This window comes from Mercurialis annua, linkage group LG1-X (assembly GCF_937616625.2).
Source record: "Mercurialis annua linkage group LG1-X, ddMerAnnu1.2, whole genome shotgun sequence".
NCBI lineage: Eukaryota > Viridiplantae > Streptophyta > Magnoliopsida > Malpighiales > Euphorbiaceae > Mercurialis > Mercurialis annua.
Window position 1 is genome coordinate 4,338,906 of NC_065570.1, and position 68,606 is coordinate 4,407,511.

Here is a 68,606-nt window from a genome sequence, read left to right on the forward strand (position 1 = left end):
AGTTATGATTCAGTGTCTGAATCTACTGTTATACCAGCCTATAAAGGGTTCAGGCTGGAGCACTTTTTAGGAGAAGTGAACCATTTGAGAAGTATCGAGAAAGAGATAGTTAAACTCCGACGCAGACGAGGAAAGGTCCGATGATTCGAGAGGCACTACCGCCTCGACAATCATCTTCAGGTAATATTTAGATATGTGTCTTATGTTTAAGTTAAGTACGTTTATGTGTTTTAGTATGTGATACTAAAACTAGAAAACATAAAGTACAGATAGAGAATATCCTTAAATAAGAACACACATAACTAATGAATAATAACTGTTATTAAACAGCCTGATAATGAATAATAACATAAAATGTTAAATAAAGAATGATAAATCCTAATGTGAGGATTAGGAAACCTTGAAATGACACAGAGAAGTAGTTTGAAAAGAAACTTGTTAAAGTTTTGTTTAACAGTTGAACGTATAATTGTGCTCAGATGCATTAAAGGTGCATGTTGCGAAAATCACTATAGAAGAAGCATACCTGAATTTTATATATATGATATATATTACATAAAATGATTTTGATTAGGGCATGCATCATATATATTGATATATCAGTATATCAATGAAAAGTGAATTAAAATAGCAACTCCTTGGGGATGAGAGATGTCATCACCCTGAAGCACAATTGTATGAAAAAAGTTTTGAACCGTGAATTTGAGAATTCACAATTTGTTTGAAAAGTGAGATTAAAAAAGGCCTGCAGGCAGGACAAATTGTAATTGTCTCAGATGAGATAAATTATATTTGTCTATCAAATTGATTTGAAATTGTTGAGCGTCAGTGTATGCGAGACAAAACTGTATTTGTTCAAACGAAAACTCTGTGATAGTGACAAGGTAGATGGGAAAAGGGATAAAAGAATAACGGTTTTTATTATAAGAATAAATAATAAAGACCTAAATTCTAGTGTTTCATACCGAGACATTAGAGATTAATGAAAGTACGGGAAGAGTAGAGTGAGTGAGAATTTATATTCTTACTCAGGAATAGACTGATATAAGTCCAGTAATGAACTTTTATAGTAAGTAAAAGTTCGAGAGTAGACGATAGAAATTGTCGCGATTAAGATAAGAGAGAGTAGGATCTAATTGAACACGACTCGGTTTGTTTGACTTCAAGTAACTATATGTGAACAAAGTCATACGTACGTGTTTAATTAAACGGATTGGGGATCAGTCTTACAGACAGAGCAGATGTCAGTAATGGACATATCTCTTGAATCCATACGAGTGGTAGATAAACCATAATTCATAAGTCTGAGAGGTGTAAACCTCAGCACTTAAACTATAAACAACAACGGAACATCTAAGAGAAAGATTATGAAAGGAAGTATGAGTATTCTCAGAACCAAGTAGATACACTACTAGTTCTGATATAAGCGAAGAGGATTAATGAATATGTTAACGACTGGCGGAGTTGGTTAAGTCGTGTTAACAGATATTCATTAAGAAAATGATTAACAAATCATAAAACGAATAAATAATATACTTAAAAAGTATATCAAACCTTGAACCAACATTAGATAAAAAAAAATGTTATCAAGGTGTAATGGAAATGGAGACAGTGAATTGGACGAGTGAGTTTCAGATGTAGTTTGGAAACTAGTAGGGCATAGTAAAACCCTAATAACTTATGATCGAACCGTTAGATCGGTTTGATATTGGGATATGATGGTCCCATGACGGTTATCTAAGTTTTAGCCGTTGCGATCGTCGAACGGAGAGTTACACGATGCTCGATGATGAAGATATTGTTGCGGAACTTGCATGACTTTTTGGCAGTAAGCCAAAAGTGCAAGTGACAACGATAAGAAGTATAAACTTTAATTAACTTGGAATTATCAACAAAAGCTCCATATATGTATATAAATGAATTTGAAAACTGTGATGAGACAGTAGTTTCAAAGATGAAAATTCCGAGAACCGAGCCTTATGACTATGAGGTCTAGGCTGCCTGGTAACGGAAGATACATGTAGTGTACATGTATATTGAATGTCAGGCCAGAAATGTGTAAAGTATGGACGATTAAAAGTGAAAAAAAAAATGTTTAATAAACATTTTTTTTCAAAATGAAATGTTTTAAAAACGGAGCTTAAGTTGATAATCAGTTAATTAAATGCGAAAGTAACAGCTATAGTACAGTTATGATAACTGTTAGCTGTGAACAACGAAACTAGATGTAAAAAGAGGTTAAGAAGTCTAATTAGCCTTGGAGAAACCGAAAACTAGTAACATGAGTACAGTTTTGCGGTGATTGTGGAGCAAGTAGAGAAGATGTTTCACGGGAGACAGTTAGGTTATAACCTACACTTACACCCATACAACCACATCATTAATTAGAGGAAACCAGTTATTCAATCTGTAACAAGAAGTTACTATAGATTGATAAGGGGGAACAGACATTCTATACAAGATATAGAGTTCATAATGAAATGTAAAGGATGTTAAGAATGAGTAGTCTGTTAGTGAACGAGAAGTTCAAACAGATGAAGAGGGTAAGGTTAAAGATTAAAATACTTAACCAACATTACCCTAAAGTGATTAAAAGATACGAAAGATTGATAATAAGATTAAAAATCTTAATTATAATAAGGTACAATAAAATGTACAACCAATAATAAACAGCGAACTAGAAAGTTCAAGAAATAAAAAGAAAGTGAATTCAAAGGTGATATCATAAGACTTAATAATAAGTTGATATCCCAGAAGTGAATTCAAAGCTTGTACTGTCTATAAAGAAGTACAACGAAAAGAGAAAGTAATAAGATGTATTAAGGGTATAAAGCTATAAGAATACAAGTTTGGCTAGTAGTCAACTTCAAGGACGTTTTCGGAAACCGAAAAGAGGTCGGATTGAGTTCGACTCTTCACAAAAGTTGTAGATTGGATGTCAAAATATGGGAATTTGAAATAATATTTGGAAAAAGACTGGTTTAAATGCTTGGTTCATTGGCTTCAATAACAGCCATGACATCAGTTTTGCAGTCTTTCAAAATTAGCTCAAAGAGGCAACTTTGAGGTTAATTTCCGATACCTTCGAGAAAGAATCTTAACTCGAAGTCTAAACGGAAGTTGTAGAACACATTGCTGACTATAGGAATACCAAATTTATTTGGTACACAGACGCTTCATGATAAGCGATCCGGGAAGCCAAAATAGGCCCAAAAAAAAGAAGTAACATAAGGGAATAACTCGAGATTAATGAATACCAAGATTTCTGATAACAGAAGTCGAGGATTTAGGCTGAGAACCTATAAATGAAAATCTAGAGAGGTGATATAATTGTGATTGAGAGATATAAGACGCAGTTACAGGAGAACTGCAAGAGGCTAATGTAAGCTTTCGTATACTAGTAAAGAAACGTATACTGTCTATTAGAACAAGTAAATACGAGATGAAAAGTTAAAATACAAGAAGATAGTGCACTGCTGTGCAATTGTGTCATAGACGACATCAGTTATGCAATAGACAACGACGGTAATGTTTATGCTATGAAAGCATAGAGCATGATTTAGAAAAAGTATTTTTGGCTGTATAAGTAAAAGAAAAAGTGTATGTAAATTCGAGGACGAATTTATATAAGGGGGAGAGAATGTAATACCCCGTATTTTATAAGCCACGTGTAAAGCTTTTAATAGCCGGGAATACGTAAATTAAATTTAAGCGTAAATTTAATTTATAAGTATCCCTAAAAGTATATCGTAATAATAAGAGTTTAAAATTCAAATCGAGGATTTAAATTTTAATAAAGGGATATGAACGGGACTAATAGAAAAGAAAATACGACTGAAGTCGTAAGATAAAAATATATTGATAATTAATATATCAATATACCACTCTAATTGGAGAGTTTAATATTTCGGATAAAACCCCGAAATTAAAATGTCGAAACTCGGAAGTCTCGACGTGTTATTAACGAATATAAGTTAACATATATATATATATATATATATATATATATATATATATATATATATATATATATATATATATATATATATATTATTAATAAAAAATAAGAAGGATAAGAGAAAGTGAGAGGCGGTTAAGAGTGGGGGAGAAGAAATGAAAAATGATTTCTTTAATCCTTAAACTTTTACTTTAATTAGTTTTAGTTATAAACTAATTAGGTATTATTCGTTAGTCCAAATTAAAATAAAATAATTTATAAGTTCCGAGTGAATAATTTTGGTGTTATTATTCGCGAAATAATTTGACGAAGTTACCGTCAAAATTTTATGAAATTTGGACGTAGAAAGTTTAATCAAGTGGGACTGATTTGGACCTAATAAATCGTCAGAGATTTATTAAAGATAAAATATAAGTCGGATAAGAATAAAAATTATATTTTTATTCTTTTTATATTTTATTAGATTTATGGGTAATTTTTCACGAAACTCGGAAGTCGTTTCCGTTTGAGCTACGGACGACTAGTTTAGAAGTTGGTTTAAAGTGCATGATTGAGCTAGTACTGAAACGCACTTTGACCACTTCTATATATATAACATTTGGGTTCAATTTTTGTACCCAGAAATCATTTGCTTCATTTAAGCAAATGAGGTTGAGCTGCTTAGCTCTCTGCAGCGTGCGAACCTTAGGGTTTCGCGGCGATCCGTCCGTTTCTCGATTCTAACTCCATTTCTTCGACGATTACTCAAGTAATCGAGGTACTAAACTCGTATTAAACGTTTATTTTAATATATTTCGATATATTTCGAATATATATTCGTTTATAAACGGTTACCGTATCGAACGATCGATTTAAACGTCCAAATTGTAATTGAATGGTGTATATGTGAAATAGGACATGAGAATAGCGTTTTTGGATGTTTTAAGCAAGACGGAAAGTCCCGGAATTTCAATTCCGGGGCTGTGCGGAAGCACAGCCCACTGTGCGCATGCACAGTGAGCTGTGCGGGCGCACAGTGTGCGGGCGCACACTGTGCCGCGCGGCCGCACAGTGTGCGGGCGCACACTGTGCCGCGCGGCCGCACAGTGTGCGGGCGCACACTGTGCCGCGCGGCCGCACAGCATAGTGTGCGGGTGCACACTAAGCTGTGCGGGCGCACAGCAACCCCGACGGGTTGTCGGGGTTCGTTTCTTTCGGGCTTCTAGGGGGACTTTCCGGGGGCGATTCCGACGTGCTTTCGCCTAATAACCCGAGGTGTTTTCCAACCGAACCTAAAACATTTTTAATAAATGTTTTTAATCAAAGTTAGATATTTTAAAACAATAACTTGTGTTAAAAGAAAGTGAAATGTTTTAAAGCCTAAGCCAAAGACTTTTAAAATGAGATTTTAAAAGTAAAGTTAAACGTTTAAAAAGGACTTTAAAAGAGTTAAAGTCGACGTTTAACCGGTTTAAAAGATTTAGCAAATGATGTTGCTAAATAATTAGTATATGGCTGTGAATTGTTTTGGCAATCAAGTCTATACTATTAAATGATTTTAATTAAGATATTGCTATATCTTAAATGACTTCTAGAGTGAAGTCTAAACGTTTTCTCGAGGTGAGAATGGTTTAAATAGTTTTAAAGAGAAAGAGACCATATGTGTTGTGTGTTATGTGAATTGAATGATTTGATTAAACCTAGGTTTCAGGGCCTAGATGTTTATACCAGAAATAGATATTGATGTATTGTCTTGTGTATTTTGTATGTTTGATCCGACTAGCTGTCCAGCAGTTAGACCAGGACTCCAGGGAGTCTGTCACACATACGGCGGGGCTAAGTAGTAACTTAGCAGTACTGTGAGTTTACGTGTTTACTTTTGAATATCAGTATTCAACTGTTTTAAATCCATAATCGCAATAGTATAAACTAGCCAAGAGAGGTCCATTTGAACGAGCTACCTATTGGGCGACAATAGGGTTGCGTGATCACCAACACCAATTTTTAGATGTACTTCTGTCGAGGTATAGAGGTATGCATGTCGTGTAAGTCATTGGGAAAGTAGATGCCCTGACTTCACGGGTAAACCCTGAGACGGCAGTAATACAGTTACGGTCGCGGAATAAACCGCGAAGGCAGTTTCTGATTACGGTCCAGGTACCAGAGATACAGAATTGGACGGAAGTGATTCAGTTCACGGTCTTTATTCTGCTGTCCATAAGCTCGTAAGATGAGTGTGTCTGTTAGGACATTTGTGAACTAGGGTTTCATATGGATCGACGTAATTGGTCATATTTTATATATAACTGTTTTATATATATAATGCGATTTTGGTATTTATCTGTAAACTGTTTACTCACTCAGAAATATTTATATTTCTGACCCCGTTGTTGTTATCCCATTTTCAGGAAATGAACTTTGAGGTCAGTCGAGCTTCCACATCCCTTCCTCAGGAAAGCTCTTCTTTGGTAATGTACATAGGATTTTGTACTCTTAGTATGCTGCAATAGTATAAGTGTGGTGTGCCAGCAGCCGTGCCACTAGTCCTCTGTTCAGACACTCTGATAGGATCTAGTGCACATGTGTACCTTTCGGGTGTCTGCTTAGTGGCATATCGTGTCTAGTTACCGAGTCGGCCTCGTGTGTTTTTGTGAGGGTCAAAAACAGTAGGTTTTATATTCGCCGGCTATGTGCAACCGGTCCGCTGTGTATTTTAATATGTTTAATACCACCGTTGCGAGACGCAGAGGTGTCCGCTTATTTTTAAACATATTAACTGTGGCGTGTGGTTTGGAACGGGGCTGCCAATGTGTTAAGGCAAGCGAAAGATAAGTCCCTGGTTTCCAGTACCTACCACGCCAGGTTTTCAGAAGGAAGCGAGGGTTGGGATAACGAGGTTATCCAACCAGTACTTCTGAAACCAGATTTCGCATATATGTGTATTTTCAGAAATCGGGTTACGCTAAAAGAGAAAAGTTTTAACGGTATTTTCTGAAAACGGATCGTACGCGAGGTGCGATCTTTTAATAATATTTGCGAAAAATTTCTAGAGGTTCTAGGCTTGCTACGGGTTTCGGAACAACCATTCCCATTCCCTAGCGCCGGTCGTGACTTGGATTAGGGTGGAATTCGGGTCGTGACACATCTCAATTAAGTTAAAGTAGTCATGTGCTATCAAACTGATAATATTACAAAGCAAAGAGTTGTTGTTGAAGGCATCCATTACAACCTTTAAAATAAAGAGAATTAGATTAGCTTCGCTTGCCATGATAATACTAATTTTAATCACACGACTGCTACAACTAGCAGCTATAGCTTCATCATTAGAGCCCCTAATCACATCTTCAGTGACATATCTATTCTCTTGAACATTAAAGACATCATCTATACTGACGCAAAACATACCGATATTTGGTGAAATCCGTCGTAAGATGGTGGCTCTAATTGTTTTAGAGATCCAAATCGCTTGCATCGCAAAAAACAATTTCATCTCCAACGATAAAAAAAACTATTCTTAATTTCGATTAGAATAGATCTAATAAAATTAAGATACTAAGGTAGAAAATAATTTCTAGATCTAGACCAAAATTGGTCAAGAAAGAAATTTTATTCAAAATTAAAGACAAAAACTATGGAAATGGCTAAAAAACTGAATTTGAGAGATTAGGGAGGTGATTTTTGACCAAGAATGGCCAAAAACCACCTCCCAGATGAACAAAAAGATAAAACTTATTAGGGTTTGAGAGGTTTTTTTTCATTACAGGCCATGTCTAGAGGGAGACGAATGATAACTTATCCGGCAGCGGGGAGAAAGCTAAAAAAAGGACAAAATTCAACTAGAAAATAAAGGTAAAATTTAATATGATTTTAAAATTTAATCAGTTTGATTAATTATAATTGTAAATTATATCAAAATAAATACACACTAAAAGGGACTCACATATTTTTGATTACTTATCAAAATTATGCTATAATATATGGATTAAAAAATTTGGTCATTTCTAAAAGGTTTGGCCTTTTAATGTCAAAATTGAATAATTGACTATAATTGAAATATATTTTTTAAAATTAGACTAAAATTGATGTTTTTGAAAAATTATGATGTGAATGAATAAAATTAAAGAAACATAATATATCTGAGTGATCAAATCGATTCGTAGTTACATGAAATATCCTATAAAACCATCAAAACTATGTTTATAGATTTCATCTTCTCCATTAATTTCTTCAAAATAATTTGTTGCATGTTAGATACTTTTCTAATTGTTGCGATACAATTATTCTAAATCTATTTTTTGAAATAAAAATATAAATTATGGGATTATTTGATCAAAAATGAAGAGTTTTGGGGTTAATTGCTCAAAAAGTATAAATTGGGTTAGATGAGTCCGTGTCACAAGTTCAGCGGCACCTTGACCCTTTGTTCAAATAAAAATCTTAAACAGAGGGAGGGGTGCCGCCAATTTCTAAATTAATAAACGTATCAATAATAAACAGAAAAAATAAAAGGTCTAATTGTTTATAGAAATACAATTTAATATCTTAAATAATATCAATTTTTTAATATAATTGGATATATATATTTTAAAATTTTTGCATAATTTTGCATAAATTTTCTCTAATTCTATACTAATATATCATAAAATTAAATTAAAAGACTAAAATATATAAATTATATTTATCAATCATATCTTTTTTTGTCAACTGTTTGGATATAATTAACATATAAGTATAGAATAACTGAACAATTTATGGTATAGTTTTGGATATATGGATGAATTTTCCCTTTTTCATATTTATATAATTAATTTATAATCAATATTTAAGATTTTTTTAAGGTAGACCGAGTTCAACACGTCGTCTGTAAATTAAATCAATCAATGTTATAACACCTTATGGTCAAATTATATTATACTCCCTCCGTCCCACTTAAGAAGGGACATATCCCTTTTACACATAGATTAAGAAAATAATAATTACACTTGGTTTTTCTTATTTTACCCCTATTAATTATTGTCTTGTAGTTTGTGTGTAGAGTATTAGCTTTAATTAAAGAAAGAGAAAATGAGGGTATAAAAGAGAATTCCTTGTAAAATGACACAAAAACCATGATTTGGCCTTCTTATGTGGGACAAAAAAAATTGAGATATGTCCCTTCTTAAACGGGACGGAGGGAGTAGTTATTAAAAATTGAACATAATTAGCTTAGTAAATGGTCTTTTTAAGTTGCTATTGAAGGTTCTTTTTCAAAAAGTAACTAATAGAAGTAAAATACTCATATTTACTTGTGTCGTTTCATTACGCTTTTATGCTATTTTCCTTGCATTTTAAGGTATTTATGTGCCTTATTACGTGCTTAATCTTTTCGGGCAGTTAAGTATTTTAGAGCGTTTTTGAACAAAGAAAGTGAAAGAATCGTCAAAGAAGCAAAGGAGCGAAATCTTCGGAAAACTGTCTCGATCGAGACACGTGGCATTAGAAAATCTTGTTGCAAAGATTCGGAAGCTTGAGATTTCTTTTAAAACGTCAAATTTATTGTGGGAGAGGGAGTGGTTATCTTTTTATGAAATGATAATTTCTTATAGAATGGTCCAACATCTAAGTTGTTTCCTATACTTTACAATCTTTCAAACCAAAAACAAGCAACAATTTGTGATATTTGGACGGAGGGTTGGCGTTGGAGGCATCGCTTGAGAGGAGCTGAATTATTGTTACTTCGTGATTTACAATTAATTTTTTCAAATATCTCTCCGTGTTTGGGTTAATTGAACGTTGTTGTATAAAACTCCAGCTGGAAATGCTTCACATTGGCGTCCTACTGCTGTCTTCGAGCTGGAAGAGGAGACATTGGTCCGACAGATGAAGCTGCAGCAGTTCAACAACGACGTCCCTCTGTTAGAATTGAAACCTTGACGACTGCTGCTACTCACGGACGCATAAATAATGGTCTCGCTGCTGAAGATGATCCAGCTCGGCAGCTGCAGCGCCTTCTCTCTGCTATAGCAGCAACGTATTCTCGGTCAGCAACAGTAAATAATAAAGCTGCACATATAAGCTTGCAGCGTATGGAAGATGCTCAGGATATGGGTTTACCGTTCAAGCAAATTTGGAAATTTATAGCGCCGCCACAAGTTATGTTTTTCATTTGGCTTGCATTAAATAATATAGTTCCATCCCTTAATATTTTGGCCATTATTCTATTATTATAGTGGATAATTCTTTGTGTTCTCTATGTGGTGCTATGAAAACACAAGCACATATTTTTATTCACTATAACTTTGCGAGAAAAATCTAGTGTGATATTCTTAAAAAGTTAGATGTGGTTTGAGTTTTTCTCAATTTTATTGTGGATTTTATAATTCAATGGAAGAATATTATTCCAAGAGGGCTCTATCAAAAGGTTTGACAGGTTTTTTAATTTTTGGGATATGAAAAATCTGAAAGTGCAGAAATAACAGAGTTTTCTAGAAAAAAACTTTAGACATGAAAGTAGCGATTTTTAACTGTATTACTAAGGCAACTTGATTTTTTAAGAGTTCTAATAAAAGTTTTGCTTATTCGGGTTTTAATTTTTTTTAGAAACGCTGTATGTATTATGTTCTCTGATCTTTAATCTCAGCTTTTTCTCTAGGTTGTAGTTTCTAGTGTGCCATCAAATGTGCGCCACTTGTTGTACGAAAGCTTATAGTTTTAATTTTTGGCGTTTTGTGGCTTTTAATATACATATTATTCATAAAAATAAAATACAATTATTATAAAATTATTAGAAATTTACCATCATTTTAATAAGGTGTTATAACGTGATTGCTTTAATTTATGAATAACGTAAACCTAAAAATATCTCCAATAGAATAATATCTAATTACTAATGTGCATGTTGTTTATATAGAACCTTTTAATAAAGGAAACCCAAGGCAAACAAACTCTGCATGTATAAGAAAGAGTAATTTGGTTCTTGTAATATTATTATATAATGATCTTGATCATAACCAGTAGACAGATTGTCTTTCTGACAAATGGTTTCAGTAAATTATACTGAGTCTTGGAAGCTTCCTATGAAACAAGAGCAAAAGATTAAAAAAAAAAAAGTAATGCATTTTTTTTCCTTGAAGGGGTAGGGAATTCCATGTATTAATTTTGAAGTAATGAAAAAGGAAAAAATAGCCCTAACTAGCAAAGCTGCAAACCAACAAATTAAGAGGAAGCTCCCACTTCATTATGCAGCTTTCATACCAATTTATGTTGGTCTTGAAACCTGCATAAACAACAACAAAAGTCCAGTAATTTTTTAATGACTTCTTTATAAGGTATGTTCCATTAACTAATTAATTAATATTCTAACATAAGTAAACAAGAAAAATATAATAATACATTTCCATATATGTATATTATAATCATCAAAAAGAGAGGGACAGAGAGTTTGAATCTGTCAAAAACTGGATTAAACTGTATTAATTTACTCATAATTAAGCCACTTTTTCTATTGAAAAGCCTAATATATGACAATACAATATCATTGTTAAATATTAATTGATATCTTAGTAGAATTGCTAACTATAAACATCTTATTTTTAATTCTATAACTTTTGGAATCTTGAACTGAATAAAAATTACATTAAATTAATCTCACCATTGGATTCTTTATTTTAAAAAGTATCGATTTTTTCATAGAAATCAAAAAATTCCCTCGTATACCCATATTAAGCAAAAAATAAAGGTTTAGTATTTTAGTATTAACTAAATTTGAACATTACACTTCAAAACCCCAATAATCTTTCCAACAAACTTATGAATAAACAAAGAATTAAAGTAAACAATTATTTGAACATGAACAGAAAATACTAATTTTTCAGCAATTGCAGTATTAATGGTTTCATTTGAGTTTCATTTAGGTTTCAACTTTTTTTTTTTCCAATTATAAATTTTTAAATTGGTTTATCTTCCACAAATGTTTACCAGAAAATAGCTTTCTCCATGGTGCAAGCTTTGCATTAGAAACCCAAATTCATTAATGGGCACTGCAACACCTGAGGAATGAACTAAAATTATATCTTGTCCAAACATTGCTTTCATATCTAATAATCCTCTTGGAACTTCTGTTGGCACTCCATTTATAAACACTGTTATGAACCCTGAAAAATTCATGTGGAAGCTAATTAATTTAACAAAAAAATTAAATTAAATTAAACTAACAAAAAAAAAACAAGAGATTCCTAGCAGCTGTGAAATTTTAACTTTTATGTTTTATTTACATAATAAATAAATTAAAGTACATTAGTACTTGATGAAATTAATCAAGAATTGAACTGAATAATTTAGTGTCCTAGGAGAATTTCTAGGTATATACTGTTTGATGAAGAGTGGAGGGGACCATTAATGTTTTTTTCTTAAATCATTGATAATTAATAATCCATTATTGTTTTAATTAATTAATTCTCTCACTTTCATGCTACTCTATAAACCCTAATTTTCTCTAATAATGACATGAACAGAGAATTAAAGTAACTAATTTAGCTAGCCATGCACTCACCAGTTTGGTAATGCAAATTTGAAGACTCTGAAGGGCATAAAACTGAAGAAATTCCAGAAGTATGATTCATTTCTTGATAACCCATATGATGATTAGGGATTGAATACATACTATTCTCTACACCGCCATCTTCACCGGCGCCGCCGCCGCAGGAGGAGGAGGAAGAAGTGGAAGAACCGACAAGAAAAGAAGAAGGAGATACAGAAACAGAACTGAAACAAGGAGAATTTGCAAACCCCATAGAATTATTATTAATTGCACCACCACCGCCTTGTGCTTGCTGATTCTTCTGTTCTTCAGCTAGCGAAGCCTGAATCTGCCGTTGCCGGCGGCGAGATCTTGAGCGTCGGTTTTGAAACCAGTAGAAAACATTTGCATCTCCGACCGAACCAAATTTCTCAAGAAGTTTTCTTATCCTCACAGTTTCATCTTTGGGTGGATTAACCATTCCACTGTTGAAGATCGACTCAAGAATCAAGATTTGCTCCGGTTTGGGCGTCCATCTTGACCTAACCGGTTCATTTCTCTCAGAGCTGTGGTTTCTTGGACTATTGTTTGATTCTTGATTTTTATTATCTTCCATCACTGTGAAGAAAATGTGGGTTGATGCTAAAAACTAGGGTTTAAAATAATATAGAAACTGAAATGAAACTTAAAGAAAATTTAAAAAAAATGGGCACATAAACACATACACATACACAAGAAATCAAGAATGCATCGGTGAAGGGTATTTAAAGGAGTTGAAAGAATGTTAGTTTGTATGAAATTACAAAATTAGCCTTGGAATTAGATTAATAATTCTAATTTTGCTAACTAGTTTGAAAATCTGATATTAGATTGATCTTATAAGTCAACTGTCTTACACCTGTCCCTTTCTTAATTAGTTTAATTATACTTATTTATATGTTTCAAAGATTATCTCAGTCAGTGAAAACTTGAAACTAAATTAATCCAAAAAGCTTAAACTGAACTTGTATCAGCTTTTGGATTTGTGTGTAATTAATATATTTTGCCAATTATGTAATGTGTTGCAACTAGACGGTGTAATCATGAGATTTTATTAATTTAATCTATAATTAAAAATACCTTTACAAAATTCACAAATTAAAGCTTTCCTTTTCACTTATTTCACTTTTTCATTTTGTCATCTAATTACATTCGGCTACTATATTCATGAGAGATGATTAGGAGATATAAATATATTAGGAGAAAATAAAAAAATAATTAAAAAAGTTATCTTTTAATATGTATTTTTTAGATCACTATCATATTATTATTAACTCAAATCTGAAACTATTGCATGCATAAGAAAAACTGGATAGTTATCTTTTATTATGTTAATTAGCTCTACTATGTATTTAAAATTTTCACCCATAAATTTTATGTAAAAATGGTATATGCGCCGAACAAATTATACGACATCATGAGATCAATTTCTCCCAAATTACAGAAACTCCTAACATTTTTTAATTTTCACCAGTGCAACTGATTATTTAGTTTGATTCATGGATTTAAGATAATTACTAAAGAAACCTAAGTATGATCTTAATAGAAAAAGAAGTTCTTTTCCAATTACTATAATTTTATCATACGGTTGGGATTGAATTATCTTTTAAAACAACCATTAAGAGTTTTAATTCTCTTTTCGCTTTTATATAAGGTGCTTTTGGCCATCAAAACTGTTTATTGAAATAATTCCTTTTTATATCATAGCGAATAAAAGAAGGATATTTTTCTATTTTTTCTTATATAGTCTATTTGTAATATTTTTTAATTTATTTCATTTTATAAGAAATATATTTTGGATAATGTTCCATTTTAAATGTCTAATATATATAGTTTTAATAATAAGTTTATTTGATTTTATCTAAAAAAAAAAGTTTATTTGATTTTTTATTCATTATTATCTTCCAAATAAATTACTAGTACATTTAACACAATTTATAAAATAATCATTAATAAATTAAAATATAACAATATTTACCATTTTTTTTGAAATATGTATAAAACACATGAACACTTATAGTTAAATGTAACAGAGAGAGTCGTTAACAAGTGCACTATAAAAAATTGTTAACATTGCCCTTTTCATCGTTTAGTTAATTTTACGGGATTTGTGACTAGATTTTTTTATTTTTGATTAATTTTTATTGCTTTTCGGGTTTTTGCTTATTATTTAGTAGTTTAAATTTTGAAAAAATTATATAGTTGTTTTTGTCATATGATTTTCATCATTTGTATCTTAATTTTCATAATTGGATTAAAAAATCTAAGTCGAAGAGAAATTTCACATGCTAGCCAAAACTACTTATATATGAATCATTATATCCACTTAAATAATTTAGAAATTCATTAAAATATTATTGTTAGCTTGTTGCGGCATTTCTTTGGTGACTATTTTGGTGCTTTCAAAATAAAAAAATGACCATTTAATATCTTTTATTATTCCTAGGTGGAAGCTAATTACTTGAAGAATACAAGATTAAATACCTAATAATTAAATGTAATTAAATTTTGAGCTATAGTTAAATATAATTAATTCTTATAATACAATTTTATTTTTGAATCCGGATAACCAATAAAAAAATCGATCAATATGTGCTGATGTAAATGCCAAAACACATCTTACTATGTCTTTCATTTTTGAATTTCGGTACATTTCAAATCAGTAATGATTGATTGAATTTTTATTATTTTGAACAAAAAATAATAAAAATAGATATATCAAATTATGAAATCTAAAAAATTAAAATATATTATAATTCATTATCTGTGATAATGTAAGCCAATGTTTGAAAAAGGTCGAAGTTTAAGTACTTTGATTATAAGGAATGTAATGAATTGGGCCATAGGAATAAGTGAAATGATTATGAAATTAATTACCAACAAGAAGTAGTAAATAAAAAGGTGGATTAAAGAAGGTTGCATGGGAAAAACAGGAAAAGGAGTGGTCAAAAATGGGAAATGTGAAAGGTAAGAGATGCAAAAGTTGGCTAGGGTTTGTGCATGTGAAGGAATGCATGGAAAGTTGAGTCAAGCAAATTATTATATACAATACAATACAAGATAAATATAATTAAAATTATAACCAGAGAAAGAATCCAAATTGATGGTCAAGAAACCGTGCAATATTTTATTCACAATGACGTATTACCAAACATGGCTTCGATCTTTTAATACCACACAAAATGCTCTTAAAATTTGCATAAACTTCGAGCATTTTTTTTTATTACATGTGTGTCTGTCTTCTACATATATAGTCAGAAATAATATTAAAAGCAAACAGTAAAAAAAAGTTTAATCGATAATTTTTTATGCTAATGAGGGAGGAATTCAAAATTAAAATTTGTTTGAAAAATATTTACGTCTCCGATTAATTTTGGCCAAATATGCCCGCTGGTAACATTTTTCATGAATCCGGTCTAAATAATAATTATTAAAATGCTTTTTTATTGTTTATGTACAAAACTGAAACCGACCTGCAATGTTTCAGAAGCGGTTTCTCTCAGCCTCTGTTTTGCCTTTGCCTTAATTATTAAGTATTCTGGTATTTCTTTAATTTGTTCTTAGTATAAATAATTAAATATAATCATCTGAAATTTAGGGCTTTCTCCTTTTAACGGAAATAAAGGAAAGGCATAAAAGAATTAATTGGAATATTTCTTTTTAATTTTCTTATTCAGACTCAAAACTTCAATGATACTAATTAATTATAAAAGGTTTTGAAGCAGATTATTCAATTAAAAAATAGTAGTAGACGTTACAATTTGAGGAGAATATTTCAATGACTTTAACTTGTACAAATCATTATACTTAAAACGTTTAAGTATTCACTTTTTCTACCATTAATTATCAACAATTGCTTTTCGTTGTATTTTTTTCAAAATTAATTTTTTTATTGATAATAATAAAAATTACAAAACTAAAAAATTATTTTAAAATAATAATGTGAGCTGTTAATACAGTCATTAATTAAGACTTTTTTTAAATAGTAATTTCTTGAAATAAATATTTTGGTAACTTATTTACACTTTTACCTGTCAAATTTTGATTTTCTTTTCTGACTTTTTTTATTTATAAAAAATACTTTTTTTTATTTAACAAATACCTTTTTCGGTTTTCAATTTCGATTTTTGGTTTTTTCGGTTTCGTCGACCGAACCGACCGATTGCACAATTCTATTTTTCAGTTTTTGATAATTTATTCTTTTTTTTATAGATTTTTTTCCTGGAATTTTTTTATTTTTTTATAGTGTAACAATAATATATATATATAGTGTTTTTATGGTGTTTTTATAGTGTAAGATTAGTGTATATATAGTGTATTTATAGTGCATTTATGGCATTTTGTAGTGTTTTTCGTGGTCTATACCATAAAATACTGCAAATACACCATAAACACTGCAAATGCACCATAGATATACTAAAAAACGCAGAAATATACTATAAATACACCAAAAATCACTAAAACGTAAATATATTATAAAATTTCTACAAATGCACCATAAATCAATTTGTTTTTTACAAAATCAGTAGCAATAAACTAATTTATGAATAAAAGAAAGACAAAATAAATAATTATATGAATAATAGAACAATTTTATAAACAAAAAATTATAGATCTACAATAATTTATTTATAAAATATTTAAATCATTACAAGAAACCTAAAAAATTACACAAATCTACAAACGAGTCGAGAAATCCATATCGCGAACGGAAAAGACGAACTAGAAACAAGCGGAAACGACGAGAAATCCATTGGAAGTAGACAAACGGAAAAGACGAATTGAAAAGTAACCGGAAGAGACAAACTGAAAATCAAACGAAAAAAAAAAGAAAAAAAGAATTGAGAACTTTGAGAGAGAAGAGAAAAAAAAAGAGTGGTCATGTAAAAGTTTAACTTAAAATGAGATAAGACGTCTTTATATAGTGGGTATTTTCGGTAAATAAGTTGGCGAATTAGATGGCGTTGGAAAATCGAAACTACAATTTTAACACCGCTTGATTCTTAAAACTTCAAACTTTTCAATTTTCATCTTCAAGATCCTAAAATTATCGATGATCTACTTGATCCGTTGAATTCTAATTTTTCGATCTTCATCTTAAATAATTCTCATAAAGAAATATCAAAACAAATCCCAAAAAACTTTAATCAAACACAAAAAGAGCTCTAAATGGAAAATTTTATTTAATAAAAAAATATCGTAGAGATAGGTAATAATTTAAACGGAGAGAAGATAATTGTTTAAATAAAAATTAGAAATCACCCTCTCTCACCCTCTAAAAAATCAGGATGAAGAAAAATTTTAAAAAGAAGGGACAATATATTTTGAAGAGAGAAATAATTGCTATGTTGTGTTTCTTGTACTAGCAAAAGTTGGATAATAAACTCTCAAAGAAACCAAAAAAATTGCTTTTGATTTAAGATGGATACAAAATTTTAGTTTTTCACAATTAAATTTTGATATTAAATCTAATGATGAATTTTAATTGATGAGTTTGTTTAAAGAAGGATATTTTCATAATTATTTTTCATATTAACAAACACACATGAGTTTATTTTAGTTATGGTGCTAAGAAAATGGAATCATAGAATCACATTTATATCTCTGCAAAGCGTAAAATTATTCATATTACAAATCTTATTTATAAAACAGTCCTTTTTTTATCAGAAGCTTATGATTTAATATTTGATTTGGGATTAGAATCTATTGGGATGGAACTTTAGAACACGAAATACATATATTATAGTTACAACAATTAAAATAGTAATTGTAGCTGCAAAATCCCCCGAAGCATTAGCGCTAGAGGATGTCCTTCCCCTATCATTTTAAACTCCTAGGACATATTGTGTATGGTATGAATCGTCAGTAGTATATTTACTTAAATTTAAGGCTTAATTACTCAAAATCCCCTCACCTTTATCTCTTTTTGCAAATATACTCTAACTTAGGAATTTCTCCAATTTTACTCTAATTTACCCTTTTATGTTGCAATTGTACCCTAAATATTAAATTGACTTCTTTTCACTTATAAAAAAATTTAAAATAATCTTTTATTTTTATATTATTAATTATATTTTAAACTCCTAGGACATATTGTGTATGGTATGAATCGTTAGTAGTATATTTACTTAAATTTAATTATTGGTTATTATGTGTCTACTGATGTGGAATATATTTTTAAAACAATTATTCTTAGACAAGCACATCAATATTTGATCTCAGAAGATCATATCAATTAAATATATAGTTAAAAATGCTAATATATGCATATAACTTTAATTTGGACTCCAAAACTATTTTTATAATTATTTTATTTTATAAATTATTTTGCACAATTAATTTTTATTTTAACTTAAAAAAAAGTTATGTGATTGAGCTAATAAATCCGTCATTTATCCAAAAAAAAAAGTGTCAAAATGCTAAAAATATAAAAAGTTATTTTGCCAACTCATGATATAAATAAGTATTTTTACTACTGAAAAGAAATCTAAGTATATAATAATTTTCCATGATCCCACTTTAACCAACACATCTACTCGTTATCCACTATAGCTTAAACCAGATAATTTGTGTCTGCTGATTATTCTTTTCAATGATCTATTACAACTAGCTAGGGAGATGATTTTGGCGTTCTCGAAGAAATTCGTTTCCAAAGTATTAGAAGAGTTATGCTGAGTGTATATATCAGTACTTCAACTAAATTTCATTAGAGTATTTCGGGTTGATACTTTTTAGGCCACCGAACTATAATATTTTTATTAAACGGTTACGGAATTATAAAAATTTATAAAATAGTTTCCGAACTATAACTTTCTCACAAAATGGTTACCGAATTATAAAAAGTTACAAAACGGTTAACGGAGTATTAATTTTCTTCAGATGGGTTACCATAACGTGGACAAGGAAAATATGTATAGTAAACTAACGTTTTTATAAAAAAAAACAGTTAAGTAACCATTTTGGAAAAATAACTATAGATCGGTAATCATTTTATAATTTTTTATAGTTCGATAACCTTTTTGTAATAAATATTATAGTTCGGTAACCATGCTGTAACTTTTTATAATTCGGTAATTGTTTTGTAAACACACTATAGTTCGATGATCTAAAAAAAATTTAGCCCGCGTATTTCCTCAACAAAAAAAATTTAGCGTATCTGCAAATAATTATACATATATCTATCTATATATAAATTTAAATTTAGTTAATTTAAATACAAAACCACCCGGTTTAATCTAACATGTAATTCAAATATTTAACTTGTTTAAAATAATATATCTAAAAGGTGCAGATTGATTTTTATTTTTGGAGCTCATTAATATCATTTAAACTCTTATATGGTCATCAAAAATGATACAAAAGAAACATATTATTAACTCCGTAAAAATTATGTTTTTTAAAGTAAAAAATTAAAATAAGTCCTTCTGATAAAAAAAATTAGTCCAACTTTTTCCTAATAAAATAATATTTTTAATTAATTATAATTATTTTGATTATTATAAAATTATTCTAAATTAAGTCTTATAATTTTAATAATTATTTCACATAGCGTAACTAAATAATATTTTTCATTAAGTAAATTAAAGTTACTCTTTTATTTAGTATAATTAAATAATAAATTTTTTGTAGTTAATTTTTTATTTAGATTAAGTAAACAAAACAACATGCTAAATTATTAAAATATTGCTTTTGTGTAAACAAAGAAATTATATATTAATTTGTTTATCAATAAAATTAAAAAAATATTCAAATAAATAAAAAACTTATGAACATCATCAATTATGTGACTATTAAATATGACATTAAAAATTAAAACTTAGCTATTAATGAACTAAAAACAATAATAAATATTAATTTAAAATAATTTTATAATAATCAAAGTAATTATTAAAGTAATTATTTTATTAAAAGAATTAGACTCATTTTAGATTATAAAGATTTAAATTTTCTAATTTTTGACCACATAAGTTTACCTTAACTTTTTTACTTTCAAACAACATAACTTTTAACGGAGTTAACAATATGATCCTTTTTGTACCATTTTATGACTTGAAATTTAAATGAACCACACCGTCTACTTTGTTTTTTTGAGAAAATCCACCGTCTACTTTAGAGGTCTAAATATTCATTGACTCTGACCACAAGGACCAATCTGTATCTTTTGTGAATAAAAAATAAAGTTATATACTAAATTGATCGTAAAGTTAAATATGTGCTAACTGATCGTTGCTTGCTTATGTATGTCAATAAATTTCAGAGATATTCTTATCAATTTGGTAGTAGATACAATTATTTTGTCTAAAATAAATGTTTATAATATAAAAATAAAGAAATTTCCATCTCCTATATATTAATCATAATTTTGACAAGTTTTCCTTTTCTTAGCATTGCCAATAATGTTTTGTATGCTTTATATAAGTCAAAGTTAGACACATATAATCTGTCTACACTCCAAGAACACACTTATCCTGTCATAAACTAGTTAACGATTTAAGCCGAAATTTGCTTACTAGATGTGCCCTAAAAGCAGAACCAGATGCTAGTCGGTGTCCCTTAAAGATATATATCTTCAAAATTCATCCCCAAGAACAATAAAGAAACCCTAATATATGATTAAAAATTTAGGAGAATTAAATATTTAAATGAACATGATGGGGTGTTTGTATGTGAGTTTGGTAGGTTACCACTTCTGCCACCTTTACTAGGTTTTCAAAGCTTTTGGACTGTACCCACAATTGGAAAATTGCCAACTTTACTACTTTAAGGTTTTTTATTTCACTTTTTATACAGTGAAGGAATCTCACTGTATTGCAGGGTTGATGGTTGCTAGAATTCAACGTATTAAAAACAGACCGAGGCTGCCGATTCTACTAATTCGATTGTATATAGGTGCTTAGCTAGAAATCGAAACGAAAAGGATGAATTTTTTTTATATAATTTATAAAATTTAAAATTTATTGAAATTAAGTAGGTTAATATATTATAATTATCTAAATAATATGATAAATTTTAAAAGGCCTAATTACTTAAAAACCACCCACCTTATAATTTTTTTTCATTTATATCATGATCTAAGAAAATTTTCAATTGTACCCTATTTTTGATTTTTATATTTCATCTCTACCCTAATGAGTTGAATTGACCTATTTTATTTTAAAAAAGAGTTTAAATTTGTCCTTCATTTTTAACCTATATTCTAATTAAACGTTAATGTTAATCATTTATGTATCTTATTTTTAATATTTTCATCTTTAAATTAATTAAATTATCAAAATATTTATTTTTGGGGTACAAACGAAACATAAAAATCAAAAATAGGGTACAATTGAAAATTTTTCTAGGTCATGGTATAAATGAAAAAAAATTACAAGGTGAGTGATTTTTAAGTAATTAGGCCATTTTAAAATTGTTTAAAAGGTTTAGTCTCCTGAAATTTGTTGTTGGTAACCAGTCCCCTAACAGTCAGTGGTGGAACCAAGACTCCAATTTAGAAGAATCGAAATTTTTATGTTCGGCTATTTATAAAAATCAGACGGCTGTAAATACAGTGTAAATGTATTAAATTTGCAGTTGTATGGGCGGTTTCAACCGCCACCACAAAGGAAAAACCGCTCCTACCAAAAAAATACCCCATTTTTTTTTTAAATTCTGGCAAATAGTCCAATTTTGTTCCTCTTACAAATATAAAATATGATTCGACGTTTTGAAAGGAAAGAAAAAAAATATGTCTAAACCAACTGTTGAATTATAAAAACGAGTTGATTTTTTAAAATTAATTAAAATTCATTAATTTGTGTTTTATAAAACGACAAAAGCTCTCTTATATATTATAAATATATAAATTTTTAAAATATATAATTAAATATTTTTTGCAAAATGAACTTATCTATCCATATATTGTCTTTTTGCCAAGTATATCATGATCTTTGAAATTTGCCAATTTGGTCCGTCATTTAGTCAATTTTTGCCAAATATATCCAAAGCTCATCTGGATTTTGCTAAATATACCCAAATATATTTAAGCTTTGGGTATAGTTGACAAAGATTGAATAGATGAAGGATCAAATTGACAAATTCTAAAAATCATGGTATATTTGGTAAAAAAAAAATTATAGCCGTGGATAGATAAGTTCATTTTGCCTTTATTTTCTAAAATTATAGATATGATTATTGTATTTATGTTATTTAATTATTAAATGGATTGAACCATTTGAACAATATATTGATGGTTAAAATTATCTTTAGGTTAGTGTGTAGGTTGTAATCCGGACTAGGTTCGAATTTAAAAAAAAAGTAAAATTTCTAGTAAATCTAGAGTTAAAGAAATTTTGAATTCGGACTACCAAAAATTCATTATAAACTAAAAGTTATGATCCGACGCAAATAAAATTAAATTTGCTGGTAAATGGTTCATCGATTGGGTTTTTAAAACTCCGGTAGAACTAGATGTTGGATAATCCAATTTATTGTTTAAATTAATGTTTTAAACACTTAATTGTTTTAAGTGAGTTTGATAACTAATAGATATTTAACTTAGCTTATTCTGTTAAGTCAAAAACCACTTAAAATAATAAGTCAAAAATGTTGACTCTTTTCTACTAAACATAAATTATAAAATATCAATTTTATTATTGAATAAATTTTATATTTCTATTTTTTTAATTATTATCCACCAATAAAAATATTTTATCTCTTATATATTATTATTTTTATTTTCTTAAATACCATATATAATGAGTGTATATACGTAGATCAACACTTAAAATTATAAATTATTATATTATTTTATTACAAATATTTTATTCTCTACTTCATTTTTATTTTTAAAATTTATATGGCACTTATTTAATATTTTTGTTTAAATATTAGTTGGACTTCCGTTTATAACACACAATATTTATTATAAGATTTAAATGACTTTTTAAATTTTTTAAAATTAATATTTTATTTTAAAAACTCATTTTCAAAGTAAAGGGAGATATTATTATCTTTAAGGACTAATTATTACATATGCAAATACAATTTATGATATTTATTTATGATATATGTAATATTTATTAAAAAAATTAATTTTTTTTTTGATAATTTGGGGAGGGGGGAGCGCTTGTGGGAGGAATCGAACCCACGACCTAGCAGTTTGCTGCTTAGCGCTTATACCATTTGAGCTATAGCTCATTGGTATTTAAATAACATATAATCTATACATAATAATTTATATTTAAAATAATCAATGTTCCGATGTTTAATATGTCAATATAATAATTTTCAGTAATTATAGTTATCAAACAGACTTATTTAATTTAATATTTAAAAAATCAGCAACTATTATAATTTTTAGCACTTATAATGCTGGCTAATAATCATCCATAGCCCCTAACATTTGGAGACCCGATCACAAAATCCACTAATGTTTAAAAACGATCACAAAACCCCCGATTTTTGTGGTGGCTCTCATAAAACTCCTGATCAAAATTGGCGGTTTTTTAAAAAATGGTGACGTGGCGGCGATTTATTGATGTCGGATCCAACAAAAATCTGACCCCGTCTCAGCCCATGTCAGGTGTCAGGTTGGATTAGTTTAATTTTTTTAATTTGAATTTTGGGAATATTTTGGATTTTTTTAGATTTGTGATAAGGTGTCACCTGACACCTGACATGAGCTGACATAGGGTCAGATTTTTGGGCGTGACATTAATAAATCGCCGCCATGTCATTATTTTTTCAAAAATTGCCGATTTTTTAATTTCAGAGTTTTGTAAGAGCCGCCATAATGATTAGAGATTTTATGATCGTTTTTAAACATTATGAGATTTTCTAATGGGACTAGTAAAGGTTGGGGATCATGAGTGATTACTAGCCTATAGTGCTAGTTATGACATTTTTTTTTTTACTTTTTGCATGTGTTGTGTGTTGAATAAAATAAATTTAGATATGAGATACTATGTGTAGTACTGCAAGTGTGGCCAGTGAGGTTGTTGCACTTAGAATTTGTGATTGATTTTGATTGATAATAATTTTGTCCTGATTTAGGTCATTGGAATTCATAAACTCTGAGAGTGATTCCAACTGTGGTGCCTGTTGTACGTGCAGTTACGTCCGTCCAATTTGCCAATCATCTAATCTTACTCTACTTTACTCCCAACTCAATGACGTCTATATCACCAGGTAGACATTAACCTTTTCTTTCAACCGCTTAATTACCCTTTAAATATACCTCATCCACCGGCTTCAACTTTTAAATAAATTGAACCAATTCAATGTTCTTATAATTATCATATTATATTTTTTGATAACCAAATACTTTTTTTTATAATAAAAAATTATTCAACCTATTTCGGCTAATCAATACCGATATATACCAAGCATGCAAATGACTTTAACCCAAACTGAATAGACACGACCTAATACAATTATAGACACGTTTATTAGTTATTTTCTTTTGGCTTAATTACTTAAAAAACCCTCACCTTTAACTTTTTTTTCGTTTATACCCTGACCTAGGAAAATTGTCACATATACTCATGATCTTGTCTTTATATTTCACCTCTACCCTCGAGGTATTAAATTTACCTCTTTTCATTTGAAAAAAAGTTTAAAATAGTCCTTCATTTTTAGTATATATTCTAATTACACGTCAATGTTATTAATTATACAAAAATTGAATTTTTTTTTGAAAATAATAATATTAGCGGTTTTTAATTTTAGGACTTATTTGAGCGTTTTTATAGATGGAGTATTTGTTTGCAATTTTTTTATTAGAAAAAGGTATAAAATAACCCTTATATTTAGTTATTTTCAATAAATCATCTTTTTTTTGAAATTTGGGGTAGAGGTGAAACATAAAGACAAGGTCATGAGTATTTGTGACAATTTTCCTAGGTCAGGGTATAAACGAAAACAAAATTAAAGGTGAGGGTTTTTTAAGTAATTAAGCCTTTTCTTTTTTCAAAAGAATTTTAGACCTCATAGTTAAAATCCATCAATCAAAATTAAATTACATAAAAAAAGTCATATCACAAGACTAAAATATGATCTTTCAATTTATAAATCTAGGATACTAACAAAACTATCATACAAGCTAAATAAATCAAAAGAGCGGCAAATCTAGCCATAGATTCCGCATAAATTTTTGGCACAACGAGAAGTAAGACTTCCGTTGGAGCGGGACTTGAATATACCCTTTACTCCGATAGACCGGCCATATACGACCCACTTGATCCTTTGAAAGTTTGTGTTTCCGATCATCTTTGTCAATGGAATTCTAAGAAGATGGATCAATAGCCTTTTAAATCGTAGATCTATAAGAAATTACCTCGAAAACCCGAACAATCGCTAAAAATTCTTGAACGATCTAAGAAATCAAGCCACGAAATCCTAGAAACTATAAAGAAATTCTTAAAAAATAAGATAAGATTCTTACCGGAGTCATAGCCTTCAAATCAAAGAGGTCTTATTGAAAATAAAAATAAATTATGTAGTATTTATTAATTATGGGCGGAGAATCGGAAATCACCTCCTCCCACCCTTCAAAATATAAAAATGGAGAAGAAGTTTTTAGAGAAAAGGATGAGCAATTTTTAGAGAGAGAAAGTTTTTGCATTATGTGAGACAGCTAGCTCATGCCCCTTCAAACAACGTACACGCTTATTAGTTATGTCCTAATACAATTTTAAGTATCATCTTGCAGTCCATCATTGACTAATATATTTGATATTGTGCTGGTTTGAAGCAAGGGCAAAGCCAGAACTCTTTAATCTAGGAGGGTCAAAAAATTCGCATTTAGTTATTAAAAAAAATTAAACGTTGGTAAAAATAGTAACAAGCACTTGTAGGACAGTTATAAAAGAAGTAACCGCCCCTAACATTTATAGGGGCGGTTTGTAGTTCCGGTGAGGAGGGTCGGTCGACCCTTCTTGACTCTCCCTAGATCCGCCCCTGGGTTGAAGTATAAGCATTGGTAATCAGTTAACAGTTTCAGATTTGAACTTCTACATGGATGAATTTTGGATCAGTGGTATTCAAACCGACTCTAAATATTTATAATTATAAGTCCGAATTTTAGTTGAACCGATCATATAATAAAAATAAAAATAGAAGCGCTGCACTGCGATTCGACCACTGAATTATTCCTTTAAATGATTAATCATATTATAGAAGTCCGAAAAACGAAAATTGATTGATAGGAGACAGTGTACAATATAACAGGCTTGACAAGTTGCAAATGAAGGCACTTATCCAGAGAGAGGAGCAGAGAAGTTGCTGGATAATCCACATAATTTAATTGGAATATCAATGATATATAGTTTATACTTACTCCAAAATTCACCTCTCTGCTTTTCTTTTTTTAAATTGTTAATCTTGGAACTCTAACTTCAATCTTTAAATGTTCTTGATCACTTTTCCTGAAGTTTTTCTATCTTTAATCTTGCTGATACTAATGGTTTTATTCTAATAACAAAGTTTGATATATCCATATGCTATTAGAAATCTGCAGTAATCAAGTGAGTGTATTGAGTTATGACAGAACAGGTTTTATTAGTTCTAGCTAAAAAATAATTTTTTAATTATGGTCTAATATGAAGGATTTCATTTCTGTTAGTTAAGTTCACTTAATTTGAATCTAAATTTGCTCATTTTACAACAATTGAAATAGTTAACTTTGTTCAGTTAACCAACTCAAATGGTATAAGCAATATACAGTAATCTGTTAGGTCGTGAGTTCAATTCCTCCTACAAACTAAACGCCTACTCCTCTCCAATTATCAAAAAAACTTTGTTCAATTAAATCATAAAAATACATTAAGAGAAACTAATAATTCAATAACTAAATCGATTTTTTGATAAAATAATTTTCTTATTTATTAGTTTGTCTTTTTGATAAATATATTTCCAAAAAATGGGACAATTTAGTCCGTTAATTTAATAAGTTAAAATAATTATATCCAAACACAATTCGATTAAAGTTATTGAATTGTTTTCTAACAGAATTAATAAAGTAAGTTCATGTTAGCAATTAGACTGCCAATTTTTTTTTAAAGAATATACATATTGTCAAAATGGTCAAAATCATAAATAGAAAACTACTTTTTAATTAAAAAAATCATAAAATTATTTATTTGATTAAAAGTGAAATAAAAGGCACATGTTTGAATTTCTTTTCAAATGATTAGACATTGTTTTCTTTTTTTCTTAATTTTTTTATGGTGAATGAGAAAATAAATTTTTCATATACTGTGAACCCATTTTTATATGAAAAAAAGATCATTCATGCTTTTAAAATTTGTCTCGAGAATCAAATAAATTTTCAACGTCCAAAAAAATTCAAGTATATTCTTAATGTCTTAAAACGTAAACAACCATACCTCCAATTTGGACACATAAATAAGATGTTAGAGATTTAATTGTCAAAATCAAAGGTCTGGTTGTTCACTTCTTAAAATGTTTTGGAATATATTTAAAGTTTTCCAGACGTTGAGAGTTTATTTGATCTGAAGGCGAATTTTAAGAGCACGGACCCTTTTCCCTTTTTATTTAGGGATGATGACAAAAATACCTAAAATTTTAAAAATATTTACAAAAATACCTGTAAACTTTTTTTATTTACAAAAATACGACTGATTTAAAATTAATTACAAAAGTACCAAAAAATGAAAATTAATTACAAAAGTACGATTTGTATAATGTCGGTATAATTATGGTATAATTTTGGAATATTAAAACTATAAATCAGATAATTTAAAAATAATATTTGGTTTATTATTAGTATAATTTCAGTATATTTTTATATATATTTTCTAGTTGATAACATGTATATTTTTTTTGTATGTATTTTTCACTATAGTTGGTAATGAACTAGAGAATTTGTATATTGTTGGTATAATTTTAGTATATTGTTAGGTTAATATTTAGTATGTGATGTGTAATGTTGATGTAATAATAAAATTTCAGTATATTTTGATGTGTACACTCTTGGTATACTGTTGGTATAATTTTGGTATATTGTTAATTTAATTTTTAGTAAATGATTTGATATAATTTTTGTAAATTTTTATTTAATATTAATAAAATCTCAGTATGTATAATGTTGGTATAATTTTGGTATAATATTGATATAATGTTGATATAATGTTAGTTTATTAGTATACTGACATTATACCCACAGCATACACCGTATGTTTGATATTATTTTTTATTTTTTTGTACTTTTATAAATATTATTAAAAATTTATAAATAAAAATAGTTTACATGTAATTTTATAATTATTTTCATTTTTTTGATAAATGATGTAATTTTCTTTTTTATTTATATTGTTTTGTAAAAGGTTTGAAGATGGGCTTAGACCCACAACAAGGTTAAAGCTTGCAAATCCAAAACAAATAGAGAAATATGTGCAAATGGGCATTAAGTACTGGTCAAAAACAGTGACATGGAGAATGTGTATAAGTGGTTGCCTTGAGGAACGTGAGACAAATATGCATATGTATCCATACATCAGCAGTTAAAGTTTGGATGTGAGAAAAAAAAAAAAGTTTTGTGTGAACCTAGTTCGCTTCTTTATTGATTGGATATGACTTTAATTACATCACGTGTTATGTATTCAATGGATAGTTTATAATCCTACGTGGCGAATTAAGTTCACACAAATATTTTTCGAAAAAAAAGGGTTAGTTGCGACAATTAAGGAAGACGTGGACATCAGCTTCAGATTTACAAAAAAATATATGTCGCCGGTTTTATGAAGAAGAACGTTGTAGCACTTAAATATTTAAAGGATAATTTCTTGAGGTTGGCTTCAAATATAAAAAGATAACTGCTTGAAGTTTTTTTATATATACTGCTAAACATAACTAGTATAAAAAAAAGAGCAATAAAATTCCTGATCAAAATTTAAAAACAAACCCAACGACATAAACACTATGCATTTCTTATTTTCATACTTGTAAACACCTTTACAAACTTGAATTCGATTCTATTTTCAGCTATTTGGCAATAGTTAGTTGAATACTTGTTATATGGTTAACTAAACTCACTAAATTGTTTGTTATTAGTCAAATTTACACGTTCACAACCAATATTTACTCTCAGGCACATGTGCATTCAATCCTTTACTGTTTGTTCTCCCCAAGAGACCTAACACGCAGTGGCGGAACCAGGACTCGAACTCAGGAGGATCGAATGTTTTGCGGACGGCTATTAAAAAAATAAAATGACAGTAAAGTAAGTGGAAAATAGGAAAATAACATTTGTAGGGGGCGGTTGTAACAAGGAAAAACCGCCCCTATAACTGCAGGGGCGGTTCCCCTACAAATTGCCCCTACATGAAAAAACCGTTTTCTATTTTATTTTATTTTTTCGGCCAGGAGGGTCGGAATGAAACAACGTACACGTACATGAAGGTTCTATTGTTATTATTTTGTGTATTTTATTTATTTCATCATTTGAATAAAAATTAATTATTTCTCCCGTTTCAAATTAATAGAGCACCTTATTATTTTTAATGTTATAAATTACAGACTACATTTTATTTTTGGCAAATAAGTTAAAGATTATAAAAAAAATTTAATACAGATTAAAAATCTTATTTACCTTAGTAACATAGTTATCCTCAAATAAGTTAACTGTTCCACATTTTAATATCAAATGCACCAATTAAAAAAAATTAGTCATTAATATTATTATTTAAAAATTAAAAAAATAAATTAAAATTAAAAAAATAAATTAAAATTAAAAAAAAAAGATTAAAAGAATTAGTTTTAACCAATTTAATAAATATTTTATATTTTTTATATTTGTCTCAATAACCTAACATTTTGAAATGGAGAAAAATTCAATGGTGATAAACTAATAAACCAATATTTACTTCCTCCGTTTATTTTTAGTTGTCGTTTTAGGCAAATATTTTTGTCTATCAATAGTTGTCACTTCAGAATTTCTATGTGACTTTTACAATATATTCAAAATTTGACCTTCTGATTAGCTCACTTAATTAAATACTAATTTAATTTTCAAAATTAAATCATCAAATAGTGGGTTAATAATTCTATTTTTAAAACTAAAATTTTCAATAGTGAAATTTATAAATAGAATTATATTAGTTTTTATATTTATAATTTAAAATAAAAAAAGCACTTTCTTAAATTTAGCAATCTAACCTAAATCGACAACTAAAAATGAACGGAGGGAATATATTATAAAAGATAAAATAAGCATAGAAGGCAACTGAGATAAATATGTAATAATGCCAATATATTCTTCTTGAAAATGCAAGAACAGAACAGAATACAAAAATCAATACAGCATTTTGATTCTCACAAATGAATTCCTGCATAGGAATCTATAAAAATTGGTAACAGAAATCAGAAAACAAAAAAAATTGTGTTGAAGAAATATGTAGATAATTAAAATAATCACTTAAAATATAAAGAAAAAAGGTGGTCTCTTTTTCTCAGCTGGCTTTGGATTAGTTGCTGTTTGTGGGGTATTAGATGTAGGATTAGTTGCTGTTTGTGGAGGATTAACGGTAGAATTAGTGGATTGATTTGGAGAATTAACAGTCGGATTAGCTGTTGTTTTTGGGGTATTAAAAGCCCTACAATTTGTTCTAACTTCACCAGCATTACCAACAAGAACATCAAAAGTTATCAACTTCACCATTGCACTTGCGAAGCTCTGCGTAAACCCTAGCCCGTTTCGTGCAAAGCCCGAAACGATACCCGCACTTGATCCATCAATGGCAAGCTGTTGATCAATCTGCAGTATCCCTCTCCTCATCATCAACTGCTTATAATACTCATTATCAAATGTAGACCCCGTGCTTTGATCCAAAAACACAGCCGGGTCAGAATTCGAAGAAGAACATATCCGACTGAGATTTGCAGCTAAACTAGGGTCCATATTCGGATCAAAAGCGCCATTCGAAACGCGTTCTTGGAAGAAACTGCAGTGAGCAACACCAACTGTATGTGCACCTAAAAGTGTCACCATTTCGGGGACTGTAAATCCCTTTGATCGGAAAATTTGAAATGCTTGTGGAACTGTAGATTGTGGTCCGGGCAAGTTAACGTTGGCTATGTCGGAAACTAGACCGTCTCGTCTGCCTGTCGGAACTGTGTATCTGGGTCCTCCTGCTAGGGCAACAGCGTCCCTTGTTGCTAGGGCTATGATGTCTGCACACGACACCATTGAAGGGCACACTGCTTCTATAGCTGTCTTGATCGCGTCGATCAATTCATATCCTCGAACCGTCTGGTTGGGTCCGGCTTGTTTCTCGCGTTGGGTTTGGTCGGTTGGTTTTGGGTCGATCAGGATCGACGCATCACAACCCTGTCCACATAAGATCAGTCCATAACTTAATTAGAAGGTGTTCTGAATACATGAGACTTGTTAATTGCTTTAGATCAAATTTTAGGCTTATACAAAAAATAAATCAAAGTTCGGTTCAATTTTTTAGTTTCATTTGAACTAAAAGTGAACTGAAAATACTCTTTTTCTCAAAAGAAACTAAATTTAAAATTAATTTACAAAAAAATCAAAATTAAACCGAATTAGATTTGTTGGTTTTGGTTTGATTTTTGTACACCCTGCATATAGAGGATACCGAACTCCTTAACATTTGTACAATCATGTGTTATATATCTAGAATACTACTTTAAATATTCAGAGAATATCAAACTAACTAAAATAGAATATAAGTGACGGTGAGTCCTAACATTATTTTTTGTACAAGCCTAAAATAATTAAGACCAAATGATCAAAAAAGCCAAATCTTTCATAGAAGTTTTACAAAAGTCTAATCCTTTCAATTTTATTCAATTTATCGCGAAACACATGATTTCGTTTTAATAATGTCCAACTATATAATTTTGCGAAACGCATCGCCACACATCAGTGCATATAAGTAAAATTTTATAGTTGGACATAATTGAAATAAAATTATGTGTTTCAGGACAAATTGGATAAAATTGAATGATTTGAACTTTTGTAAAAAATTTATGAAAAGTTTTGCCCTTTTTAATCATTTAACATAAAATAATATATAATACTAGTATTATATAGGAATGTTAAAAGCTTACTTTAACAAAACAATCATGAAACTGCAATCGAAGTAGAGCTCCAGTTATGGATTTATCAGACTTAAACCGATTTCCGATCACTTGAAGTACGATTGATTCAGCTTGAGGACATGTTGATTGATAAAAACCAACTCTCAAATCAGCTAAAACAAGGGGAAGAGCAAAGAAAAAGAACAAAAATGAAAATTTAATTTGCATTTTGAAATTTGAATGTATTGATTAATTTTGAGTATGATTTTAGTTATATGAATTGATGGAGGTAACACAATTATATATAGATGGAGAATAAGCGGTATAACGTGCTAGAGAGGTTTTTAAAATACGTGCTTACAACTAATTTAAAACCATGCTCAATTATTATTATGTTTTTAAGGACACTCTAATTATTTGACATATTAAGGCCACATACATAGTTTTATTTAATTTTTGCTATAATTGTTTTTGGTACTATAATTTTATATATTTGTATCTTTGACCAAGTGATGAAAATATTTTAAAAAATATTATGACAATATGTGTTTCATTAATTTTGCAATTTGTGATAATTAATCTAACCCTCAATTTAAATCTATTTTCAAAATTCAGTTTTTATAATTGATGATTTAGTTTTTAATTCCTCGCATTTGAGTTTATATTGAGGATAATGTGTCCCGGAATTGATTCTAACTAAGGATTGAATGTAATTGTCACAAAATTCAAAATTTAACGGATTAGATTATCATAAATTAAACAATTTAAGGATATTTTTTTATTGATGTACCATTTTTATTTAAGAGAAACTTTTCTTTCTCTTTTAATATGAAAAATATCTATTATATTATTCATAAAAATATTACAGGATGAATTTTAAAAGTGATATAGATAACACAACTCTATCAACTACATATTAAAGAATAAAAATTTTCTACAAATTGGGCTGCCGGAAATTCCTGTAAACTGGCCAAATGGCAATTTTACAACTGTCCACGTAAATATTCAAATTTACTACTTACTCCAACTAATTACTAAATCAACATTAAGGAATTGAATACGGGGAAATACTATTTAACCCATCATCTTGTACCATTTTCAATGTCCCTCTTTATATGACAGCATTTCATTCGTCCAGTTTTTCTTTAAAAGTGTATATTTCAAAAAACAACTTTTAATGCATCCACTCTTTGATTGTCATGTCAAATGGGCTAAAGAATGGGTTAAAAAGGAAAGTTATATAGCATTACTCATGAATATCTATTACTTCTTCAGTTCTTCTGCAATTACCATCGACCCTTTAATAATTAACGTACATGGTGCATTAAAAATATATTAATTATTAAAATTATTAATTTATTGAATATTTTAGAAGATATAATATTGAAACTAGTTCCCTAAAATTTTATTAATTATTAGAATTATTAATTTATTGAATATAAGTTATTAGAGGGTCTACATGTATTACACTTCTTTTTCCCTTTCCATTACAGTATTTAGGACGTAATCAAGATCAAAATATTACCAAGTTGTAACTCAATTTGACTTTAAACTGTAAAGTTTAAAGTTTAAAATTTAAAATTTAGGCCTTGCTTGGTTGGGGGTAAATAGACTAGGGAAGTTGTACTTTTCGGGAAGTAGCAAAGCGTTTTTGCTTGGTTCAATTTTTACATTTTACTTCCCGGGAAGTTAGATGTTTGACTTCCCTTTGACTAGGGAAGTAACTTCCCTAGCAAAACCCAAGAAAGTAGAACTTTCCTAGCACTTTTGTTGGTTTTTCCTAATTTAACCTTAATTATTTTCTTTTTTTCTTTTAAAATTCATATAAAAATATTTTTATTTATTTCAAAATATATACTTATATTATTTTATAATTGTATTTATAATAAGTAAATATTTTTATTAAATATTTTATATTATGTAAAATTCAAATAAAAAAATATAATTTTTTAATTTTAATATTTAAAAACTCTCCTAAATAGCACTTGAATCGTAAAATAAGAGATAATAAGCAAAAATTAAATTATTTATTGCTCGATTTTTAAATTAAAATTATTTGTTTAACAATATAAAAATTATCAAAGGACATTTATGTCTTTTAGTTAAAAATATAGTATATTATATTAAAATTAATTTTATACTTCCCGGGAAGTAAAAATTGAAACAAGTAACATTTATCAAACTTCCTGGGAAGTTAACTTCCCAGGAACTACACTTCCCCGGAAGTTACTTCCCAGGAATTGGTATAAAACGAATCAAGCGAGGCCTTAATTCAAATTCAATTAAGTTTTATTTTGAAATTTTGAGTTCGAACTCCGTGAAAAAAATAAAAATTAGAGTTCAAATCGACTCAATTAAATATATAAATATTTTAAAATTTATTTTTTACATAAAAATTGAACTTTTATTGTAATTAGATATAATTAGAAAGGGTAAAAATTATAAAATAACTGTTTACACCAAAATTAAAAATATGGCTAAAAGGCCATAAAAGTGCATATTCTTTTTTTAAAAGATAAAAAGGGTACTGTGAATAATTGGCCTAAGGTAGTTTACAAAGGGTGACTAGTTTAACTTCAGAGGTTGATTTTTCAAAGGTTGATTTCCATAGGTTGACTAGTTTTGACTTCAGAGGTTGATTTCTAAAGGTTGATTTTCAGAGGTTGACTACTCCATAAATTAATTCCAAAGGTTGATTTCCAGAGGTTGACTACTCCAGAAGTTAATTTCAAAGGTTAATTTCCAAAGGTTGATTTCCAGAGGTTGGTTTCAGAGGTTGACGAGTTATTCCTTAAGAGATTCAAAGGGAAGTCCATTTACAGAAGGTTAAACCCAAATTTGAGATGGCCATTAAATTATGTTTTAAATGGCCCATAAGCCCAAGATTTTATTTTCAGAAGAAAAGAAGTTAAAAGGCACGTGCATCAGCAACAGAGACACGATTGACAGTTCCTAAAGGTGGGGAAGAACGTGTGCAGTTTTCAAAAGATAAAGTTATAAATAAGAGAAGAGCAGCCAATTTGCAACCCCCGATCAAATCCAAAAAAAACCAGCCCAAAGGCAAAAACACTCAGCACTTAGCAATTCAATTTTCTTCAATCAGTAAAGAACTTTACGATTGAACTTCTGCATTTTTTACTCAAACACTTGTACTTTCACAGTATTCAATTAGTAAACACATTTACAATTGGATTTCTTTGTGTTAGCATTACTTGATTGGAGTACTTGTTATAAGGTTAACCAAACTTCAATCGCTCGTTTTAAGAAGTTAAGTTCACAAATTGAAATCCGCTTCCTGGCATGCCCGCATTCACACACTTGTTACGGTTTTCACAAAAACGCAAACACCAGTAACAATAACTAAAGTTTGATTAGGCTCAGAAAAATATCGAGCCAAACATTTTGATATTCGACAACTCGGTAATTAACGATGAGTAATTTGAGCTCCATTTGATATTGATCGAGTCGATTTTAACTATTTTTTAATAAATTATGAGTAACTCGTGAGGTGACTCAACTCAATTACATACACCCTAAACAACATTCATACTTTTTCTTCTCTATGACCCAAATAAAAAAATTACAATCTAACAGGCAATCTCAAAATAGAATCGTGAAAGATGTTAGATAACAGAAAAGTATTATTTGATTATATCACTATAATATAATTAACTTTTTATAAAACGGTTACTAAATTATAAAAAATTATGAAACGGTTATCCAACTATTTTTTTAACAAAATGGTTACTAGCTTATTGCCTTACTATATATCTATTTTCTGACCACGTCATCAAGATGGTAACCCTTTTATAAAAAATAATAATACGGTAACTGTTTTATATAAAAGTTATAATTCAGTGACCATCTTGTAATTTTTTATAATCCGGTAACTGTTTTGTAAAAAAAATATAGTTCGATGATGGCAAAAATATTTAACCTTGATGATGATGGGAAACAAGTTTGGTCATTAAGCAAGAAAATCTTCAAACGCCGGTGCAGCCGTTCAGGCCAAAATTTGAAGAGCCTAAAAACATATGCTCTAAAAACATAGAAGTTAATGTGATTAATTTTATTTTACAAAGTTACCATGTTTGATTTTTTATGAGTTCCGTTCATAAATTTAAGGAGGGAATCATCATTTATTCAAAATAAAAATAAAAAAATCAATTTAATTAATTACTCTTGTCTATATTGGTCAACTAATTATTGATTCACAAGCAAAGGATATGCCAAATTAGAATAAAACCTCACCACACCCTTGCATTACATATATTATGTTTTTGTGTTAGTTTCCTGTTGCGCAAACACCCAACAAATAATTGAGAAATATATAATTATTAATTTCGACCTTCATAATAAACTACATAATTATAATTGACGAATATCACCTTTTAAACTTAAGAAAAACGATTTTTGAACCTTCCATAGCAAGAAATCCTTTAAAATGATACTCTTAAAAGAATAAACATGTTCGCACGTTTGAACATGCATTAATGACTATATAGTCTATATTAATATTATGTATCTTAGTTTACAATGTATCTGATACCTCCACTATGCAACATACCAAACTGTCGTCTGTACACCTAGACGAGCTAAAAGAACTACGGTAGCTCAGTAAAAAACACAATCAATGCGATGAACGGAATTCTCACACTAGCTCGGCTTATGGCCTATACCATTCCTTACTTCCTTCGAGGACCGAGCTGTCATCTTCCCAATAAATTTCGTAGGACCACAGACAGAATCTGGCACTCATCAAATGTTCCCCGCATTGCGTATCTTACTCGATATTCGAGACGAAACGAGAAACTGCCGCATCAGTTAACCGAATTGTGGGGACCAAAAGAAGAGAAATGATTAGATGTGGTAGGTTTGCACGGGATGAACCTATATAAGACATCTTATGTACAAACCTTGAGGTATTTATTCTTTTACTCTACATCTTTCTCTTCTTTCCTCTTCTTTCCTCAAATACTGTCTAGATCGTCGGAGCGAATGTTCAGTGTCCTCCATCGGTATTCGGTCGGACATTGTTTGTTCTTGGTTCTTCAGGTCTAATGGGCCGGAGCAGTCGGCAGAGATTTATCACTATCCAAATTGGAATTTGTTATTGGGACTAATGATATAAAAAGATTGTGTTTATTTTTATTTTTTAGTAAAAATGTTGAAGTCATTTTAATTTTCCTCTTTAATGATATATATTGGACCTAAAATAGGGTACAATTGAAATTTTTCCTACATCGGGGTATAAAAGAAAAAAAAAGTTTAAGGTGGGGTGTTCTTAAGTAATTAGGCCTAAATTTAAAACTTTATGATATGATTATATAAAAACTGATAGTGAAATATAATGACTTATATAATATAAAATCTTAAATTCAAACTGAGAGAAGGCAATTTACTAAAAAAAATTGTCTAAAATATATTTAATGGTACATTCACACATTATAATTTCAGACATTAATTTGTACCATGAAATCAATGGTGAGCTATATAGATTTCAGAAACTTTTAACACTCCTTAATTATAAGCTGATTGAGACTATAACTCTTCAATATATATATACACAATAAAAATCCACCAAGAATTAAATATACATAACAGATCTGAAGGTCGAGAATTACGGAAAATTCTTATCTAGACCGAATTTGTAAGTGAACACCTGGTCTATAAAAAAATTCCAAAATTTACATTTTAAAATTATAATTATTACATTCTTTCTAACATTATAACTATACATCTACTCCGAATAACAATTTCAGTATCAATTAAACTATGTGTTGTTTATAATATATTATATATTACCTACAATAAAAGAAAATAATGTTAAATAAATAGCATCTTCATAAAAGATTATCTTCAAAAGGCACTTGTATTTGACCTAACCACAAATTTGCTTGAATGAAATTACTTGGAAAATAATTTTCTGCCTCTGAATTATTAGTAATAATCTCGTATCCTTCAGATTTAATTCTTTTTCTAGTATCAGCTCCAGGTCCATTATTTTCTAATTCTGCAAAACACATTTTCTTTTCTCTCTTAGAAGACCCTAATGACCAACCTTCAGGATCTATCACATTTCCTATATAAGATTGCATAATTAGGGTTCTTGAATATCGTCCGGCGGGCCGACCTAAGTACGTCGGAATATTCCAAGATTCTGTTTCTTGAGTTATATTGCAGTCATGCAATACAAATCCTGTCGTTTCGGTTCTTTCTGTCCTGCCTTGTGCAGTTACGGTGTAAAAGTTATTTAATTTGGATGATTTTCTGACAAGAATTTGAGATTTTTGGATTATTGTTGCGGAATCTCCAAAGATTATGTCTTTGGATCCGATAATGATACATTCTCGATAGAATTGTCGTTGAGCTAATGCGTATAATGAGCGTTCTGATCCTTCTATCTTGCACCTGAAGATGGCTGCTTTATCAGATTGTATTCTGAGAGCTACCGTTTCTCTATCCGATTTTGCCCTGTTTTGTATTGTCATCGACTTGCATACAAATCCATCTCCAAGCACAGCTGCAATTACACAATTATTTTAGGACTTATTAATGTTATAAGAATAGTTTGTAAAAGGAATGTGCAAAAACAGAACCGATAAACCGAATCAGATAGCACCTAAAATATAGGTTTGCTTTGAGATTATATTCAAGATATTAAGTAATCCGTTTGAGCAATCTATTTATTTGCTGAATTTATAATAATCCTTTTATATATTACCTCCAAAAAAAACAGACCAAATTAACTAGAATGTCAAAATGTAAGATACAAAAAGTTTCGGTAAACGTTAAATGATAAGTTTTCTTTATAACTTACCAATAGTAGCTGTCCGATAGGCTGGAAATCCATCTGTAGCGTGTTTCGAGTCGGAAACGATTGTTTTATCAATCCCGTCACCGTACATATACACATTGGTAAGATTCAGAGGAACAAATACATGTTCATTGTAGACTCCTGCCTTGACATATATAACATATAATCCATTTCCATTTAATTTATATGAATTTAGAGCTTCACCAATGGTTCTAAATTGCCCTGATCCATCACCAGCCACAATAGCATCAGGCTGCAGTGTACTACTCTCATTCCCCTCTAAAAGCCTCCGGTTTGCAAACGAAAACCACGACGGATAGTCGTCGCTAAGCAGGATTCGAGATGTATTATTATTTTCAGGTGGAGTTTGGATCTTCAAATACGAATCAAGAATAGCTAAAGCATTGCTCGTTTTCTGTTTCGGATTTTTGAGGGCATTGTTCATTGCCAATTTGCTATCCTTGTTCATAAGTCCGTCGCTACAAGCTTCTTGATACGCAAGGACAGCGCTCAACCAGTTCTTGATATCAGCGGAATTTGTGTCTAACAAATCCGAGTTATTAGATGCTGCAGAAACTGCAGCCTTAAGATCATATAATCCTAATGATAACAATTCATCACAATCATTTAGAGCCTGATGATCAATTCCGATGTTGCTGTCACTTAAAAGTTGTTTCGATAAATCCTTAACAAAATTCACATCTTGAATTGCTTCGTTAATAGCAGCAACAATAAAATCTTGGTAAGTCGAGTTTTTTCCATTCGTAACGTATGATAAAGAAGTTCGGCAAGTTGGAACATAATCTGTCTGCAAACAAACAGATTCAAGGGTAGGAAAGTTTGACGCCAATGCTTTATTTGAAGATGCTGACGATGAATTTTGTGGCAAATGTAGATCCGGAGCTGGAGGTGGTGGTGACAATCGAGACGCTGAGACGTCACCAGGTGTTGGAGAAGCTCTGTAAGAAGCAGCAAAGCCAATAATAACACAAGCAATGAGAACAAAAGAGAATCCTATAACAATCACATTGCCTATTTTGCCACCTCTATCGTCCAAATCCATACTTCTTAATTATTTCCGCGATTTCCGTTTACTTTTTTCTTTAGGGTTCGAAGAAATGAACAAGTGTCTTTTCTAACACAAGTTCTTAATTCTCCCTAGACAAATAAACACCTTATTACATTAGCAGCAAATAAGGATGGTCTCAAACATGTAATAACATGCAGCAATTTGCAGTTAGAACTGCATAAGCCAAGCAAGCAAGCAGCCTGTTACAGCTTCTTTTGGAAAGTTAACAAAAAAAAAATGTTTATTCAGTTAGGTCTAACATAAATGACAAATTATAGTTTGTCAGTTCTAAAAAAACAGTAATTAGTTTTTAAACTATGGATAATTTTTAAACACTGAAGATTATTGCTTTAATTTCATGGATAAAAACAGTAGTAGTTAATTAGTTCTTAAATATGTTATGTTAATATTGGTGGTACGTCTATATAGGAACTTACTTAAACTACTTAAGCTATTTTTAAGCAAACCAATTATTGCATTTTCTAGAAAAACAGAAACTAAGAAAAGATAGAACAGTTTAACATTTTTATCGGTTTGGCTCACTTATTTCACCAATCTGTTGGATTATTTATGAATTCACATAGTTTATGCTCTACACTATGATCAATAGATGGAGAAGTGACAAATATTTGAGGATTTATAACTTCTTCTCCTTCATCTTAGGTGTAATAAAGCCCATTATCAATAAGTAGGAGTGTGCAAAAACCAAACCGACAAATTCGGTTCTGTTTGGTTCAGTTTAAAATTATAACTAAATTATTTAGTTAGTTCGGTTTGGTTTGATTTGGTTTGGTTTGATAGTAAAAAAATAATTAAAACTAACTAATCCGGTTAGATTTTGTTTGAACTATATATAAATTTCTCATAATTCAGTTCGGATCAATTTTGAAACAAAATCAATTTCCTTTTCCTTTGAACGATATGCCACGTCATGTAAGACACATCTCTCATGTGTTGCAAATTTCACTTTTTTGTTTAAACAATCAAAAAATGTGCACATATTCATAATCATGAGAGGTGTGTTGTATATTGACGTGGCACATGTGTTGCATGGGATATTTATTCTTGAAAGAATGTACACCCTTATTACTACATATTTTGTTATCCGCAAACTATAAATTATTTCTTCCGTAAGTTATAGCAAAACAAGATCAAAATAGCATTATTGAGAATAATACAATGGCACATAATTGATATCTTTTTCAAAATTCAAGATTTGTTTCCTGTATAATCAAATAGCACATGTTCCAATCCGCATATTTCTATAGCTAGAAAACAGAAAAGCTTTCAAAAAATTGATAAAAGAAAAGATTTGAGCAAGAAAAAAGCTAGCATTTGTCACCTGCAGAGAGCACTCATCTCCATAGCTGAAATGAAATAATTCCTCTTAAAACCCAAAAGCAGCCATTATTCCTTCCTTAGCAGTGGAAAACAACATTTTTTCCTAGAAAAAGTAAAAAGGGTAAAAATGAGCAATGTTTAAAGATATGGTCTTTTTCTGTTTGTGATGAGAAAAAGTTTTCACTTTTGCACTTGCACTGGCTTAAAAAGAGAAATTTAAAAGGAACATTAAAGAGAAGAAAAGAGGAAAAGCCGAAAAGGTCTCCTCAATAAATTCAATCTTTTAGGAGACCACTACAATTATTTATTTATTATTATTTCTTTTTAAAAATGTATGATCTAATAAAGAATTAAAATTCATCGATTACGTATGAACTCGTAGGATGAAAGATCTGAAACATCATATCATAAGCCAGGTTTTCTGCTTCATACCTCAGAATAGCAGCCTTGAGCACTAAGATTTGTTTCGCACCAAGTCTGAAATATCCACCTGGAATGTAGAGCTCATAATAAAACACAATATGTTAAAAAGCAATCACCAAGTAATCTAAAGAGAACCATTAACTTGCACTTCTGCTTGTAAAGCTGAAGTTTGAAGGTTGAATAAGATAGCAATGAGCAATTGAAAAGAACACATTCAAGATACATGAAATGAAAAAACAAGAACGGAAACAAAAAGATGCTCGAATTTCACGTTTAAAGGAAAGCAACCAAGTATGTAATATATGGAACATTGCAAAACCTGGGTTATCCTTGTAACTGAACATGGTTTTGAATAATACATACAACATTCAGCAGAACTTCCTCTTATTTTTCTGCCAATTCAAAGCAGAAGTAACGCATTACGCATTTGTATGAACTTGGAACCTACAAGTCGCGGCAGACTAGAAAAACACACTAAAGATCCTCAAATATTTACACTGTGAACTCACTGACGAGATATCTGGACAATACTTTTAACTATGAATTGGCTCGAGGACTTGTTTCCTCAGCCAAGGCCCTTTAACTGCTCTCCTGGAATGTAGTGGAGCGCGAAAGAGCTGCTGGATTTGCTTCCAGTATAGGAGTGGATTCTGGTACATGGTCCTTTCTCTCTGCTTTGGATTCAAAAGGCTTGAAGACAGAACCTTTTGATACAGGATTCTTCTGGTCTCCCTTAAGACCTAATGTGCCCCATAGAGGACTTCTTGAAGTCTCATTTGTGTCATCAATTCTCAGAGTCTTTGGAACCAATACACAATTGTCTGCTTGCTCTTCATCCATAAGATTCAAGTCTCTACCATGCTTGCCTAACTTTGGCGAGCCATTTCCTGAGCAACAACTGGTGCTAGTAGAGGATGATGGGGAAGAGCAACCATTAGATCCGTTTACGGCCAAATTTCCTGCTCCAGCAGCCCACAGAGGCACGCAGCCTAAATATGAAGCCGGTACAAGTTGCAAAGGAATGCTAGGTGAACAAAAGCTAGGAACTGCTAGTATTGGCGTAGAGCACCATTGAACTTGATTGGAATTGTTGCTATTTGGCATGCAAGGTTGTGCTGTGGACAGCTGAGCTGCTGTCATGGAGGTTGCGTTGCTCCAATTAGGGGCTACGGGGAAAACCCACGGAGGAACAGGATAACACTGTAAAGGATGTGGCACACTGAGCTCATTAGTAGGTCCCGGCAGGCCTACTGGCTCCTTTTGTGCAATAGTTTCAGGTAATTCATTTCTTCCACAAGCAGATAACGACAAGGAGGATCCGCATGACGATGGCTCCTCCGGAATTTCTCGGCAATTGGATGAACTCATCTCAGAGTATCTCTTTTGTTCTCCAAGATTGAGTGCTGTCTCCATGGATTCGCAAAGTGGTGGTTCCGGGCCAAATTTTAGCACCACGCCGTTTCCTGTTGTCGAAGGCCTCAACATGGTTTGAGATTCAACAGACGACATAAGTTGGTGGCTGGCTGAGTCTGAGTTTTCAATACTGGTAATTGGCACCCCATCTGAAGATACTAATATATGGCGGTACTGAGAGGCTAGGTGCTTATTTTTCCTCCGCCCAGCACCAATTGGGACATTTCTCATCGTTCCACCAGCTGTCCAATATCTCTGGCAATTTTTGCAGAAATGTCTTGGTTGGTTGACATTGTAGTTATTAAAGTAACAGAATTTTGTGTCTAAACTGTTACATCGTGGACACGGCACGATCTTATCTGGCTTCTTGAAAACTTTTTCTTGGTCTGTACAATCAGTCTCTGCCTCGTCTTCTTTGGGTTCGGAAGCTGCTTTTGCTACCTCATTCACTTGATTAGGGGTTTGGCCTTCTTCCGTAGTTTGTCCTGTCGCAGATGACTTAGCCGGTTCTCCTAAGTTGGCTTCACCACAACTCTCAGTTTCTCCTTTTATGTTACCATTGCAGCTATTCTGGAGATCAAATTGAAGTTATTAGACTTCATTTGCAAATTAAAATTTACAAGGAAAGCAAAAATCTAAAGCAAAAGACAAAATCAAATTACAAGAAAAATTGAATAAACAAAGAACCAAAATGCAACTCCAAACTGAACTACTACTTAACAGTAATCCTTCAATATTTTTTATATTATACTTCATTTTCATTATAATTGCGCATCTTAAATCAAAAAAAAAATCGTGCCTTCTAGCAATCATGTTCAAATATTACATATGAATTGACAATACTAAATTACGACTTTACGAGAATCTGATATAAATATGATAAAGCAATTTGATGGCGGAATGGACAGTATAGACAAAAAATCATATGATCAATTTAAAGTGCAAGAAATCAAAGAGTTAAGAGCTTAGGAACACAATCACTTTGATAAAAATGAAATCATGAGTGATACCGGAATTTCGACTTCTACTAATTAGCAAATGAAATGCTATAATTACAAACACTCAGAATCATCTATGCTATGGCCTGAACTTTAACTTCTAGAACTTCCAAAAAGAAAGAAAATCAGTTAAGCACAAATTTTAGGCCTTTTTCCTAAAAGAACATTCAAACTTGAAATTAGCATCACTGTCCTAAGAAATTAAATTGCTCACCAAAAAATAAAACACATAACAACAAAGAAGAAAAAAGAGAGACAAAAATAGAAAAGAACTCACTTTTTTCATATCATAATAAATATAATGATAATTAATTATAATATCCACATACAAGCTCAAGAACATATTCCCATTAACATTAGTTCAAAGATTTAAAGCTCATAAAAAGGAACAGTTTTTATTGTTTCATTTCATTAAAAAAACTAAAACCCCAGAAATTCAACAGCATCAAACCTCAAGATTCACCTTAAACAAAACAAAGCAAAACATCAAAACCACAAATATATCTAATATTTTTTCTATCATAAATACTTAAAATTTTGAGTACCCACCAAACTAACACACCTCAAAACAAAAACACAGACATATTTAACCTTAAAACAAACAAAAAAACAAAACATATCAAGCAAATACAATACCAAATGAACATAAATATACCTTGGATGGTGGTTTGGGCAGAATCTGAATATCAGGTACCGGAATATTTCTTCCAAAAAGCTTAATAGCCGGATCTTTACACTGAGACATATTACTATAATTACTCTTAACACTAATATTATTGGTCTGGTTCATTTGGTTTGGTGTATGAAACTAATTAAACTCTGAAGAAAAGTTATTGAATAAGAATAACCCATATAGAAACAGCATACAAGTAATAGTTATAGCAAAAAGAACGTTCAAAAAAGATTAAAACTTTTCTGTTTAAAGCTTTATAAAGGCACAAACTTTTTCACTTTTTGAGTTATTTCTCTTCTGTTTTGTTCATTAAAAACCCATAAAAACCTGAAGAGGGTTTTATTATTTTTATATTTTTAAATAGAAGAATCCCAGATGATAAAGTGTGTTATAAAGAACGTGAAAGGATCAGACTTTTTTTTTTATTTACCCTGTTAATAAAACAAATGCAAAAAACTACAATTTCTGAAGTTACTGAACAACTTCTTAATTTCACCATATGTCAGTTCTTTTTTGTTATTTTAAAGTCTTCAATCTTTTCATAAATTACACAAATAACGTCTGAACTTTTTTAAATATACTACTTTAAAAAATTATAAATTTTAACGTACACGAACTTTCAATTTTAACAGTTCAATACATGGAATGTTTTTTCTTTTGCAATTCAAGAAAGTGAACGATTTTTCGTCCAAATAGTAATAACATGGAGATTGGAATAAATATTGTTTCGGCGTCCGCATATTCTAAAATTGTTCGGTGCTTTGAATTGTAAAAAACTCAAAAATTGGTATCTGATATGGTCAAATGTAAAATACACTAAAATTTATAATTTTTAAAAGCTATTAACCCTTTTTTTAATATACAATTCTAGTGTTTGAATTTTAACTTTTTTAATTTGCATTTTTTTTTTTTTGGCAAAATAGCAATTGTATTGATTTCGGTAAATAGAAGTACATAATGTTTGTGAGAACTAGATAACAGAGATTACAATAATAACTCCTAAAAAGGAGGCTTTAAGGACTTTTTAGCCACTTCATGGGCCATCCAAGTACACATTCGCTTAACATATGAAAGTAAGCGAACGGTATAAAATTATGACTTCTATTATTGATGGAATATCTTTCTCGACTTATTCCAGTGCCTTCACAACTTCGGGTGATATTATTCCTGAAAGATAATGAGAACTACAATAAGTGATAAAATTCAAAATTTTCATACAAATCATACCAACAACTGTTACTATATTATAGCTGCATCAGAACTTATCTTGAACATTGCAGTAGAGGTCTTCATCAACGTACTTTAACCTCACACGGAGTACAATATCCTCACAAGGAGTATGAAACCTCACAAGGAGTACTTTAACCTCACAAGGAGTACTTTAACTTCACAAATTGATATGACAAATTTTATGTATAATAAAAGAGATTTAAGTAGAGTAAAAAATAATATATAATTATACAAATATTTAAAAATAATATATAGTAGGAAGTTTAAATAATAAACTTTATTATAATAGATTTGATTTCAATTGAGTTTTCAATAGTTAGAATAAATTATAAATAAACAAGACAAGAATATAGTTTATAAACTAAATTCAAAATTTGTTTATCATTTTCAAATGAAAATTTGAAAAATTAGACCAAGAAAATGTAATAAAATTCAATTTCAGAAGAACAACCGATAAAATTGGTTTACAAATGATTTAATTAAATAAAAAACAATTTGCAAGAAAGGAAAAAATACATACCAGAAAGAAAGTGACAATGAATGTATTGGTAGCAACGAAACAGTGAGATTATAGAAATGAAAACATTATAACAACAGCAGATAAATTAAGTTAAAAAGAACAGTACATTGATTAAATATGGATGTACATGAGACAGTCCTTCAAATCAAAACGAGATTGCTGAAGTTCATTTCTTAAAGTTGCAGCTTTTTTGTTTTTCAATGAAGTTGACATAGTAAAGTTTATAAAAAAATTATTTTCTAAAACCACAAAAAATAGACAGAAAAAAGTATCAAAACTAAAACAGTACAGTTTTTCATGACTGAAACAAATAAAAACTAAAAACTAATCTTAAAGCAAGTAAAAGATTAAAGGTTATATGAGTTTCGATCATGATCAAATTCTAGTAGTTAATTTATTTTGAGCCAACATGTAGAGAACAATTTCCAGAACTGCAAAACAATGTTAGAAGGAACTAAAAATGAATTTTCTGCAAATTTCAATCATACTTGAAAAAAATTATAACACAATTTTTCTTTTTAAATTTCAAATTAGAAATTATCCCTAAGTGCAAAATAACTGTAAAAAAATTATACTAATTGGTAATGGAACAGTGAAATTTAAAAAAATTGAATCTCTAACTTCTAGATAATTCAAAAACGAACTGCTTCATTAAAAAATAATAGATTAATGATGCACAATGATCGCATTAGAAATATGCAAAAAACGAACAAGTTGAAAAAATTAATCCAATTATGTTATATTATATAAGAATGTAAAAATTGCATTTCAAACGACCGAATATATGATCCATCAGAAATATTAAACATCTGAATAAGAAACAGACCTATCAATTGTGCCCTAATGTTGATGATTATCCCAAGTCATTTGCATGTAATTTCATTGAAGGCTTGGAAATACATACCTTATATCTAGTATTCCTTTTAGCACTCTTTATTGATTACCAACATCATTTCAAATTGTTGAAGAAATAGTGATTTGGAAACAAAGAATAGATAACAGTTGTGAACATATTTTTTAATAAATTTTATCCATCAGGAATTACTAATTAGGATGTTTGTTTTGTGGTGGGTAAAACAGGGCATGGAGGAATAACAAATCATAATCATGTAATAAAAGGAAAATGTCACTTAATGATGGAAAAGACAATGACAATGGTGAATACGCTACCAGATGATTTTGAAACAAGAAAAAGTAATACTAGAGATGGAACTGCTTCAGCCCCAAATTTGAAAATAGAAACCAATCCAACTAAAATCTGAATTTAATTAACTTTATTTTTCAATCAGGAAAACAATATATGATGCAATTTGATTTGCTTTGTTTTAAAAACAATTAATTAAATTTAAAAATATGAAAAGCAAAACGAGAAAAAAAAAACAGAAAATTTTAATTTGCATTTCAATAGTGTATCAAATGAGTATTTTCGGCCATCATCATACTATTAATAAGATTAACAATAATTTTTATTTTGATTCCAGTTATATAAATGTATCATTGCACAGAGATTTTATATATTTGTTCTAAAGTTAAAATACTAATGTAAAATATAAAAATTAAGATATCAAAATAGCAGGTTTAGAAAAGTTCGAACACCACTTAATATAATATCTTCTGATTTTTCTAATATAAGATAATAGGGTGTCATGTCCTTTTTGCTTTTTATCAATTAAAAACCAATAAAATAATACAAGTTGTCTTTCCTTAAGATATCTGCTAATATAATTATTTTCTTATTGTGATATCTATTATCTAGGCATCTTAATATTCTTAATTTATATGTTAATGTAATGCACAAGTAGGTCTAGTAATATCTTTTTCTAATTAGAATAATTCTTTTAGATAATCTTATGTTGATAAAATATAATCATATAGATAATTTTTTTTTAATTGAACCTAACTTTCATATCTAAAACCCGCACTTAAAGGCTTGGTCTAGTGGCCAAGTCTTTGTTTGTGCAGGTCGGGATTTCAGCTTCCAATTTTATTCAAATGATAATTTGTCTGATTTAAAATGCATAATAATTAGTTTTTGCTAGTTTTTGCGAACAACTTATATAAAATAGGTCTAATTTTTTAAACTAAAAAAAATCTAAAAACGCATATCATAAAATTGGTATTGATATAAAATGTTAGTTCATTTTTCAAAATGAATTATACATAAGTTAACACATGATTAAAATTTCTAATATAATATGGGTCAAAAAAAAGAGTTGTGCGTGTTAGTGTATAATATACAATTTACATGATATAATTAGCATATTTTGTTATTTATTAATAAATGATAAAAATGTGATTATTTAAGAGAAATAAAAAAAAAAGTGGATTAAATAGTGGGTAAGGATGGAGTTGACGTAGGAAAGACAAAAGAAAAAGCTAAAGAGAAAAAGAAAAACAAGAGGGAAGGGATGGGTGGGACCCATCTGAGAAAAAGTGAAAGCAAAAAGCGAAAAGGTAAAAATATAAGGCTCGCTTTTTACGCCGCCTTCAATGTCTTCGCCACTTTGCTTCCTCTTTCTCTTCCTTGGCCCTACTTTACCATTTTTTTTCATTTTACTATATTTAAATATCAATAAATATTGTATAATTATATCTTTCATAATTATGAATATATAAACATATTAAAAAAACAATGTTTAAAAACATTTTTGAAAAAAATCTGTTTCTTAGATTTTGATTTTTTTAAAAAAAATTGTGTTAATATATATATGTGGAGTCTTAAAAACTCTATTGTTTTTAAAAAAAATCAAATGCATCTTTATATTTATAACTTTTTAATATAAGTTCTCTACTCTTTTTTAAAATTAAAATTCATTCATGTAAGAGTGATATACTCTGTTCTTTTTATTTCTCTATTTACCCAAAATTATACATACCAATACAGCGCTCCTTTTATCTTAAATTATAAGGAGAAATACTGATATAACCCTATAAATTAATAAATGCTTTTTAAATTAAAACATATAGTCATTTATTAAATATGGATAAATTTAAAAAATTAAAATTAAAATCATCATGAAAATCTAAATGGACAAGTAAATATAGATAAATATGTATTGTTAAATGGACAACTAAAAAAACGGAAGGTGTACTATTTATTAAAAAAATAGTATTTTTGACGGAATTATTCCTTTTCCGATTGTGAATTTGTTAATTTTTGTTCGTAATTAATAAAGTTCAATTTTAATTTTTTTAAAAAAAAAGATATAATCATTTTTATACATCTCGTTATAATTTTTATGTCATTTTTATATAAAACCTCTCTTTTACTTTTTATTTTATTTTATCCATATTACTCTCTATTCATAAATTACAAAATTATTACTAATAGGACAAAAAAAAGAATCATTAATTTATGTACATAAAACCAATGTCTCCTCTTAAATATAGGGATAGAGAGAATAATCTTCAACCTTGGATAGAAAGTATCATATATGAGCTACTGACCAGATTAAATGTACACTTGAAAGTAATGTACATATGCATTACAATTGAGGTTCATATTATGTATTTATTTTATTTATAGATTGCTTATCACACGGTTTGCTAAAAAAAATAGTGATAAATCAAAACATTATTAAATTATGAATCTTCATCGCAGGAATTAAACTTCCATGGCGGAGTCATTTTTTTGTCCTGTATAGCAAAATTGAAGGATTCGTATTTAAAGAGGAAACAAAATACATATGAATTGGGGCAAGTAATGAAAATTCAATGAATCATTTTTGTAAATGTGAAATGGCATTGATGTTCGTCCTATTCGTAAAAGGGGAATTTTTCTTAATTTAGGGCAAGTGGGTGTTTGTTAATTTTGGATATATGTTTGCTGAGTGTGAGTGCAATTACTTCAAACTCTTTTGCGATTTGTATGCAAGTTGTTGTTTCAATGCTCATTTTGGCAAATTTTATCCTAGTAGTAACTTATAATATTTTTTCTTCTTTAAGTTTATATTTAGATTAGTGTTTTATAAACCGAAGTGGTAATCGAATCGGTGAGGGCATCAATTTTTGGTTTAATTGTTACTCGAATAGGGTGAGTAAACTCATATATATAAATAAATTTTGAAAAAGGTTTATGGTCTAACTTCCGGTTTAACTGATTCAACATTCGATTTAACCAGTTTAACCATTGGTTTAATCATCATTTCATCCCGGTTTGTCCAATTTCATTAGACTGAATTTTCAATTTTTATCAGTTGGACCGACAACTAGCCTATACCCAGTCTCACCTAAATCAGCCAGTCTGATCTAGTTTTATCACTGATTTGAATAAATGTTAATTCTGAGCCATTTTTATTCATAGTCCCTCAACTTTTGTTATCTTATATTACAAATCTAAACTTTTATTTATTTTAATTTATATTTGTATTAGTTCAGTCTTGACATTACTCTTTTTTTTTTCATCAAAATTTAATGGCAACTAATTATAATCATCCTAAAAAATTAACAAATCAAAAAAAAATCAAATAAAATGAAAATGAAAATTTTATAAAAATAAATAAATAAAATGACTTATTAATCTACTTTGTTAGAGTTTGCAATGAATATGGTGATTGATCTATGAATGTGGTCTTTTTTACGAACTTGTGAATGTGTCCTTTGTGTATTTTCCGCTCACGAATCTATTTATTCTTAATAAATAATAGAAATTTATTTAATTTTTAATAGTGGAAAATGATCTAAAAGGTGGCTTAGGGTGGGACCAAAATATATGGAGAGGGGCTTTGGAGCACCAAGAAAAAGATCCAAAGTGGGCAATGGAGATATATGGCTAAAAATGTGAGACTAATCTCATCCTCAACTTTAATGTAGTAAATGAAAAACTATATAGTAATGTAATTAATATATGTGTATGTATCTCACACCACAAAGAAAAGAAAAAACAAACATTTTGAGTCCAAAAGAAACACTTTCTTTGGTCCCACCTTAAAACCTTTTTAACTATCACTTTTTATTTGCTACTTTGCTTCAGACATTTTTACAAAAGTGACCTCTCATCTTCACTTTTGCTTTCACTCTCACGTAAAGCTTAAGAACTAAGCCAATTGATTAATTTGAATTTTCAATTCATTTTGTCATATAAAATAATAAAAGATTTCCATATAATGAGTTATCCTCTTTCAGTATCACTAGATAAAAATAGCATGAATGTTAAGTTGAATATTTTAATTTAAAGAAACTGAAAGATTCGAACTCTAACTAAACATGACAAAATTAAAATATGAAAACCGTAAAATTACTGAAAAAATATTATTATTATTGCTATAGAGACTGTAAAACAGGAGAAATTTTTATATAAACCAAATCTAGTACGTCACATGTAAAATAAGTCAATCACATCATAATACCTTATTAAAATGATAGTAATATTATAATAAATGTGTAATTAATGTATTCACATTTTAATGGTGTATTGCAATATTTCCATTATTTGAATGAGCTCTAATAATGTGATTGACTTAGTTTACGAAAATTTAGTCTACAGATGACGTAATAAACTCGGTCTATCTAAGATTCTTTTTATAAAATTGTTAATATGTTTGAGAGAGATAAAATAATCCACATATTTTAATGGGCATATTTGAAAAGATAAAAAAATCAAAAAAATCTACTAGAGCCGTAAACCGGCCGAGCCGATTTGCAATTATAGCAAATTTGAACTCGTGTATGTCATGCGTATTCGAGTTTGAACATGAACAATATCCGAATTAGCCAAAGGTCAAGTTCAATAAAAATAAAAACAATTATTAAAACAAATATAATAAAAAGATAAATTATTAACTTGTAAGTATACAAGGTTGGTTTGGACTCACAAGCATCACAAATTATTATAATTAATATTTGAAGTCGGTTCAAGATAAAATTCAAATAGTTAAAACTCGACTTAAATGTTTTGAGCCGATTTTTAAAAAGATTTCAAGCCAACCTCGAATAACCCACAAATATTCCAATTCGTTTTCACTTTTAAATTCGGCTTCCACCATTAAATTGGTGAAATTATAAAGGCTTAAATTCTAACTCCACATTCATTGTGGAACGTTTAAATTAAAGAATTGAGTAAATAAAAATGTACTTATTTATCATTGTAATTGTAAATGCATAAACATCTGGTGAAGAAATTGTGCATACAAAATGGCTTTAACTCGAAAAAGAAAAAGACTTTAACTGAAAGCTAAACTTTTGAGAAAGAGAAACAAAAAAGAATAGCATACTTCATCTCGAAGTTTGGGAAAATACAAAATGATGGGTCAAACGTTAAGGAAAGATTCAGCTCTGAGTTCAAAAGTAAAATTGCAGTAAATATGGCATCAGGTTCAAAACCTAAAAGTTAAAACAATAAAATTATAGTATCTATTTTGCCTTTTTACCATCGAAGAGGAGATATTTTAAAGCTTGTAGACAAAATTAATCATACGGTCTTAATAAAAATACGTCTAGGACACCTACCATTTACATTATAGTTCATTGATGATTTATAGAGCTAATAAAAATTTATTTTGCACATCCAATTTAACATAAAATATCAATTAAGAATGAATTTATAGTTTTAAATAATAATATTCAGAAATTAATTGATTTGACTCTTATTATTCAATTTGCTCAAATGACAGAAAATAATTAGAAAAATTAGAGCTGAAGTGTCCATAAACTATTGATCATTTTGGAACTAAAAAATACTATTTTAAGAGTTTTTGTTCAAATGCCTAGTTTGAAATTTTTTAATTTAAAACCACAAATTTAGTGTTATTTGATCTTGTATTTTAATTGAAAGGTCAAAATAAATCTTTATTAGTAGACCATTATAGGGAGTTATATAATTAATAATAGAAAAATTTATTTAAAAATGATCGTAAACTCTTTGTGTTATGTGGCGGCGCTCACCCATGGTTCTTATGGACTAAAATATTTATAGCGCCGTTTTTTTTATCAACTGACACGTTTTCAAAATACCCTAAAAAAACAAAACACCCACAATACCCCTGAAACTATTAAAATTTTATTAAGAAAAAAAACAAATTCTGTCCAATCTAACCCAAACCACCCGATCAATCCATCTATCGCCACCCACCGGTTGTCCCCCTGTTTCTCCAATAACATATGTAAAGTTGTTCTTCAAAAACAGATCCGTGAAAAACTCATATGGGTTTTTCTCTGAGAATTCATCTTCTCAAACGAATTGAGAAGAACAATTGATCTTCTCAGATCTGAGAAGACGAGCTGCTCGTCTCCGCACCCGATAAGATGACCGAAGGCGGCAGTCTGTGATAAGTGGTGGATGGATTGACCGGGAGGTTTGATTGGGTTATATTTTTATTTTTTTAATTAATTTTTAATCGTTTTAAAGATATTTTGGGTGTTTAAATATAAATAGGTGTAATACCCCGTAGAATTATTAGTGTTTATTTTCGTGTGTGTCCGATTTTAATTGATTAGGACCTCGAAAATAGTGAATAAATTCACGTGGTGAATTTATAAAGGTAAAAATGTGATTTGCTATGTGTTTGCCTTAAATGTGATTTTTGGCAATTTTACGTGTTAAAAGTGAATTTTGTGATTTTTCACTAAAAACCGTAAAAATAATTATTTTAAATATTTTTTAAAGGCCCAAAAATATTTTAACTCAGCCCATATGATATGATTTAATGTTTTTGAGTGTTTGAGAAAGTTGAGTTTATTTTGCCCCTAGAGTTCGAATTATTTACAAGAATGCCATAATGGCAAACTTGTAAATAATTGAACAACCAAATAATATCTAGATATTTTCCTAAGCTAAACTTGGTGCCCAAGTCTCTATTTCATCTTCTTCATTTTGTGGGTGCCGAATACTCCATAGCTCCCAACACAAAACCTTACACTTTTATTTTCTCTCAAAACTTTCTTCACAAAAGTTGTCGGGAATATTGCGTAGATCGTGTGTGTGTGTTTGCATGTTCGTTTGAGGTATAATTTCAAGCTCAAAACCTTACTTTTACTTGCTGATGTTGGTTAAGTGTTAGAAACATGCATAGGATGGTTTATATTTGATGTTTGATGGATAATTAATTGGTTTTGGTTGTTATTTATGTGGGTTTCGGTTTTAAAATAATTTTTCCGTGAAAATTAAATTATTTATTTAATTTCTGGGCTGATCTATATGTTGAAGTTAAAATATGCTTTAAAGTGTAATTTTTGTGGATCAAAAATGTTAAATAATTCGGGTATTAATTTAATGGTTGAAGTTTCGATTTTTAATTATTTTAAAGCTTAAAAATAGCTTAAAAATGGTAAATAAAGGGATTTTTAATTTCTGGAAATAAATTGGTTCATGTATGAGTTATATTTGTGGTTGATGTTAATTAAATGGTTGATGGTTAATTTTTAGCGGTTTAATAATCGGGTTTAATTTTTAATAACTCTATTCGGCCAAAATTGTTCTAAAAAGGGTAAAACGGTCATTTTAATTTCTGGACAGAAATAATTCATGAAAAATTTCTGGAAATACATATGATAATTATTTATGGAATTTAAGTGATTTAATCGAAGTGTTTTGACGGATTAATAATCGGTTTTGATTATTAATTGATATTTCGGTTTTAATGGCTAAAATAATGAAAAATAAATATTTTAAAATTTTGGGCTGCTGTTTTTGCAAGATAAAAAAATAAAAATGTATTTGAAAATAATTTTGGTGAATTTCGGTGTTAAAATGGCTTAAAATGAATTTTTAAGCGTTTTTAGCGTTTTTGAGTTTTCCGGCCAAAACCACCGGAATACGGTGACCGGAGTATGAGTAGAGGGGATAGAGCATGTTGGCTCAGTCCTAAACTCATTTGGCAGCAGTTAGTGCCGAAATGTTTTTGGCAGAAAATAAGGGGGGCCGAGCCCCGGGTCAAAAATATTTTACGGAAAAATATTTTTGGATATTTGTGAATTGTGATATGTTTGTTGATATTTTCTAAAGGTGTATTTTAGAAAATTATGTGAATTGAATGTGTGATAGAATTATATGGAATTATAATTCTATGTTTATTTATTGAAATAAATAAACTACGTGGTGTATCGTATAGAAATACGATGACGCGGATATAGATAGTCGGAATCAAATTTGGTTTGTGATTATGTGGTTATATGGTTGAGTCGGTCTAGAGTTTATCCTAGAATTTAGAGTTATTACATTTATTAATGTTTAATCTCTAAATTAGATCCAGCGAGTTTTGTCGCGGAAACCGGCGAGCAAAGGTTTTGAATATTCGACGGGTGGTATTTTTATATTTGGAATAAGCGAGTACTGTGATTGTGTTTACAACTTATACTGCTAAATATTAGTATTAAAAATATTGCGAACTGCTTTACATGATTTGCAAATGCTTTATTTTATTTTGAATTTAAATCGCATGAACTATTCATAGTGTTGAAACCGATTTAGATTCATTGAAACATGCTTACTATTGGGCGGCAATAGTGCTGTGTGATCACCGGTATTGCATTTAGAATGGGTTGCATGTGAATGTGCTGTGTGAATCCTGGCGACGGCCTGGAAAGTCAGGCGACGGCCTAGACTCTGTGTGAACAGATCTTCAGAGGCAACGGAATATAGACGACCAAAGGCAGTAAAGAGAAACTGCCGAGATCTGAGAGGTTGAACCTTTTATTAAAAAAAGTGAAATTGGCGACAGTATTTATGTACTGCCGAAATCCGTTGTATTGTAAGAAGAGTCTGGGACTTTCAAATACGTAAAATAAGAATAATCGGATTTGACTGGCTAAAAGTACAAAAAGAGAAAATAAATACGGCCAAAGAAAAATAAAAGGTTAACCCGAATATGATGAAATGATGTGGAATATTTATGTTTCCTGTTTTGAAAGCATATAGGAACATGAATCATGGTTTAGGGTTTCATATGAATCGGTAATCTGGAATGCATTGCTTTCATATTAATGTTTATTAGTACATGTTGTACGCATTCACCAGTTTTTATAACTGACCCCGTTGAATTTAATATTTTTACAGGCGAGTAGTTTGAGGTGAGGATTTCCAATTTCTTGTTCCGGAAATCCCTGGATTGAATAAGTGAGAATGACTTTCCTTTATGTGTCTAGAGTTGCAGTAGCTAGAATAATGAACGGTGATACCTTAGTAGTCGTTGGACTTATTTATGCTTTATATTTTATTATAACGCTTAAACTCTGATAATATGTAATATGTGAATGCTGTGCGAAAGTCCGAGCGACTGCACTTGAATAAAATGCGGCGAACGCATCTGCATAGTGAAATGCAGTTAAGTCCATTAGAGAAATGGCCTGCATAGTGAAATGCAGTAATTACCATAGTAAGATGGTATGCACGTAAGATGCATGATAAACCATAGAGAAATGGTTTTGAAACTAAAATGCAATAATTAAAGAGAAAATTATGTGCATGTTTTAAATGGTAATTTTTATAAGAACGTTTTAAACTGCGATTTTAAAATGTTCGAAAATGGTTTGAATTCCGCGAAAAAAAATAAGTGATTTTAATGTATTTTTAAGGCTTGCTACGGGTTTCGGAGCAACCACTCCCATTCCCTAGCGCCGGTCTCGATGCCGAGAATCGGGTCGTGACAATAGGATATTTTGATAACGTGTCAGTTGATATAGCGCTGCTATTTTTTTAAAAGAATGACATATGATAAAAAACACGACGTTAAGGGTATTTAGTCCATAAAAGCCATAAATAAGCACCGCCACATAATATAGAGAGTTTATTGATCGATTTTAAAATTTAGGATGTTTACCAATAAGTTTGTCAAAAGTGAGGGTCCATAAGTGATTATTAGGCTAACATAAAGCAAATTCGCTTTTTCCCTCGTTTTAGGCAACTATTGAATGATGAAAGTGGGTCCAAATCACCCATCATTCATCAATGCTTCTGTAATTTTCATAACGTTCAAATCCAAAGGATTTCGTTTTCAATAAAATAAACTGCAGAAGGGGATATCAACCTTTTTAAATTATTGCTACATCTTAAGTTGCATTTGAATTAGTAAAGCGGTCCTTCTAATTTAATTAAAATTTTAAATTTAAACCATACTAAAAAATACAATTTTTAAAATTAAAATTTTACCTTTTTGAAGAGATTTATTCGGCTCCAACAAGAATCAGTGTGAATAAGATTTAAAAATGCCGTAAAAATATATTCATCTCGAGTTGGAATTAATTTAGATATAAAATATTTAAATGTATCATTTTATGGTTGAGATTCATTCAGAATACCTCATGTATAATTCTTTTTAAAAGAATTATACCATTCACGGATGTGAAAAAATTAACCAAACTAAATATTAAATTTAACAGATAATTTGGTTCAATTTGGTTTAATGGTATAAAAATAAACTTTTATTTTAATATATTTAAAAAATATATCTTTTAGTTAAATCTTGTATTAATAGAATTGAAAAATTGAACTTAATTAAAAAAAACCTGACTAATTTGGTTTGAATTTTTTTATAATTTTCAAATTTAACATTTAAGTTTAGTTCGATTTGATTCGAACCAAATGAATAGTCTTAATAACATGCATTGATAGAACATTACATAAAGTCATATAACTTCTTATGTCATATTATTATCCTTATTTTCACTAATACAATTATCTCATTACCTTTTCTAATTTAGACATCATAGTGGTATTTGAGCTAAAAACTCAAACTCAACTTCTTGTTGTCATTAAAAAATAAAAATAAATAAATAAATTAAATTGAACTAACATTTATCATATTTTTTTTCAAAATTCAAGGACATATTTGAACTCATTTTTTTATTAAAGATCTATAGATTATACGTCAATATAAATGACAAATTTGAACCTTTTTTGTGTGAAAAAGTCTAGTTTATATAATTGCAAATGAAAATTATAAATTAAGATAAAACAGACGATTTTAAAAGTTTAGAATATAGTAAAAAAAGAAAATAAAAATGTAAGACATTTTTAAAAGATTAACCCTTTATTTCAATATTGATGACAGATAATTTTAATTTTATTATTTGATTGTTTAATATTTCTTATTTTTTAATCATAATAAAAATTGAATTACATCATTTTTGGAATATGAATGTTAATATTAAAGATTGAATCAAGATGTTTCAACATTAAAAATTGATATTTTTGCGATAAAGATTGATGTTTCAACAATAAAGATGAAATTATTTATTACTAATTTTTTGATAAAATTAAAATTATTTTTATTGAATATTTTATTTTATATTCCTTAATATTAGTTTATTGTATCTTTTTTGTAATTTAAAAATCCGGAAGAGTTTAATTGAAATATTTTACTATTATGGCGGTTATATAATTTAATTTTTAAATTCATTAGATGATACGTGAGCAGTATAACCAATATTCTTACTCAAATATCTCGTTCTTTGTAAAGTCAGTGTAAATACATTTATAACGCTATTATTTATGATATGGTTTAAAGAAAGTTCTTGTTTTTTTAAAGAAAACTAATTTATCAAATAAGAGTTGAAATTCAGCAAATTTATAGAGCTTTTAAATTCTTCTTAACCCACAACTCACACGTAAATAAATAAATAACCAATTATAGAAGAATCACTGGATTGTATTGGCAAAATGTTAATTAGATGTATGATTTTCAGTTTTCAAACTCAAAAAATGTGTAAAATTGTGAATTCAGCCCAACTTTAGGTAAATGCTGGGCTATCTCAGGCTCAGATGTCTGTTATGTACTAAGATTGTGGGCCTCATTGCTATAAGATTTGGGCAATGGACCAAGTGGTAAACCAAGAGCTATACCCAAATCCACCATATGAAGAAAAAAAAACAAATTGTATATTATTATATACGTATTAAATAGTAGTAATAAACATATACTTTTGTTTGAGTTATTATTTTATAAATTATTTAAAATTTATTTTATATAAATTTAAAAAGATCACATTTTTAATAATTTAATAAGTCGGCCTCCCTAAAATGACATGTCGCTGACAAACAATATAAATAATTAAATATAGATGTGACAATTAGGTAAATGATTTTCAAATAGTCTATCATAGCAATTTGATTTAGGTAGGAGAAGGTCTAATCAATCACTTAATTGATATTTATTTGTACAGATTATACGAATATATAATTGTTTTAGTTATAAAAAAAATATAAATGCAGCTTGATAGTATTACATAAAAAAATGCATTTAAAAGATAAAAAAAAGAGAGCCTCAGTTAAATAATAAAATTTATATTTACATTTATATTCTTCAATTTTATTAATAACACTCTTTAAATATGTAAATTAGTGATCCGTCAGCTCTATTTAACAATTATTTCAATTCGACTAATTGATGTTTAAATGAGTTTGATTTATAGAACATTAAAAGTATATTATAATAATTCAAATCTCCGCTCTATCAATAAAATTTATTGTTAAAAGACTTTACAAAGGGAAATATTACATTAAAAACAAATAAAAAAAAGGTTTACTGGATTTAAATTTTTTAATACAAAAATGATAAAATGTTAATTTTAAAATAGGACTATTGATATAGAGGGATAAATTGTATAGATATAAATAATTACTCTGTCCAAAGTCATAAACATTTTTTTGGAGCATGTATTTATTAAGATCATCTCTAATCCATTTTTTAGATGCCAATTCTTTGTTTTAAAGAGTTTGATAAAAAAAATTATGAATTTACAATTTAAATTTAATAGAGAGTGAATTTGATCTTCCACGTATAGAAAGCCAAAACAAAAAAGAACAAAGGGTCAACGCCCTCCCTAAACTAGTGTCACGGGGTCATCTAACCCAATTTATACTTTTTTGAGCAAATAACTCCAAAATTCTTCATTTTCGGGTCAAGTAACCCATAATTGTATTTTTAAAACGCGTAAAATACAAATCGGAGGTGAGGAATGCAAAAAAATAATTAGATATTTCCCTAATTGTTGTGATAAATTCATCCTAATTTTTTTTTAAAAATAAAAATAAAAATTATGGGTTATTTGACCCAAAGAGTTTTGGGGTTATTTGCTCAAAAAAAATATAAATTGAGTTAGATGACCCCGTATCACAAGTTTAGGGGGTGCGTTGAGCCTTTGTTCAAATAAAAAATATCGACATCCCACATTTAGTAACAAAACATCATTTATACCATACAATTCATGTAGTAATAGAACCCCCTAATAACAAGTTGCACACCTTTCAAATTAAAAACTATAGTGAAATATTTCAAATGGAAAATTCTTACCTAGTTCCGGTATATAAATTTTTCATGCACCTATCTAATGAGGTGTTAAAAAATCTAACATAATTTTCTCTCTCTTATCATAATTTTTTCTTTTTTCTCATTTCTCTAACACCTTATTGGATAGGTTCATAAATTTTACATGAACCGGGTCTAGGTAAAAACTTTCCATTTTAAATAGTTATTTTTTCCGTTGCTAATGGCTATCATTTATGTTGACTGTAGCTATTTTGTATATTATTTTAATTTTGTAAAATAAAATAAATAACCAATAACTTTTTTTATTATTTTGGTTGATTAAAATTTATTGATAAAACATATATCAACTTCACTTTATACGTGAATTAAGAAGTGAAAGGAGTGAAGACCTTTCAAAACTAAAAATGAAATTACTTAAAGACCATATCTTTATTATTGTTTAAAACATTTTGTTATATTAGTTGTTTTTTTATAAAAAAATTAATGTGTCATTTTTTTATAAAAAGTTTGTTTGTTCTCTTTGTAAAAGGATTTATAAATTCTTTTAAAAAATTAAAAAATTAATTTTTATTATGTTAGGATTTTTATGCGGTTTTTAATTTTTATTTTATAAAACAATTACAATCAATATTATGCATCTTATTCTGTGTCACATTTACATTTCCTAAACTATATAATATATATAACGGCTTGAAATTAATAAAAAATTATGTCAAAAAGAATTACAATTTGCACACAATTAATCATAGAAAAAAAAGTAGGAGCTGGAAATATAAAATATTTAATGGGCTCATTATATACAAAATGCATATATATATTTTTTTTGAATGAAAATGCATATAATTGTTAATTTAAACCCCACATCACATATATTGCTTCATTTACATACATATTGTCTATTGTACAAGATGGAACCTCCGCCTGTATCTCCCTTATAATCTCAAGTAATAGTTAGATTATTAATTAATTCGATTAATTAATTAATCCACACTCACAAACATACATACAAACACAATTCACATTCATAATTAACATAATTAATTAATGGATAAAGATCATATCCCAGATAAACAAATATCCCCTTCATAAACCAAACCCAAACATAATTAATTAAATCTTTGGATTTTTATTTTCAAGATCTTCCAGGTGGTTTTGGATCATGATGATTATTTGCTCCAGTCCCTGGATAATCTGTGCTTTCCAAATCCATCCTTCCATTAATAGTAAAATCAAGAAGCTCCTCTCCATCACTATTACTGCTCAAATCCATTGCATCCTGTAATTTATTGAATAAATTTGTTTAAAACCCCAAAGAAATGCCATAATCAAGAATTCAAAATTCAAAGAATCAAGAAATGAAAAGATAGAACAAATTTGTAGATTCTTGATCTTGAATTCTTGATTTTACGATAGTTTAAATAGTATAAGCGCTAGACTGTTAAAAAAAACTAGAAAAAAGAAAGAAAGTAGCTGACCTGAATCAGTAAATCTTGGACTAGTGATGCTGATTGGTTTTCTTCAGTACTTGACTTGAGACTTCCTGAAAAGCCAAAAACAAAATTGATTTTTATTATCAATTTAAAAAGAAGAGCAAGACATTGAAATAAAATTAAATTTTAAGAAAAGAACTTAAATTTAAAACTTGCATGCATGAGATGAAACTTACTAGTAGCAGGAACTGCAAGAGAAGAGAAAACCAAAGAGAAAACCAGAAAGAAAATTATAGTAGCAGAAAGAAAACCAAAACCACCCTTTTGCAGCATTTTCTTGAAATATGATTAAAGAAGAAAATGATGATAATGTATAGTTTTTTAATTTTAGATAAAAATTTAAAGATGTGAAAGCAAATTTTAAGTTGGATGGCTAAGACAAAAAGATGTAGAAGGATGTTTATATAGAGTATATGGAGAGAGCACACATACCGACATCATCATGACTTTATGTTCAGCTTTATAATATGCAGAAAAATTAATAAGGCAATAAAAAGGCAAATAGTCCTACACACACAAAAGTCAACTTACCATTTCTTAATTTATTTTGATGTTTTTGGGTCTCATTTTTTTTTCTAGTGAGTTCCAACTTGCCTAACTTATCCCTCTTTTGAATGTCATTGTCATATCATCACCCTATTCCATTTCTGACTCCTAAAAATATCAAAGTAAAATAGTTGTTCTTGTATATTTACTATTTTTTCTTTAAAATAAGAAGTCTCTGTTGGAAAAATTCAACTCACGATCTTAACAGTTTGTTGTTCTATGTTTGTATCATTTGATCTACAACCTACCAGTAAAATTTGTTCATTTTAATTGTTATTTTTTTGAATACAACGAGACACTAAAATTGTAGGTATCTTCACTCACCCCCTATCCCTATTTTTTATGATGCATGAAATGTTAAGAGAAGGTTTTTTTTTTTATCAAAGGTGGAAATCGACTCTTTAGAGTCTCAGGTTAGTTGTTAGTTACCGAGACGTGGTTCGAATCCACAACCTCTCAATGCACTTAAAGACGTTTTAACCATTCAGGCTAGGTCCACATTGGCAAGAGAAGGTAATATAGCTATAATTGTGAATCACTGTGTATCTCTATTAATTGATGTAAGAGCTTCCAAAGATGGTGGCACACAATTGAGTTAGGGCGGTGGACAGATTTGTGACATTCTCATTTGTCATTTTATCCATCCTTTTGGTTTTTTGTTTGAATCATTGCTCCTTAATTTGTTCCTTTCCTTTGGGATTCACATTAATTAGCCATATATTTCATTAATTTAATTTATTTTTTTTCAGGAACCAAATATAATACTAGCATAAACTATAACAATTATAATTTAAAAAAAAAAAAAAGTTATAAAAATCTGATATAAAAGATGCCTATATTAAATATATACGGTCTTATTTGCATTATCTTATAAATCTGAAAAGAAAATAATTGCGTAATGGCAAAGAACTAGAAGCTAATAATTTTTTTGATTTATTTAAGTGTGAGATATTAAAGTTCAAATTTGTATGGACAAAGTTTTGATCAAATTAAAAAAATAACGTACAATCACTAAAACAGTCAAAAAACACAAAAACAGAACAATTTCCATGATAAAAAAAGTTTATTAATGAAAGATTAATTATATTCAAATAGATATAAAAGAAAATAAGGTGTGATTTGTAGGCTTAAAGGCCGAAAAATCACTTCCTCACTAGTCTCTAAACCGGAGAGTTTTTAGAGAAATAAAATACATAAAACAAGTTGTATATAAAAATATAGGACTAGTTAGTCCTAATTATCCACACGGAAATGAAATTTTATAATAATATAATAAATATAATTTGAAAAATGCTTTATAATCTACCTTTTTAGTCTATCAATACGTGACAATATTTTATTCGTCCAATTTCCTTCTAAAAGTATATATCTTAAAAAACAGAATTTAATCCATAAATTCTTTGGTTGCCACTCAGATTGATACAAAAAATGAGTTAAAAAAAGTGAGTTATATTGTATTACGCATAATAATTTAGTGATAGTAATATATTATCTCCATTTAAATTTTTTAGATTTACGCCTCTTCTTTTCTCTCATTTAGTACCGTTTCTAGGGTTTCGTTACGAACCTTAACAATATTAGGTTTATTGATTAGCACCCATTAAAATTAAAAGAAAAGTAAAGACTAATTAACAAATTAACTTGTATCGTCTCTTTTTATACAAGTTAATTAACTTGTATAGCAATTAGTCTCTTTTCTCATTTTATTTTTAGTACATGTTTTGCCTCTCAATTATGTTTTTTTATTTGTTGGTCATTACTGATATGTCTTAATCGAGTAGTGTTGTCATTTTTCCTTAAGTTGACATGAAATGAAAATCAAAGTTATCATTAATAATTATTGTTGTATATGCCTCAATTATAATTTATTACCTAGTGCATAAATTGCATGATTGAGGAACTCCTCAATAATAATCCTGAGTTTGAAGAAAAATAAATTAAAGTCAATCAAAAAAAATCTTTTTCTTTTTGGAACTTCAAAATGTAATATTCTTTTTTAAATGGGTAAAAGAATTTATGACAAAAAAAGTAGTTTTTTTTCTTCTCATTAATAACTTAAAGTTCCAACTATGTTTTTCTTTTTTGATGATTTCTTACTATATTTTTTATTCTAAATGGGGATCAATAGTCATATTCAAAGCTAAAACAAGCCAATTTAAATAATAATGCTATTACCTTCAAAAAAAAAATGCTATTTTGTATGTGCTTTTACATGCCATTCTAAAGATTATTTTACTTACGAAATAAATATAACTTTGTTTATTTGTTATTATTAAATAAATAATAATTACATTTATTCAATGATTAAGTAGATAAAATATTGTAAAAATAAACCTGCCTTTGTGAGTTATGAGAAGTTAGGTAGCCAGGGTTTGACTAGTGTCATTGCAATATTCTAGTAGCTAGCTGTGTTCCCTCTGAAAATAATGTACAACATAAAATGCAACTTGTATTTTTAATTTATAAGAATTTAGGTAAAACAATCTTCTTCTTCTTTTATAATTGGGAATGTTTAAAAGAATTTAGGTAATACAATAATTTTTCTCATTGGTGGCACTATGAGATTGATAGATATTTTTATTTTTAAACAATAAAATATTTTTAATTTAAAAGAATTTAGGTAAAACAATCTAAACAATGGCCAATAGGGCTTTAGATTTTTCTTGAAATATTTTGGAATGTTTGCGTGATTGACTCAATTCTACGCGCATAATAATATTATTGTTATAAAATAAATCGTGCACAACAATAATTTTCAGTTGACTCAAATTTCCTAGACAGTATTTATCATAATTATTCTCATTGGTGGCACTATGAGATTGGTAGATATCACAAAATTAAAGAGAGAAACCAAAATATGTTGAGTGAGTTTTGAGATTACAAAAACCAATCTACTAACAAGCTTTTAAGCGATATTTTATTTTTTGATAATCAGGGAAAGCAGAGTTTGTGAGAGAAATCGATCCTACGATCTAGCCGAACACTTATACCATTTGAATTATAGCTCATTAGTTTTAGTAATATTTCTAGAAAGAAAATAATAAGCGCTCTAGCTACAAACAATGCACACAATATTTAATTTACACATAATGCGTATGTGATTTGTTAATGTGGAGACATATTATGTGTGAGTTTTGTGCTAAGCAATGAGCGATACTGCAATAGCATATTATGATTATGCTGCTAGAAGCAATAGTTGTATTAACCGATGGATACCGAATTCTAAGTCCAGTAAGATTCATCTCATCAATTCTAAAAATAAAAAAAATCAAATTTTAGTCCCATTGAGGGTTATATGCTTAATTCTCAAACATCAAACAATCAAATCTTTAAAAAAAAAAAACAGATTTTATTTTAGTAATTTTACTACTTATCACTATCTAAAGACTTTAAATATGCCTATCAAATTCAAATATTTTTAATTTGTCTCTTAAAGGTCTATGTAAATGAACTATAACCCAAATGGTATGTCAAAAGATTTAAACTAAAAAGAATACATTTCAATTTAGTCTTTAAATTTATTTTTGACTCAAATAAACAAAAATTATATTTTTATGAGATTCAGTAACTTAATAAATTCAATTTATTTTTTTATTTTTCTTACATTTAATTGTTATTTTTTTAAGTATGTTTTCAAAAAAATTAAAAACATTAGCGAGAGACTAAAACATTAACGGAAATAAAACTAAATATATTTTTAAGAAATTAAAATAATAAATATTAAAAATTCAAATTAAAATCATTAAATTTCATTATAATATATTTTTTACTTGTATGTACTAAAATATAATTTGAAGATCTAAATTGAACTTTATTTTTCTTAATTAAGTCTTTTGACTTATTAATTAATACCAAAATTGAACAGAGAAACTAAAATGTTAACGAAAATAAAAATGGATAACCATATCGTTTGATTTCCAAACAAGATGAACGAAAATAAGAATTATAACATATTTGGAGAACCTGAGAGTAATTTACTTTTTATTCTCTTAATAATTTTAAGCATACATTACAAATTAAGAAATCGGTACAGCATAACATTTATTAATGTTAGACTTTGTCAATTGAAATAGCGTAGCGCTAACTGATAGTTGGAAAAATTCTTAGGTAGACTCAGTCCATCACATCATCCGTGGACTAAGCCTATCACATAATGACACGTCATTAAAATGATGGCAATCTAGTAATATATTATTCAAAAATGTAAATAAATAATAAACGAATTTACAAGATTGTCATCATTTTAATGACGTGTCATTATATGATAGGTTTAATCCACGGATGACGTGGTAGACTGAGTCTACCTAAAAATCTGTCCTGATAGTTGATAGAGCATAGAAATAGAGCCACTAATGCATCCCTTCCTTTTCTTATACTAACAGTTCTCTTTTATGGTTAATCATTGATGTGTTGCACAATTAAATTAATTTTGGTTGCCCAGGCAACTTTTCTTATTATATCATTTCCTTAATTGATCAATTGCACAAATATAGATTATGCTTGTTGCATAATTAATTAACAAGAAGAAACAATTTATATGCAGCAATGCCACTTAAACTTTTTAATTCTATAGTTGAAATTAAAGTGAGTTATAAATAAGAAATAAAAACAAAAGCATGACAATGTATATTAGAAAAGTTTAATTAAAAAAATAGACAGAATAATTGGTGCATAAATAAATTATGTATAGTCTTAATTAGATGTTGTAGGCATGTTTAGAGACAATTCTTGGTGTAAACTGTTGACATGTAGAGGTAATGACATTTTCAAAACTATAAAAACATATCATAATACATGATGGAGTCTGCCTTCTGAACCGGTGAGTGAACCTGCAAAACAAGGTAGAAGCTAACCGGACGGTGGTTGTCCGATTAACTCTCCGATGCTAAAGTCAGTCTAGAGCTTTGAGCAGCGTTTTGAGTATATGAATGTAATTGTGTTTCTAGGCATACCTCGTGCTCCTTTTATAGTAGTCGAATATACCTAGTAGAGTTGTATTAGGCAGGTGAATCCTACTTTGTAGGGATTCGGCCGTATCGTAGAGATTCTCCTGATTTGTCGAGATCTACCTTAATCTGATAAGAGTCCTATTTAGGAACGTCTTCCTAAATAGTCTTATCTTCCTAAAGTAGAGCTTATCCTTCCATATGTAATGTTTGTGTCCGAATAGGACAATACTTCCATAATTAGTCGATTACCCGAATCCCGGACCTGACGCGCTTTCGGCGGATCATATGGGATTCGGTCTTTATGTCACCGATTCTAAAGAGATTCGGCATTTCCTTCATATCTCAGTCTTCAGGGGGAGTCCGGTGTCGCCTGAGAGTGGATCTCCTGCAACTCGGCTCCATTATACTTACAGTAGGATT

At 29.1% G+C, this 68,606-nt stretch overlaps 5 protein-coding genes and 1 long non-coding RNA gene across 8 annotated transcripts; 1 reads left to right on the forward strand and 5 right to left on the reverse strand.

The window, feature by feature from the left end:
- Positions 1 to 10,869: 10,869 nt before the first annotated feature.
- LOC126665165 (WUSCHEL-related homeobox 11-like) lies at positions 10,870 to 13,271 on the reverse strand. Of its 2 annotated transcripts, XM_050357876.1 has the most exons (3): positions 12,468 to 13,268; positions 11,894 to 12,069; positions 10,870 to 11,192 (listed from the first exon to the last, which is right to left on the reverse strand). In XM_050357876.1, the coding sequence occupies exons 1-3, from the start codon at positions 13,048 to 13,050 to the stop codon at positions 11,175 to 11,177; spliced, it is 777 nt and encodes a 258-aa protein (XP_050213833.1). In that variant the 5' UTR covers positions 13,051 to 13,268; the 3' UTR covers positions 10,870 to 11,174. The 2 variants fall into 2 exon arrangements, with proteins under 2 accessions (XP_050213833.1, XP_050213832.1); XM_050357875.2 differs by lacking the exon at positions 10,870 to 11,192 and having other exon boundaries at positions 11,873 to 12,069; positions 12,468 to 13,271.
- A 17,428-nt stretch (positions 13,272 to 30,699) lies between these two features.
- LOC126661931 (peroxidase 44-like) lies at positions 30,700 to 32,774 on the reverse strand. Its single transcript, XM_050355815.1, has 2 exons — positions 32,547 to 32,774; positions 30,700 to 31,797 (listed from the first exon to the last, which is right to left on the reverse strand). The coding sequence occupies exons 1-2, from the start codon at positions 32,742 to 32,744 to the stop codon at positions 30,886 to 30,888; spliced, it is 1,110 nt and encodes a 369-aa protein (XP_050211772.1). The 5' UTR covers positions 32,745 to 32,774; the 3' UTR covers positions 30,700 to 30,885.
- A 5,568-nt stretch (positions 32,775 to 38,342) lies between these two features.
- Positions 38,343 to 42,575, reverse strand: LOC126661915 (pectinesterase-like). Of its 2 annotated transcripts, XM_050355799.2 has the most exons (5): positions 42,486 to 42,575; positions 42,176 to 42,233; positions 41,745 to 41,846; positions 39,337 to 40,491; positions 38,343 to 39,039 (listed from the first exon to the last, which is right to left on the reverse strand). In XM_050355799.2, exons 4-5 carry the CDS (start codon positions 40,394 to 40,396, stop codon positions 38,360 to 38,362), a joined length of 1,740 nt encoding a protein of 579 aa, XP_050211756.1. In that variant the 5' UTR covers positions 40,397 to 40,491; positions 41,745 to 41,846; positions 42,176 to 42,233; positions 42,486 to 42,575; the 3' UTR covers positions 38,343 to 38,359. The 2 variants fall into 2 exon arrangements, with proteins under 2 accessions (XP_050211756.1, XP_050211759.1); XM_050355802.2 differs by lacking the exon at positions 42,486 to 42,575 and having other exon boundaries at positions 39,337 to 40,292; positions 42,176 to 42,310.
- On the reverse strand, positions 42,412 to 45,586 carry LOC126661924 (cyclic dof factor 2-like). Its single transcript, XM_050355808.2, has 2 exons — positions 45,233 to 45,586; positions 42,412 to 44,149 (listed from the first exon to the last, which is right to left on the reverse strand). Exons 1-2 carry the CDS (start codon positions 45,365 to 45,367, stop codon positions 42,746 to 42,748), a joined length of 1,539 nt encoding a protein of 512 aa, XP_050211765.1. The 5' UTR covers positions 45,368 to 45,586; the 3' UTR covers positions 42,412 to 42,745.
- A 9,073-nt stretch (positions 45,587 to 54,659) lies between these two features.
- On the forward strand, positions 54,660 to 57,268 carry LOC126680118 (uncharacterized). Its single transcript, XR_007641055.2, has 3 exons — positions 54,660 to 54,941; positions 56,183 to 56,270; positions 56,992 to 57,268. It is a non-coding gene; the product is annotated as an uncharacterized LOC126680118 (long non-coding RNA).
- Positions 57,269 to 62,201: 4,933 nt separating this feature from the next.
- On the reverse strand, positions 62,202 to 63,106 carry LOC126678095 (uncharacterized). Its single transcript, XM_050372971.2, has 3 exons — positions 62,868 to 63,106; positions 62,677 to 62,741; positions 62,202 to 62,477 (listed from the first exon to the last, which is right to left on the reverse strand). The coding sequence occupies exons 1-3, from the start codon at positions 62,962 to 62,964 to the stop codon at positions 62,334 to 62,336; spliced, it is 306 nt and encodes a 101-aa protein (XP_050228928.1). The 5' UTR covers positions 62,965 to 63,106; the 3' UTR covers positions 62,202 to 62,333.
- Positions 63,107 to 68,606: the final 5,500 nt, after the last annotated feature.

Bases quoted from the DNA above. Each gene is read 5' to 3' on its own strand.
- LOC126665165 (XM_050357875.2), bottom strand. From the start codon at position 13,050: ATGGAAGATAATAAAAATCAAGAATCAAACAATAGTCCAAGAAACCAC. The intron at 12,070-12,467 runs GTGAGTGCATGG...TGAATTTTTCAG, and splicing joins AAATTTGCATTACCAAACTG to GGTTCATAACAGTGTTTATA.
- LOC126661931 (XM_050355815.1), bottom strand. From the start codon at position 32,744: ATGCAAATTAAATTTTCATTTTTGTTCTTTTTCTTTGCTCTTCCCCTT. The intron at 31,798-32,546 runs GTAAGCTTTTAA...TTATGTGGACAG, and splicing joins TTCATGATTGTTTTGTTAAA to GGTTGTGATGCGTCGATCCT.
- LOC126661924 (XM_050355808.2), bottom strand. From the start codon at position 45,367: ATGAACCAGACCAATAATATTAGTGTTAAGAGTAATTATAGTAATATG. The intron at 44,150-45,232 runs GTATATTTATGT...TTTGATCTCCAG, and splicing joins TGCCCAAACCACCATCCAAG to AATAGCTGCAATGGTAACAT.
- LOC126661915 (XM_050355799.2), bottom strand. From the start codon at position 40,396: ATGGATTTGGACGATAGAGGTGGCAAAATAGGCAATGTGATTGTTATA. The intron at 39,040-39,336 runs GTAAGTTATAAA...GTGTAATTGCAG, and splicing joins CTATCGGACAGCTACTATTG to CTGTGCTTGGAGATGGATTT.
- LOC126678095 (XM_050372971.2), bottom strand. From the start codon at position 62,964: ATGCTGCAAAAGGGTGGTTTTGGTTTTCTTTCTGCTACTATAATTTTC. The intron at 62,742-62,867 runs GTAAGTTTCATC...TTGGCTTTTCAG, and splicing joins TCTTGCAGTTCCTGCTACTA to GAAGTCTCAAGTCAAGTACT. The intron at 62,478-62,676 runs GTCAGCTACTTT...AATAAATTACAG, and splicing joins TCCAAGATTTACTGATTCAG to GATGCAATGGATTTGAGCAG.